Genomic DNA, 65,140 nt, shown 5'->3' on the forward strand with positions numbered 1-65,140 from the left:
AGCTTTCCTGCTCCTCGCAGATAATCTGCTTGTGTTCAGGAACACAAAAATCTGCCGATAAATCTGTTTCCCACTGTAATACATTTATACATGTACACAACACTGATGCTACAGCTAGCGGCAGAGAGCACCGAGTGGAAAATACATCATCCTACTTTGCTGAGGTAAAACTAGCAGCATCGCAGCATTGAAACACTGTAGCACACATTCTCCATTTTCAGTCTCAATGAAGGGAATAATTCAGCTTGTTGCACATGCTTCTTTGCTTTCCCGCAGAGTTAAATGAGATAACCGACACCACTCTGATGTTTGGAACTGCAGCTATGGTATATTTCTTGAGTAGGGCAAGAAACTTCCTGCAGTAAAACATCAAACATTATTTTACAGCTTCCTACTTTTACATTTGAACATAAACAACATACCTGCCTTTCTCTGGTTTTCAGAAAGCAGAGTGCTGAAGTGCATAAAGCATAAAAGTCTGCAGCACTCTGCTGACTAATAACTTAAAAGCTCCAAACCTCCTCTGACATTTACATCAGCAAAAAACCTGTGAACCCATGGGATTGGTTTCAGTGGCTAAGCAGCTCATGTAGGTGTAATGTGTACGGGCTTCAATATTTTTGTCTCTATACTGTATTCTCTTTATGCAGAATCTGTAACTAATTTTTTTCACTGCTCTTAAAACAATGAAGGATTCCTGGTTTAAAGTAGGCTAAAGTTGACTGAAAAGTCCTTTTCACTTTTAAGCCACTTTTTAAGCATATTCGTTGTTATTTAACTTAGAGATTCATACACACAGTAAACAACCTTAAAACCAATAGCATATTAAAGACAACTTTTGAATGCAAGAAACTGCAGTTACTTAGTAGCTTCTTATTTCTGGTTGTTCCAGCAAAAAATGTATGAATGACACACCAAGTTCTTGAAGTAAATTATGTTTACTGTGTGTCATTACATACACACACACATATATATGTGTGTATGTTTGACTCTAGAATAATTTGGTATACAGACGAGTTCATGGTCGACTCAGTGACTGCAAGGTGCCCATGTCCTGTGACTCCAAAGCAAGTCCAAATCATCACCCCTACACCACTCTGCTTGACAGCTAGTGTAAGGTGTTTTAGATACAATTTTGCAAAACGAATAAGAGAAGAGTCTGTCTCCTGGCAACACTTCCAAGTATGACATAATTGTTTAGTCTTTTTCTAATTATGCTGTCACGAACTTTAAGTTTATGATATCCATAACAATCACAACAAGTCTCTCTTTTGATTTTTTTTGCAGTTTCTGAGCATTGCATGGTCAGACTTTGCTAGGACATCCATCCCTCGCCTGTGAGTCCTGTAAAACCTCTATGATCCTATTGTATAAAATATAGTGGGGTCATAAATGATCCATTCAAACGTGCTCACTTAGGGTTAGATTAATAGTCTCTGACATACTGTGACAGTAATTAACTGTACAGTAGTGAAAACCTTATGACCTAACCTGGGCTGCTTTTGCCGCTTCCAGCCTCGCTTAAGGAACTGGCAAACATGTCATCCAGATGTGAACCAAATGCTAAGACACATCTGACATCTGGCCATATATGAGGCAGACCTGTGGCTGAGATGAAGTCAGTGAAAGCCAAATGTGGCCCATTGGAGAACTGCAGATGTGCAGATGCAACGTTTAGGCCAAATACACAGTGCTTTCTGGCCATGCAGTCCCTGGAATATAACTATATATAAATAAATATAAATATTTTTATATTGTTTTTACTGTGCTGGATTAGAAGCTTCAACCTTACTAAAATCTTTACACAAGCACAGCATTTCCCCCCCTTGTTTGTATAAAACCATCACTCCAAATCATAACTATACTCTTGTGATCCCACGGTGCCTTTCTGTCCATATGGTGGAATCTTGCCGCCTCGTTTTGCAACGCCATCGGGGCCAACGCTGCTTTCCAACACATTAATATTCATCAGTATAGCTTTAATCTCTAGAAATTGGGTTACTGGCAACAGAGGACTACTCTCCTCTCTCCTCTGTGTCTCATTTTGCTGATGAACTTTTCTCCTGTGTGTTTGCCTCTGCATAATTACAGAAAGGCTGGATAAAGTAATAAATAGGGACGAGAAAGATGTGAATGAAGAAGATGGTAAGAGACAGAGAGAAAGGGGTTGTATAACAGACGGGGTATAAGGGACGAGGGATAAAAAAAGAGACAGCTGTGACGTCATGGCCACTTTAAGTAGGTCAGGCACGAAGTTGTGATGTCACTCGCGCTGCAATCAACCCATCGGGCCAATGGCGTGCGGAGACACACCTCCTTTTTCCACCACGACTGCCACCAGGATAATAAAATGCACCCCCCTCCTCTTCGCCCCTACTTTTCTGCAGCTGTCTCAAATCACACACATGCACACACCCAGTAACACACACGTATACATTCCTGCAGCTATAAACACCACTGCTGACTGTAACAGTACACTACTGTAATTCTCAAGATGCAGCAACTTCCATTTGTCTCGTCCTTTCTTATTCTTTTTTCTTTCTTTTTGCGCTTACGCCCTTTCCAAAATTCAGCTCTCGGCAAAGCCTTTACACTCAGTCAGACGAGACGCTTCTGATGTTCTTTTGACTTTTAGCATCAAACACATCCACTTCCCCTTCATCAAGACTTGATAGGAGTGGATTCTCACATTCTGTTGTATAAGTGAGTGTTTGTGTGTGTGTGTGTGTGTGTGTGTGTGTGTGTGTGTGTGTGTGTGTGTGTGTGTGTGTGTGTGTGTGTGTGTGTTAGATTCATACCAACCCCAAGGCTGAGGCACATTATTTGTGACAGAAGATAAAAACTTGTCGGTGTAAAGGCCTAATTTGTCAATAGCTTTATGTTCCCCAAGAAATCTTTACAACATTTGACAGGACAGAACCAAAAATATTACAAAAAACAAAATAAAATAAATAAAAACAGATAAAAATAATTTGGGGAGGATTCTGGTGTAAGCTCCATTAGCGGAGGTCAGACAGGCAGGAAAGCAGTGTGCGGTATTCTCAAACAACATAATGAGACAGTGACACTAACATGATCCTAATTATCACTAGAAATGCACGGCTGAGCTGATTTTTTTTCCCTGTATAAATGTTCTCATTTTCACCTCCTGCGCTCAACAAATAAACGAATCACAAAAAAGTTGCTTGATTGATTGCTTGTGTTTCTTGTTCTTTAAAATTAAAATGTTGTTTACAAGCCTTCCAGTCACAAAGATTTTTCTTTTGTCATTCTTGTAAGGAAGCTACACTTGGCTGAACTGTAAGTCAGTGTTGTATGTGGTTTACATCGAGAATAATGGAGAATGGAGAAAGCAGAAAGATGCTGATGTTGATGGTACTTTAATGTGTTCGTTGGTACTTCATACCTTATCATTACTGTTCTTTTCCAATTCTGGTGTTGATTTGAACAAACAAAAAAAAAAAGAAATTTACCAAAAACTCATCCATAATCATGATTTACTCAAAAGTTTGAGTTAGTATTTTGAAATCTTGAGATAATAACGCAACAGGATCAAGTTGAAATGCTAACTTTTGTCTGTGCTTTAACATCCATAATTTGCGTCATTAAACTCGGCATCTCGACTGTGTTTGGGGTGTTGTCCCATTTTTAAGCATTTTAATGTAATTATCTGACAAATGACATTCTTTGCTGTGTGGTTAAACATACATCTTTCTCAAAATTTTGAGTTATTTTCTCAAAATTTTGACTCAACTCGAGTTAAGAAGTCAAAATTTTGAGAAAAGTAACTCAAAATTTCGAGTTAGCTCTGTGATTCAGCTAATAACACAAGGATTTCATCATTTGTGAAGCCACGCTGAAAATTCTCAGTAATTGGTGCATTCATGAATGGCTGTAATACTGGTAGCTTAGCTGTAGCATTTGTAGCTGAGGGCTTCAGCTTCCAGGTAACAAGGAAATGACATCATTCACATAGATTACTGATTGGCAGTGCTAACTCAAAATTTCGCTATCTTGAAATTTCGAGTTAGCAAAATTTCGAGTTAGCGCTGCAAAATTTTGAGTTAGTAAGTCAAAATTTTGAGAAAGATAACTCGAAATTTTGAGTTATTGATATTTTTTTGTTTTGGTTTGGTTTTGTGGTGGAAATGGGTTTCCATACCTTGCTAACCTAGCTAGCTAGCATTAACTAATGATATACCTAGTTGTGAGACCACACCCACTGTCTAATAACTTGTCAGTCACAAGGTCTTAGGCAATGATCCTTATTTCTGACAAAATGTACTTACCTGTTTTATTAACAAGTGACTAAACTTATGAACTCAAAGGAAAGGTGTTTACCGCCATCATGGCAAATGGTAATTTTTCCATAATTTCATATAGGACTGGATGTCTTGTTGGAGCCACAGGCTATCACCGCCTGGTAGTCATTAAAAAGCAGACGGCTTTAAGTCGGTTCACTTTTTAGGCACAGAAGTCGACTGTCATAATTTTACTATCTATGATAGCATAGCGCTCTACACTCTTGTCATGAGTGGCGCCTGGTGGCGTCGGTGATTGACGTCACTGTGACTATGTTAATCTTTTAATTACAAGCTGAAATTGTAATCAGATATTCTGTGTTTGAGTACATGCTTTAAAAGGGTCTCAATTTCAGTAATAATATTCAAATGAATGAGGTTCTTTATTGGGGATTATTCATGAGCAAGATCAAATGTGCGGTACAACATGGCCCGAACCACTGGACTGGACATACGATATGAAATGTGCAGACACACAGCACTGTGTAGGCGCATATTTCTGTAAGTGAAAACAAGGTGAGCATTTTACAAACAGAAAAGCTCAGTTCATATTATTAAGGTCACATGAGTAATTCACAGAGTTATATAAGGAGGCAGTTTCAGCATCTGTGGACATTCGCCTTAACGGCAGGGATCTATTTTTTGTTGTTTACAATCTTAATAAAACATTCCAGTTTTTTTTAAGCCTGTGAACTTAAATTTTTCTCCTTTTACATTGTTTCATATCCTTTATCCTGGAGTATTTGGAGAAGAAAATCCTCCACCAGAGTTTCAAGCGTACATGCAGACCAGCTGGTGTCCTTAACATTGTAGGGTTGTACCACAAAGACAGAAGTCCCTAGCCTTGACCAGCGTACTCAGTGTCCCTGTCTTATTACAGAGAGGTCACATGACTCAGTCAGAGAACAGTACAAGGTTTCCATCAGTGGAGTAGTATGTACCAATTGTCCTTGAGGAAGAAACTGAGTATCAGCATTGTCAGTGCCGCTGTCTGCAACTATTTGCATTTTATTTACAAGGTGAGTACAGTGTAGTGCAAAAACAGTGACTCTATATTTTTGCAGTTACTTTCACCCTGGTTAAGAACGTAATCTCACCAACATGACAAGAGTATGATGTGACAATGGCACACATGTATGTGAATGTCTAAAAGTGGGCAGTATAAATCATTCTGGATGAGCATGCAAGTAAATCAAATGTTATTTTGGAGAAAATAAAGCCTCTATTAAGGGAGTTGATGGGAAGAGATGGGATTTAAAATTGTAGATTAATAAAACTGTTTATCATTTTAGTGGGATTTTATTTATTCTGCACCTTTTGTATCTCTTTTTTGACTATGTTAGGCCAACGGACGATGGATGGTCCTGAAAGTGAACCTACTGTGAAGGTGTGTTAAACCTGCATTGTTTCTAATGGCCAGCAGGGGGCAACTCCTCTGGTTGCGAAACAAGTCAGTCTGAATGGAAATCTATGAGAAAATGATCCTACTTCTCACTTGAAATATATACTTAAGTGAGGATTTTCTTTTAGTGATTGTGGTCTCAGCTGCTAGCATAATGCAGCCCCATTCCAACATAATAGAAAATAGAGCAACCCATGGTCATAACAAAACTTCAGACGCTAATGGGTAATGTTGCATTAGCTGTGTCCATCTTACATGTACAGTCGACAATTGGGCAACAAATAACAGGAACAAGTGTTAAGACTAAGTGCAAAAATATGAAAATTAAAAAGAATTTTTAAAAACTATGCTCTCTCTCTCTCTCTAATGCAAAATTGTTTTTTTCTGTGGAAAATGTTGCATTGTTCAAGGCATAAGTATGTAAGGCATGTAAAAAAAGCCTGGCTGTTCCAGGGACATTAACAATGAGGAGTTTTTGTCCATTTTTATTTTCTTCTCCTTCCATCAGCATTAACCGGGGAGACTGCAGTCAGCAGGAGGCTGACCTTGGAGAGTAAAATAGGGGAGGATGTATTTATGAGACAATATGGGGGACTGTGTGTGAGTGTGCACAGGGAGAAGACAGGGTCATGAGGTCAACTGCAGTGATTAAAAGGAGCACGGTTTAGCCGATGAGGACCACCAACTGAAGCTGCAGCACATTTTGTAGTTATACTTGAAATCTCAGAGTGGAAGAGACAATTGATCAAAGTAACTTTATTCACAAAGAATCCTTTTTTTTCCCACAAAACAAGGGTAGAGGAAGAACAAGAGGAAAACAAAGCTGCTGTAGCTGAAATGGAGGAGATGAAAGTTTAAATCTCCAGTTCTGGGTTAGCATCCCCCAAAGAGGAGCCAAAAGGCCTATAGGCAGTTAAAATGTGGGACTAACAAGGAACGATGCACATGTTTGATCAGCCTTTTTTTTTAAAGTCAATTCAAAGAGATCAAAGGCCTCAATGTTGCTGATACTCTGAAAAAAATGTTTTCAAAAGTAAACATAATGAGACCAATCTGCCAATCTGTCAGTCGATCTTCTTTGAGTTTGTAATTGTTAAACTGGAAGGACACGGAGCAGTGGACGAGAGTATGCGGTAAAAGCAATGACGGTAATGAAGGCGAGTGTCAGGCTGAGGGAGTTGCTGATTGTGGTGAAGAATATGAGCTCATTCATTTTAAACTCATTTTACATTTCAGGGATAATGACACATACCTTACAGCAATAATTTCAACATGAGCCGCTACATTAATGAAGAGGTGTCTTATTCAAATACACATCAAGTAATAGACCGCCATATTTGCAAATGCTTCAGTTCCTGGTATATTTTCTCCTCGATGATCACTTGGAAGCACCTACAGCACATCCATCTATAATTTAACATCCATCTCAGGAGGAGAAGAGAAACATTGCGATCATCATCATCATCATTGCAACAGCTGTAGTTCAAAGAAGGCAGTACACCCACACATGCATATACCCACACCCACAGCATACCCACAAATCTTTAATAGTCACTATGAAAAAAAGGATCTGAAAGCAGGGATACCACAGTCAGTAGATCCGATATTAGAGGAGAAAAAAGAGAATCCAATATAATTCCATAATTCTATTTCTGGAGGAGACTAAACTCCAGCTACAAGGACAGTGGATGTTGGACTTGATCAGGTGGGAGGCCACATCAGCTGATGTGTAGGCTGATATGTTTCCATTCATCCAGTTTGTTATTTTATATGTAGATTTTTCATGCGTCCTCAGGTGCTCATTGCTCGAGAGTTGTCCACCATACTGGACATGATACAAGCTCCAGTTTCTAGGGAAACATGAGTTCCCCGACTGGCGCCTAGAGGTTGCTGGCTCACTAACTACTCACCCAACTGTGGTTGGGCTTGAATAAGTCTTGTCAGTGCAGTAGCCAGCAAATTTCAAAAGGCACAATTTTAACTTTGAAGACAAAAATATTCCATAATTTTAATTCAAACACTATGGTAACAATTGCATCTAGTTTTTTGCCAACCAGTTGGAGTTATACATCTTTTCCTTCGCAACAGGTGGTTGCTGGGGGTAAACCTGTGTGACTGGGGCTATTGTAACCATTTTACCAACGACTGCCAGCAACCTCCAGCAACCATGGTCAGAGAATATTTTATTTCCCCTCATGACCAGTGCTTAAAAAATGGTTGCAGACTGGTTCTAGGTCTGTGTCTCTAGGATCTTATTCACCTGATCTTATATTATCACCATGATTGTCACACATCCAAATAGTAGGCATGTTGATGTCACATAGTTATTGGTCACATCTGCAATTGCTTTAGCTGCTTTAGCTTTACTACAGTTGCTGTCTCTGCAGGCCGCTTTGCAACCCTACACTTCATTTCATGGTATTTCTGACTTCATCATGTCTGTCTTCCCTGAAGTCTGCTCTATTCTGTGCAGGAGTGCATGCAAGAACAGTGAGGTTTGATTTCTACACCTTTTTTTTGTATGTGCCCTTGATGGCTTGGAGTACCCAGAACTGCCAAATATAAATTACTGCAGATGGAAACAATCAATCTTCGTTTGACTATAATGGTCCTGACTTAACTAAAGTTGCTGTGCGCTCCATTTACTATACACTACACCAGGCTGTTATGCAGTTCACATGCCTTTGTATGTACACCAGGAATTAAAATCCATTCTCAGTATCTTAAATTTCATCTGGCTTTAATTTGGAAAGTAATTCGCCCCATGGCTTATCAAAAACAGGTCCAGCTGCACTGACGCAGCTACATGGGCTGTGTTCTTTTCCACTGGTAAGCTAATATTACTTGGCCTTGTGCTTCAGTTAACACAAATAGTCACAATTAGCTGACCTTTCTTGAATTCCAGGACATTTGCTTTCTCTTCAGTGTGTGGCCACACTGGACAGATTGTGTTTACACCTGGCTGTAAACTCCAGTTGTAGTCTGGCTAATGTGACATGAACCAGGATACTTCTAAAAACAGAATTTGGGAACACGACTGATCCGACTGAGTGGCAAATGAGTTGCTGGAAGTGTAAAAAATCTCGGAACCAACCACAGCTACATTTGTGTTGATGCTCAAACATGTGACGGATACGTTTCTGCCCGCTTGGCTTATCCCGTGACCGACTACCCAGACCTCCTGTGGCTGCGGTTTAATCATGATAAAGCTCAAATCTCATTATTTTAAAAGCACTAGAGTGAATAAGACCACACAGGGAAATATTTAATTGGAACTGAGGGTGAACATGGTTATAATGGAAGCCTGGGCGTCCTGCTTCATCAACAGTCCAAATGAGAAATAACCTATTTTTCAAATTGCCTGAAACCCACTCACAATTCAGAATTAATTAAATGATGCTTAATTTTAAATGTTTTTGAATGCAATACTGCATGCAGTGTCAGATTGTGCTCAACACGTAGCTGCTGGCGTGTCCTTGTAGCTCAGCAGTCAGTGTTTTATCAGAAAACAAACAAAACTATTTCCAGGCTGATTGTTCTCTCTGTGCCGTGTAACACGCTGTGCGTCAAACTTTTTTTCTTTTGTACAGAGTTACTGTACGCTGGAATAATTCAGTCCTCTCGCTAGCCTTTTTACTGGCAGTAGTACAAAAACAAAGTTCCCCGCAATGACATGTTTACACTAGAAGGTATCTGTTTGTTACAGTGTTGACTGGCTCCAAGGGTGCCAAAAATCCCCGCGGACCACACACACACACACACACACACACACACACACACACACACACACACACACACAGACATATTTTATACTCAGGACCGGTATATGTAATAGATGTTGAGAAGGAGAAAATTTTTCATGGGCCAATCAACCTGCCATGACCTCAGTGACTCACTATTGTTTGGTGGAGCAAGGCTGCTCAATCACTGGCTCCTGCTGTGTTTTAGTGATTGCAGACACAGTAGATTTGGCCTGATTTAAAGTTCGAGTTCATTTCAGGTCACGCAGAGGTCGGAACAAGATGGAGAGAAAGTCTCACATACTGTTTCAGCCTGTGGTGCCAATAAGCTGAACCGTGACGGTTTTGGAAAACACATCTGAAAATGACTCTTGACTCCTATAGATTTAGTTGGAAGGCAGAAAACATGCACCAGTTTAATACTGGCTGTCCAATTCAGTCCAACACCAGCCGCGTAGTTGGCTGAGATAGGCAAACAAATTCAATATCCATCCATCCATCCAGCCAAGTTTTACATAGCTATGCACATATATGATGTAATCTGAATCTGCATGCAGGTGTAAATCAACCATCTGCCTCCCACTCAAACTAATGTGCGTCTCTAATTTATAGACCTGGAACCATTACTATTAGTTTTCAGTGGAATGTGCTGTATGTAAGCATAGTGACATGACATGATAAGAGTACTGTAAATACTGTAGCGTAGTAAGTTTGGAATAAATCAAATAAGTTGTTCTTTTATCATTTGTTGCATGATAATCTTAACTTGTTGGACTCTTACAAATAACCCCTTTCTGTCAGCATAATAAATTCAGGAATTCTGTTATATCTACACGAGGTTAATTAGCATGCTATGATAAGTTGTGAACTCCAACACATGAGCTCATGAGTTTGAGCCACAGCAGCGTTTATTTTTTAATTCTCATTCTTTCTACTGAGAAACTTTTTTTAATTGAAAAAAAAAAAATCTAGAAATGTAGAATAGAGTTGTTAAAGAAAAACTTTTTTTGTTAAAAGTCTAAAATGAACATCCATTAATTTAAATTCACTTTCATAGCTGGCCTCATTGATAGTTGCCTCAAGGCCTCAATGATCACAGCAAAGACCGGCAAGCACTTGGCAACTGTGGGAAGAAAGAACTACATTTAACATAAAGAGTACAGCAGCAGAATCAGGCAGAGTAAGGGGCAGCCCTCTACTCAGAATATTTGGAAGGGGGACAAAGAAGACATGCATTAAGCAGACAATAACGATTTACCCTGCATAGCCTCTTAGTTTACTGTTTGTATGCAGAGAAAATCATTTTACCAAAAAGGAGGGCATTGATTCGTGTTATGTCTGCAGCAACAAATATTATCAGACGTCACCCTGTAGTGAGTCCACTACAGGGTGTGTTACGTCACCTGAAAGCCCTTTAATCCAGCCTGTCTGCACAGCTGGTGGGCCAAGATAAGCAGTGGCCACCGATATATAAATGAGGCAATTGTAGCAGTTGCGATGGTGCGTGTCTTGAGTTCTTTCCATTGCAGCTGTAAGGAGCAAATGCTGTGTCAGCTCACTAGAGTGAGCCTATCTGTCTTCTGTAACGGAGAGTTTGAACATATGGTAGAATGAGTCAGATTTTCTTTACCCAGTGAAGTATGAGGGCATTCTCATTGTATTTGCTGATTTGGACTGAATTCACAGTGACACTGTAACTTGTTTAAATGGGCGTCAGTGTGTTCTGGTGGAACAAATATCTGGCTTACAACAGCATGGCAGAAGCACAGGCTGGAGGATCATTATGTAAGGGGGTGCATTTAGGGCTGCGGAGAGATTTTTAAACCGCCAACTATGATGCACAGAACATATTGATGAAGTTTTATGCCAAATCTGTTTGAATGGACTTGGGAAAAAAATTTAATACCACTACAATAAGCAGCATTTAGACAACTTGTCTAAAAATCCCCTCATGTAGCGCCATTTTGTTGGGATAAGAACCTTCGGAAGGATAATAATCATACAGCTATAATATTTATAGGAAATCCTTTACATTTTAGAGGTGGAAAAATAAGCCCCCGGGATTGGAACCACACATTCCATATGAAATCCCAAAGGAATAGTTCAGTCATTCACTTTGACTGTCGCTGTGGAAAACACATGGGGAAAATAATGTAATTGAGTGGCAATATAAGTCTTTGTATGTGTGCCACTTGGGGAAACTCTAACCTGACTTACACAACCACAGAGTCGATGAGCGACGCTCTGGTTCTCAGTAGTTGGGTGTATCTTACAGTACAGTTTTAGCTGGAACTGCATGTGTCATGTTTATTTTTCCTTCTCTGAGTGAAAGAGCTCACTATGAGCTCTAGCGCAGAACACAGAACTATGCAACTGGACTACTTTGTAGCTAAATGCCAGTAAAAGATGTGTATATATACAGAAACACTAACAACAAGACACCGCTATACAACTTTAGTTTGCCAACTGGATATAAAGACTGTATCACATAGCTACATAACCAAATCAGTTGCCTTTAAGTTAGCAAACAGGGTCTAAGTACTAAGTTAACTTCCAGTGCGGTCATGCAAAATTTATTTAAGCTTTTGCCAAAGTGGGATTGCTAACTGCTTTGATAACCTGTGCTAACCTTTTCAACCTATCCCCAACTCAGTTGCAATTTGTTGGACCTATATAGGCTAGATGTCTATTATCAAAGACATGAGATCCAACAGAACAGAAGGTAGGAGGAGAGGCCCGGTCTACATCAATGTCAGAAGGGCTCCTCCACATTAAAAAAATATTAGATGTGTTATGGTAAAGTGTGCCGACGGTAAGAGTTCCACTAATATGTTTACGTCATAATTCTACCTTGTGAAACCAAAGCCTAACTTTATTTATGTAGTATACGTTATACAGTTTCCTCAAGAACTGAATTCCAGCTCTGCAAATATTTACTCTGTCATTTTACACTCCACTGATCATAATCGGCACCTTTTCTGAAAATCTTTGATGGCGCAGAGGCACGCGGTACTTCCTGACCAAGCTTTCTGTCTTTTGTGGATGATGACCAAAAAGTCGCCGAAGTTGCTTCTGTTGATCTGGATGTTGTGCTTTTTCAGCGGGAGAAATGTTTCATCACTTGTCCAGTCTCAGCTGACTGCCGGAGATGTTTCTCACACTGACAACATCCAGATGAACAGAATCAGCTTTCTAGGATTTCTTTACCTGGAAAATCGAGCTGTGCCTCAATTAGTTTTTCACAAAGTGACTTAAAGATTAGTTCATGGGCACAGGGGCATGCGTTTAAAAGTCATGCTCAAAAGATGAAGAAGACAAGAGAGCATTATGAGTATATTGCCAGGAGTTAGGATTTCGAGCAGTGCTATCAATGACTTTGCTGAGTGCAAGATGAAGTTCTGATGCGGCAGTCGTTGGTGAAAATATGCATTCATACTGTACAATGTGTGCGTGATATATGTTGCTGGTCCACTGGAAACGATTTTTGAATGAGGAATTGTAGAAATGAGTGGTTTGTCTGTGAGGATCTGTGGTTAATAAGCTTGTTTCATTTGTTCTGGGCTTTTGGACATTACAGTTTTCTTCATTACTTTAGCAAGACTACTATATCAGTTTTTTGGTTTGTGGCAATGTGGCTGAAAATGCTTATATGAATTCATAAACCTATATAAATTTGTACATTCTCCAACCTCTCACTGTGGTTGTTGTCCATGGTGCTGATCAAAAGCCAGAATTATGCTATTGATATTATTGGATTATTTAGATATGCAGATAAAAAAACCAAAAAGAATAGGCCCAGGGGCCTATCACAGAGCTGTCATGCCTCTACGCTCCACTCTCTTACTGGGATGTTCTTGGCAAATAAATGGGAGCAAGGTATCCAATTTTTTCTACTTGAGCTTTTTATTATTATTTATTTTTGTTTTTGTTATTATTATGAATCAGTATGGAATTCACTGGAATTACTGTCGATAATTTGTGCAAAGTGGGTAATTTAAAGATCTTACACTGCTGATTTTCTCATCCATGCACTGGCACTTACATGCAAAATCAGCGATTTTAAAATTACTGTAATTAAAAAGTAATTTGTTATTACTATTTTGATTTTGCAGTGATTAAACTATTAAAGGGATTTTGTAAGTGTAATTTTGTAGTGTTGGGTCTTTAAATGTTGCTAATTTTGATTAACTACTTTGCAGAATAAATAAAACCACTTAAGAGTATGATTACAGAGTACATATTTCTGTTGTGTACCTCTACTACAGGAGTGTTAAACACAAGGCCCGGGGAGCCAGATCTGGCCTGGTGATGACTCCGTTCTGGCTCACTGGATGGTTTTAGAAAATATGAATGACGGCATAAATATTTGGACTTAATAATTACATAAACTTTATCATTACATCACTATTTGGGTCATGAGCTACCAGGATTACTTCTATAATTTTACACATTTCTTGCAATTTAAGCCCAAAGAATCATACTTAAAGATTTCTTTCATCAACTACAGCAGCATATTTTTATCATGTGGAAATAAATTGATGTATTGCTGAAATTGCATTTCTTTTTCTTATATTGAGATATCAGGGATTTAATGTGTAGTTAACTTTTACAGAAAGAAGAGTTTCAAGGTCTGGCCTACTTAAGATCAACGTGAGTTGTATGTGACCCATCATATAAAATGAGTTTGACATTTCTTCTACTATAATCTGAAGGTATCCATTAATATAGCGTTCAAATTCGTTTTTCAAATAATTAGCTGTTAAAAATTGTGCTGTTCTTGGTGGTCAGCTTTGTTTTTCCTGCCCAAAGGAAACTCGTAAAAAGTCAAAGCCCTAAATGGCCCAGTCTTTGAGGCTGGCATACTCCAGGGCACAAACACACAGAGGGACCAGAAACCCCTTCCGTGACCCCCTCCCTAAATGCCACCGGACCTTCTTTGGTTGGGGAGGGGGGGTAATTATCGGGTTTCATTAAGTTTCTCTCTCTCTTCTTTCCGTGGGCAGGTGTGTTTATTTACCTGCTGGCTCGGGCCCAGGCGGGAATGCTCGGCTCCATTCCACAAGCCCAGCGAGGGTGGGCCGTACCACTGTGGCGTGAAAGCAGAGGGGGAAGTCAGAAAACAGAAGCCCGCTGGTTTTTCTCTCGACGTCTCGTCAGCTTTTATTACACCCACACCGTAGCTGTCACGGCCTTCCCATACATTACCCTTTGTCTAACTGAATGAATACAACCCACTTCACCGAGACTCGGCGTTGACTTACCGCCCGATAACTTTACAAACACCCCTAAAACCTCAATGGTTCCATCTTGCCTTTTGAGTGACCGCTGAGTATTTTTTTCTCTCCCCGTGTGCTGAATGTTCCTCCTGCTGGAGAAAAGGAGAAAAAAAACAACGCCGGTGGACACAGAGAAGGAAGGCACAGCGGAAAAATAAAGGAGGTGGAGGAAAAGTGAAGTAACAGGAGATTAGCGGGAAGCTTGGAGGGACAGGCTGGGAAGAGAGCGAGGAGAAAATTACGCGAGCGGAGAGCGAGACTTGTCGTACAGATATAAATATATTTTCTACAAGTCCCACAATTGTGCTCGAAGATTTTTTTTTTCAATTTCCCACTTGCTGAATAAACGGTGAGTTTATTTATATATATTATTTTCTTCTATATTAATAAATGAGTTATTGCAGTAATTAATTATTTTAAAAAATCTCTTTGTGTCCTCCTGGAGAAAGTCGGGGAGTAGCCTGTGTGATTAGTCACTGTTCATTAAACAGTAGTGCAACAACAAAAACAACAAAACGAAGAACAGAAAAGGGGGTTGGGGGGTGTTGTTTTGTGTTGGTGGACTCGGTGCTAAAAACGCACAGGGATGCAAGGATGTAGTCCGCACCGTCCAACAACAATACAGCAACCTAAGAAAAACTCATCAAACGTTACGCGTCCGGGCCAGATATGTGCTCAGTTAATAAGAGGAGTGCTAATCAACGCCAACAGTATGCTTTAAGTTCTAGGTTGGTGAGAGTGAGCCCGTGACAGAGGGAGTGCAGTGCGCGTTATTGACACGCACATGTGGCATAGCCAGCGGGTCTTTGTTGCCCCCCCTCCCCTCTCCTCTCCTCTCCTCTCCCAGCCTCCTCTGTCGGTCATGACTGAACCAGGCATGACTGCTCAGTGGCACGGCTCAAATCTCCCGTACACAGAATTAAGGCCACTATTGGCATGTTCGTGCCGCATGAACTTGAATCATATACATACCCCCTACCCCGCCCCCCACCTTTTGTATTTTTTGTCTACGCCTTTCAGCAGAGAGAAGCATCAGCGCTCTTTCTTTGTGGTGTTTTCCAGTTAGGTATCCTTACAGGGCAGCAGCAGTGGGAATTTCGGGGCTCATACTTTTTTTTTCTTAGATGGAAACCTTTGGGCTTGTCTGTGTGAAGAGGGGGACGAGGGGCTTTGTGAAGTAGTAACCTGCTGATAAGAGGGGAGCGAGGAGTGTGTTGTGGCTTTTTGGAGAGGGTGTGTAATATGTGTCAATGTCAAATGGAGGTGTGTCCCTTGTGAGTGTGTGTGTTCACGGGCCGTGTTATTGTGCGAGTAAAACATCAGGAAAAAAGGAATACAATTGAGAAATTGAGTGAAAATGTGCGTTTCGCATTCCTTTTATGGAATATCTTCGAGCGCGAGTGGAAATGTTTTGCTTTAGTGTGTCGTGCCCAAACCAAGGACACGCACACACACACACACACACACACACACACTGTTCTGTCTACACACTGCTCCAGAGACAGTTTTTTTCTGTCTTTACTCTGCCGCGAGCTGCACGCACGCACGCGCCCAAGCAGGCTCGCGCGCAGATTCTGTGAGTCATACCGCATTTGGAGACTCGCGGCCTCGCTGCTCTTTGAGTGAAGTGGAGCCCCCTGCTGATAACGCGCGCACGCGCAGACTCAGACGAACGCGCACGCGCACAGACAGGCTCATCTTGGGGGGGAAGAAAAAGTGAACGTTCGTGCCAGAACTGTTCAGGCTCTGAGACGTGGACATGCAGCGTTACGCAGGCGCACCCCGGATCTGCACGTATGGGGTGCGCTGAGGTGTACATAGCCCACAAACACAGCCACACGGCAGGAGTGTATTGTTTCTCTTTTACTGGTGGGTGTGGTGTTACCAGCAGCCAAGACCAAATTTGTGTCAGTGGATTCAAAGAAAAATAAAAGAGAAATTATAGTAATGATGGCAGTAACGATAATCAGCAGTGCAGTGACGACATAGCTGGAAAAAAATTACTTCCTTTTTTTTAGAGCATTTTAAAGCTTCGTTCACCCAAATGTCAGAGTTTTGGTCTGCTGATGCTTTGTGTTTGTGTATATGTGTGTGTGTGTGTGTGTGTGTGTGTGTGTGTGTGTGTATGTCTCTTGGGGGTTGGGTGATGTGTGTTTGTCTTTTTAAAAACTAGCCCTTTAATCCATTTCATCTGTTATTTTTTGTGGGTCTTTTATTATTTTGTGGAAGAGTTTTATCATTATTAATGAAAAGCATTACGGTGCCTCATCCACAACAACAGCGAGCTTGAGTTTATCTCTGTTGTGCTGGTGTGGAGGAGGACAGACACAAACAGATATATCAGAAGTGTAGCAGTTGAAAGATGAACAGTGTGCGTGCCCAGATAACACTCTGCCCCAGCAGCTCCAAACTGTACTTTGATGGAATCTCATACTGTTTGCATTTCTCATATTGACCATTCACCTGCAGTCACATTTGTGAGAGCTGCAGAAAAAGAAAATACTGGCAGTTCCCTTCAGGGCTTTAAGCATGAAATACTTGTGTTTGAGGGAGGAGATTTCGAAATACTGAACGATTGTGAAACTAAACATCTGTAACATGCTAATAAAAATAAGTCATTGTTTGTATTTTAATCATATTCTACAAGTTCAGTGTGCTAAGAATAAAGCAAGCATTTCCTGCATTTTTACTGCACTAAATATAGCAGCTGTGCACTTGCCATTCATGTTTAGGCTTAAAATTTAAATTGCAAATCATACACTGTAAGCTCAAGAAACAGGCGCTGGTCCAAGCTGCATGTGAATACATATATGTATATATATAGAGAGAGAGTGGTGAGCTGACTGGAGCATGAAGCAATGACCTACCCAGTAATAAATCAACACTAAAACATCACTAATGAAGTGCTGTTTTGATTCTATGGCTTACTTACTTCAAATGATTTCATTATGTTTCTTTATGTGTCTGAAGTTGAGTAGACATATAGATCCATGCTGGTGTGTCTGAGAGCACATTGCTGTGTTGGAAGACTTGCTTATTGACTTCAAAGGGTTTCTGGTGCTCTAATCTGTTCAGCGTCAGAACATTATAAAACACTGGTTATTTATAGAGGACATGAGCACAAATTGTTCCGCTGTGCATCTTTTTATATTGATATAGGTTCCACAGCTGTTGAGCTGCAGAAACTGTAACTGTGAGACACCAGTAACATCTATTCTCATTATATATTCTATATAATATTCTATATATATTTGGTAACATTTTTCTCGGGCTATGTTAAATGTCAGCTTCATGATCAGCTCAGTTTACTAATTATTTTTTATTTGACCCAGTTAAGCAACAGGATGGTATTACTATGAATGAGCAGGGCTGTTGACTTGTCACAGCAGACATTTATAATTTTTTTTTTTTTTTGGAGCTGTGTCATACACATCTGTCAGGGCCAAAAATAAACCCCTCAGCTGGAACGGCTGCCCTTTGGTCTGATGGTACAAGAGTGTTTGTGTTCTGGACACACAAGTAATCCAAGGAGATAAACTTGTTGACATCATTAAACTGTGGTGAACAGCGACAGTCTGCATTGCACACACTTACACTGCAAATCCACAGCGAGACGTCAACGAAGCAGTGAAATGAAACATTGACATGATGACTAAATAGTTATGCTTCTTTTTGTTCGTTTGGTTGTTTATTTTGCTTAGTGTTGCTCTTCTGTAGCTTGCAGGAAGCTCGCCACTGTAAAAACTACACATGGTGACCATTGTTTCTGCACCAGCAAACTTGTTGGCTACTGGACAACGTGACGTCATTATAGATTAGTTATTCTGTGGGGTTTACATGGATTGTCAATAACAATTTGACTTTTTGCCCTTCTGGGAAGTCAGCTTAAACATGCTCAATGTTTTATTAGTTTGTTGTTTTTAGCTTATTATTATTTAAGTTTATTGTCGAAGGAAGACTTTAGATAGGGCTCACCATTTGGACAAATAGAGCTGTTAATTTTTTCAGGTGGCTTTTTACTGAATTTTGTGTATTTTGATATTTTAGCAGTGTTGTGCAGTGACTTTTACAAAATGACAAGCAGAGTCGGTGACCACCCCTTTTAGAAAAAGAAAATAAATCTGACACACATCAACAATGCAAATTGCCAGTTGAAAGCATGTCATTTTATGATTTTGTTCTGCCTTTCATTATTTTATCATTTTTCATGATTTCATCTTTGCGCCTCTTGCTGTACTGTTAGTGGGCGTGTTCATCTCTCTGCAGTACTTCCTAGCCGAAGAATTGTGAAATATTATTATATTTATCATTAGTAAAAGTATCAATATATCATTATGAAAATGCATGCTTACATATAAAACTGTATATGAAGTATTAAAAGTAAAAGAAATTACTCTGCTAAGAAAGTGTTTCCTGTCACTATTAAATGAATCAATATTACTGCTGCACATGTTGAGCTCAAATAATTGTTTAATTTACAATAATGCATCATATTGTATAAAATCACATTATTATGTAAAAAAGGGCAAGTATAAGAAATATTTTTAAATAACACTATATAACAAAACAAACCGAACTAAGTAGTATGTGAGAAGTATTTGATATGATTAACTGTCAAAATCTAGCAGTAAAAGAAAGAAAAGAAAAGTTAAGGTGGTGTATTAGCGAAACAGTTTAGTTCATATTCTTAACCAACTGATTTATTTTACATGCTAATGTGAAAATGCTGTTTGATTTGTCTGTTTTATTAAACCAGACACGGCACGTTGTCCCCTCTCTACCATCAAAGCTTTCTTTTAACGTGCCAAAGGAGTTTTAAAAAAGTTATTCACACTACAGTGAAAGCACACAGAGCATGTTTTTTTTTACTTGGTTACAGACACACCCTAGAAAATGACAGAAACTACAGATCCCAGTGGCTCCTACTCAAGCAGAGTCCAGCCTGCTTTCAGAGACGATACCCAACTGATAGCAGTAATTTACTGGATGAAAGCAAATGAGATGGAAGGAGATGCTTTGGTAGATGTTAAACTTCTGTTTTTGGATTTCTCAGGGCAAGCAATGCATGATACCTTGCATGCCCCAAAGGAATGGCTCTGCTATTTAGTAGTTTTCCTCTTTGAAAATCCACTCAGGAGGTATCACCATGTGCAGGAGTGATGGTGACCAGTTGGAACATTTTACCAAACATTTTAAAATTCAACACTAGTGTTGTGCAAGTTTTTATTATTAATAACTACAATGTATCTCACAAGTGCAGAGATGTAGATAATAGAACTAGAACTAGAACAGTTTTGTAATGCACAGCGTTAAATATTGCATAAATTTGCTTTATAACAAATAGTCTTCCTGAGCTATCGGTCAAAACTTGGTCATGCATATTTAGACTGTCACCTTACCTGTTTACTCTACCAATATTAACTTTGACTCCTGCAGTGTTTGTGAGTCTATCAGTGGTGACCGCTGGGAATGAAGATATGCCTGAACTGTGAACATGTTTCATCATCTTAAATTGTCTGTCCTTAAGGACTCATCCATGTTTCCAAATAACTAGCACTGATAATGTTGGAAGGGAGATGAATGTGTGCATGTGCAGCAATGTAGGGCAGTAAACAGCTATAATTGGACTCTGAGTATTGCTTCAGAGGTGCATTCATGTCCCAGAATATCAGGAAAGTAAATGCTCTTGTCATCTCCACTGCTCAGAAATAGCCTTTATCCTTATGTTGAGTCGTTGACAACACTGAAATGATCTCCGCTAAAGTACATGCCAGCTGTTGGGTGAATACAGTCTTTCTGTAAGAGTGTAGCTGTGTTACCAAGGCTTAAATGTTAGGTGTCATTGTAGTAGTGGACTGTGTTCTTGTGTTTGATGATGTTGCAATGCTGATATGGAGCTGATGTTTACATCTGTGGGTGTAACTGCCTGTTCAGTCTACAAGTTTTATTTTATTGTAGAGTTGGTGGATCACTCTTTATTTATAGCAGAGGTGCCAAGAGTGTCGGATGGCTTATAGCCAGTTTAATCTCTTTGCCACTAGAACAAAAACATAAACATTGTAGATCATTTTTAAATAAGTGAGAAGGAAAACAATGTCCATAACAGAAAAGCCACAAAGGCAGTTCTCACATTACATTGCAAATGTTAAAAAAGTTCTACAATTGCTAAGAAGGAAAAAGCTGCTCAGCTTTAAAGAAAATGCAAACAATTGCATTGGCTAGCTGGTGAATATACTGTAGATATTTCAGTCACAAGTGGAGATAAGGAGTAAATTTAAAAGCAGACTAAATATGGGACTGGCACATGGGTGAGCAGATAGCTGGCAAATACCAGTATGTTGAGCAATGTCTGATGTGTTTCTCATGTGTTTCTCATGTGTTTCTCATGTGTTTCGAGTTGTTTTAAAGGGAGAAAATTGGCAAGCTGAGGGACCCAAGTGAAGCAATCTGATGAACATCACAGTGCAGCATCTGCATGGGAAAAAACCTGGGGATAACATACTGAATTAAATTATACAGGTGCACTTTCAGTGTGTAGGGAGCTAGTGAACGGTTAGCAGATAGGTTAGCTTACCTAGCATCAGAACTGGGATAGCTTGTTAGATAATTTAATTTCACAACTGCCAAATGATATAATTAGTGTAAAATCTTCATAAAATCATTCTTAATGACCTCATAAACATCAAACATCATAAACGTCAAATTCAACTGAAACATATAGATTCAAAGGATAATTTATTAAAATCATTAAGGAAAATACTAATGAAGTAAATTTCATTTCATGAGATTCCATTAAATGTAATGTTTTACATTGTACTTATATAAGAAATTTACATGGAAAATGTAATGTAAGTAATGTAATCAAAGTACTTAGAGTAATAAAGTAGAACTTAAAGTCAAAAATTGTTGTGTTTTTAGCTCGGGGTGCATCCAGGTGATCAAAAATATCACAAAGAGAAGTCTTACTGGAATTACTGTATGTTGATCACTTAGTAAAATACTTAATAAGACATCATAATTTTAGAGACCAGTTGTATAATTACAAAAATGATTGGATTTTTATTTAACAACAATAATTACTTTCAGATTGAGATTGGAGATTATGTTGAACATAGTAAAGAAAATACAGTTTGTAATAACATGGCAGAGCTACATTTTTTTAAAAAGAGAGAAATGAATGTGTTACAAGAAGAAAAGCCTTCCTAGCCTTTATAGACACAGTATGGCCCAGCTGAGTGCAGCTACTGTAAGTAATGTTGTCTAGTGTTGAACTTCTGCCTTTTGGCACCAGCAGAAACATTGATTCTTCTGTCTTGACAGATTCATCTCAGTGTGTTCAAACCAAGCCAGCGTTACATGAAACACTGTCAAAAATACAAAATAAATATTGAAATTTTTGCTCACAGGCTGCTAAAAATGTTTTTTTTTTTAAATATTTATTTATTTATTTACGTTGGATGGTAACCAAAGCCCGCCGAGCGCAGCTGAAATGATTTCCTTACTCAGACCTGTATTTTTGGCTGTGCACTGAGATCATTATTATTTTTTATTATTATTATCTGTTTATAGCTCTTAAAGAAAAAAGAAGACCAACAGCAGGACACTTAATAGTTTCTTGAACAGCATAATGACAGCCAGAAGCACATAAAAAAGAACAGAGATTTTTTTATTGAATCTGTTTTTAATGTGTTTTTACAGAAAGCTGAAATCTTCATCTACCACTGTTTCAGATGAATTTCTACACACTGTGAGATTCATTGTCTGCTTAAATGTTAAAATCACACGGGGCTATCAAAGCAGTTCTGTTTTTAACATTGCCTGTGCAAGTGCAGATGGGCCGGTTACTGCGATATGACACCTGCTATAGCTGTTTGGCAGTAGTGCACACTAGTACGGGGTATTAGTAATACGAGCTTAGTTGTATTTTTACCGAACTGCCTGAAACGACGCAGAGCGACGCTTAACTTGTGGGAATTTAAGATCAGGCAAGTGAGATTAAATTGGGAGAATGCGAGCGGCACCGGGTTTATAATCTGAATTGTTATTGGTCGATGTTGGCGTCTAGGGCAGATGAGTATGTGTAGAAATATGGATTTGTATTTTTTATATCCTGTGTAGGTGTAAACAAACGTAACAGTCTCGGCATCTGGGTCAGCGTGTATGGATTTTATATGTGTAGGTGGGTGAGATTACAGCAGCCTGCATATAGAAGCATCTAGGCCAGAGTATGTGTGTTTGTTTGTATCGGGGCAGCTCAGTCCTTCGCCTGATGGTTAGAGTCCTGATACAGATAGGCCAGGCAGCACAATGCCCTGTCTGTTCCCACAAGTCCAAACAGGCCTTCACAACACCCTATTTAAAGACAAGCGTCCTGCCCGAGCTCATTCATATTTCTTCAGTTGGACGTTGGGACTACAGCGTGCTCAGATGTATCTGTTTTTTTTCCTCAGCTGAACTCTGTGGTGAAAATTTGAAGCCTCAACCTAAATATGTCAAATAGTGCACCCAGTCTGGTGCTGTTAGAGGCGTGTTACATAATCTGGGATGTTTGTCAATAGCTCCTCAGGCAGAGGAAGAGCTGAGCTAGGCAGAAAATGAACAGCACAAACATGGCATCAGGGGTAACGCTGTACCCTCTTGGTATGCACAATTTCCATGTGAGGGAACGAGCACTACAGCGTGAATCTTATTTAGTAGGGAATAATTTAGCATAGTAGCAGCATTTACTGATTTGTACTTATTCCAGTGTAAGAGCTCAAGCAGCCATTAGTAACTGTTTACAGGATATGCTAATCAATGAAAATTTGACACCTGCTGTAATAATAGCTCCAAATCAGTCATTCCTCATCATGTCAATTTTTCTCCAATATGTTCTGTGACAAACAGACACAGTAACGAGGATGAGAAGCTTTTTGGCATACATTTATCTCCTCAGTCTGCACATCCAATCTATTATTCACTTAGTCATATTTAATTTAACTTCATAGTCAACCACAAGCATGGTAATGCCCTCATGAAATGTTCATATCTGAGATGATAATGCTGACTGACTGATGTCATTTCATAATCTTTCTGCGCAGCTGTTACTGTTGAAATTCCTGCTGAAAGTTTTTATTTTGCAAAGGAAAAGTAAACAAAAGGGAAGTAGGCCAGTAATGACTAATTGATTGAGAAGTAGGCAGCTGTCTTCAGTGTGACTTTTATAGCAGGCAGTTTTTGGTGATATTGTCACTGCTAAATCTCTAAAAAAAGAAGCCAAAGCTTCTCTGACATTAACATCAGCACAAAAAACTGTGCACTGGGAGCTTCATGGCACGAGTTTGTCATGTTGGTAAAAGTCTAGTATGTAGGTTGTATTTTTTTTTCCATTTAGAATATGTCTTTACTCTTTTTTTTAAGAATTTGTTGTTCTACTCTCAGTTAAAGGTTTTGTAGTTCTTAAGACAGTGTTTTAATGAATGATTTCAAAAACTTGTGGAGAGTCTTTGGGCGAAATGATGTTGAATGTACTGGAGGAGTGTTTTGGTGTCCTCACATTTTTGGCTGAGTGATGTAAGTCACTTTTGATGTCCGCATTCCTTTTTTAAAAATTGTATATTAGACACTGGTGATCTGACATGCTTACATAGTAGGCAGATTGTCAGATTTTCAAATGAAGAATACAGATTACCTTTTACTTTGAAGGCTCAGCTGCTGCTAATCAGCTAACTCTGTCCCATCATGTTTTCTTACCTGCAGGCTAGCTGTGCCACTGTTGTTGTGCTCTATTATATCATTCAGATCTAGTCATTGTCACATCCTGTTGATAGGTTCCATTGTCTTGGACTGCAGTTGGCGATGATAGTCCCTGTTCTGCTCTCCAGGCTCTGTGGGCGTAGCAACACATGAAGAAGCCCTCCACTTGGTGGTGGTTGTAGCTGGAGTGGCCCACCATTTTGCCAGAGATCTCTCAGAGAGGATTAACCCAGGGGATAAGTGATTTACTGGAGAGGTAGCTGAATGATTCCAAGGACATCAGACAGGATGGCTACGAGTTTGCTTTTTAGCAGCTTTTAAATGATGAAAAATAAATACAACATCTCATAAACAACCTTTCTTTTTAACCAAAACAAGCAAAAGTGTGATTGGCTGCAAAGTGATTTGTAAACAGAAGACAGAAATTAAAGATTCATATCAGTTTAAAACATGATGCAGAGACATTTACTCTTAAAATAAGGTGATGCGTTTTTTTTACTGAGGCAACTGTGGTTTCAATTTTGCAGGGAGAACTGCAGTTAGATGATTATTCTGCCAAAAGAAAAAGATTACGATGTGATTGGTTGGCAAGATTATCTTCCACTGTTTAAAGAAAGAAGCATAAATCCAGAGTTTAAAAAGTGTGTAGAGTAAATATCCTTCAGTCAGCCTTTGAGCAAGGCACTGAATCGCTCCTTGAACAGACGTCGGAGGCCAGAAGTAACACTTTAGGGATCTGAGCTTACGAAACGCTCCTCTGTGTGTATCTGCTACAGAAATCCGCTAACCATCACCAGGCTATTTATCTCCATCAGCTCTTAGCCAATTGGTCCAACATATCAATTTACCCTAGCTTGAAGGTCAATTATTTTGAGTGTGTGCCTGATTGCATGGGTCTCTGTGTGTCACAGGCGTGTCTGCTTCCTGGATCAAAACAATTGATTCTGCCCAGTCTTTTTTTTTTTAAAGCTGCTGACATACACTCACAGACCGGACCTGCACAAGATGAAATGCTGTCTGTGCTATAGTCACATCATTATTCAAGCTAATTACTGGTTTGCTTCATTTTTCACTTTCATACTTTCTCACAACTATTGAGTGAGCAAACTAAAAGCCTTTCAGTGGACTTCCAGCGCTCTCTGAGGGGTGAACAAAAAGATAAGCGATTCTGAATTTCACAGAAGAGAAAGAAAAGATGAAATGCGTAGCCTCCACTCACATCAATAAAGCCATTAGCGCTTATGTTCAGTGCATCAGACGTCTTTGAAGTTTTTCTTCATTTTGGTCATAAATTTGCCAAAAACATTTTTGCCATTACTGATAACTGATATTGACAATATTATTGATATTTGGAAGGTGACATTTTCAAATATTAGCCACTGTACATGAAAGATTATTTTTTTTATTTGCAGTCCAAATAGCAGTCCTGATGCGATGGACCATTTAGACTTGTGTGACTGGGTTTGCAGAAGTTTTGAGAGCTTCTAGAGTAATACAATGATTTGTCTTGGTTGATAACTAGACATGCACCATTTGACCAGCCAGGGACCAGAATAAGATGACTTACAGTGTTCTTGATTTTGTCAAATTATGATGTCATTTGCAAGAATATTGATACAAAAACTGCCATCTTTGCCTCCTCCATAATTTCACACTGCACCATTGCACTCAAGCACACATCTCCTACCCTTGCTAACGGCTAAGTAGCTAACGTTGATAACACTGAACCACAGTTTAGAAGGAATCTCAGAGGTCAGGAAAACTCCTGTTTCACCCAAAGTATTAAACAGTTTTAAATGTTAGCTGTTTGATTATTCGCAATTACCTGAAAGCTACATTAGCAACCTGTTATCATTAACCGTTGGATAAAAGATTATTGCAGGCTGCATGCGTACATTAGCAGGCTTAGGTAACTGCTGCAGTGGCTGTCTGGCCTAGATTTTGTCCCAAAACATTTTCTTCCTATGAATTTGATAACAATACAACAAATCAATGATTATTTGTTGTGTTTTCTATTCATCCAGTTATTAATAATAATGACCGAAATTCAAAGAAACATGTGCAACTTTAATAATGATCTCTCTGAGGATGCGATCTGTGGTGAATACCCTTTTGTCAGAGCGTTTAATCACCTCCCAGGACAGATATGCAGAGCCTGGATGTCTGCATGGAGGTGAGATCATGATGGAGCGAATAATAGGTGTCCTGAAAATGAAAAGAAGAAGAAGAAGAACTGAGCTGAGCTGCTGAGTGATGGACGAGTGAGAATTTGAAGAGACAAGGGCCCAAAGTGGTCTGTTGAGAGACAGCGAGAGAAAACAGGCTTTTCACATGGGATGAGAGCGAGCAAAGGCTTGGCTCAGCGAGGAGACGAGGGGAGCTTTGGCTCCTCTCCGAGTCTCCATGGTGGCTGCTGTTGGGCTTCCTTTCTCAGCAGACAGTCGTCGCTCATTTTTTCCCTCTTTTTCCTGCTGTTGAACTGCTTTCGGTCCAGCAGACGTAGCAACAGACCCCCTACAAAACATCTAAATAGTTTAACTGACTGCATGAAAGTGGGCCTGCTTTGAAATGAGCAGAAGTCACAGAAATGTTTACAATCTAATTCTCCCTCATTGATAAAGTGAGCTTTGATTCTTGTGGTTTCAAAGCACAAATTGAATTATTTCCCAATCAGTTACTCAGACGTCTCTTAGAAGCTCCTCAGGTTCACATATAACATCATGCTGAAATTTCTGCAGTGTGTAATAAGAAGACGATCTAATGGATCCTCATGCATTTTTTCATGTAGGTATTAGGTTAAAGCAGCTTTAAAACTAACTGAATATAAAATTGTTCCTTTTTTGCACTTGCATGCATGTTTGAGGATAGAAAGAAAGTTTCAGAGTGACAACAAAACTCCTGAAAGTCACTGTGTCCGGCCAGAAAAAAAGTCCCTAAAATAGACCTCGCCTCCCATCATTTCCACATGTCAGGTTTTCTAGGCTATCACTAAGAAAACAGGTCTCGATCTCCGGATCTAAGTGTCATTATAAATCAGGAACTTCACCTCCCTGGAGCACGTTTCTGTTTTTCATTTCTGAGTCATTTCAAAATTCTTAAATCGACTGATTAAAAACGACAGAGTTTAGATTACATAGACTCATTTGTTATTTTGTGTTGCGTAATAAAGACAATAAAGCCAAGAAAAGGGAAAAACTTTCCAAAGCAAACCTTCCCAGTTATGTCAGCATTAGCTGAAATATTCTCTTTTTTGCTGTAAAGCTGTCAGATTTTGGGAATAACACGCATATTCATGTTAGAAGCAAAACTTTACATAAAAATATTTCATAGTGGCTCCTAAAACTTGATCTTTTTATTTTAAATGGAGGCCAAAGAACTCTGTTTAAAGCTGGTCCCTCCATGTGTTTACCTTTGATATATGAGTGTGCAGAATTATATAAGAAAAAAGGGATCCAAGCACACCCGAGGAAGAGCAGTGTGTCACTCTGCATATATAAAACTGGAAAAGCGGTACCCAGGTGTGACAGCAGTGAAGTATTGCACACTAACGTGATTTGTTTCAGGACAGAGGACAGATTTGGTCCTGAGAGTGTTTATGTCCTCGGCACCTGGGTCTCTTCGCAGTGCAGATTTGTGTTAGCAGGGTGATAAATGTGTGGGATTGCATTTTTTTGTGCATGTCACATGAAAACTGCAAATCTCCAGTGACTTTAGTTTGAAATTGCAAAAAAAAAAAATGGGTCAAAAATGTGCTTTACTGCATTCAACTTCTTTTTATTTCTTGTGAGATAGTTTACTTTTACTCCTTTTGACTTTTTTTCTGTGTAAGGAAGAGTCTGCTGTTGTAAATCTTTTATATAAATACAATGCATCACAGACTGTATATAAAAGATTGATGTAGCTTTTTGACCTGAAAAATTAAACCAAGGGTAAGTTCCCTTCTCCCCAGGAGACCTACTGCTTACTGCCTGAGTCGGTTACTTCAGGGAACCGACTGAGTTGACTATGGAGGGTATTTGAGTACAGTGAACTCACTGCTACGTTCAAGAAACCAGTTTGAGACAATCTGAGCTTTGTGACATGGCGTGTTATCCTGCAGCCATCAGAAGTCTTAAATGGATAGACATGGGTGGGTGATATAGCTTTATTTAGCCTTGCAGCTTGCAGGCAGCATCATTTATTAGTGCAAGTAAATGAAGGGCATTTCCATCCTTCTTTTCCAATGAGCTGCTCTTATTAGTGACACACTTGTTAATTTGAAGCGAGACTCTATTGAAAAGAGGTTCAAGCAGCAGCAGTATTACAGCGCGACAGCCGTGACACAGCAAAAGTCAAATGCAAGGACATCAGTTGCCTAGATAGTGTTTTGCCTTGAAATTTTAAGTAAGAATATAAAATAGCTGCTTAAAACTTTTGTAAACAGAAAGCAATTTGCTGCTTAAAGCCCTGTCGTTTGGTTACATTTGGGTTGCAAGCCGCCAGCTTCCTTATAAACTGTAGGTGCTAAAACGTCACCTGTAGCTGACATACAGCTCTCGCTGTCAGATATGCCCAGGCTTATCTTGTTGTTGTATGCATCAGGGAACGTTAATGCATGGTGTTGCTATAGCAACAACAGAATGAGATGACAATTTTATATCATGTAAAAATTGATTATTGTGGAGGATGTGATATGGCATAGCAGTGTTGGGGTTTTTACTCAAGAAAAGTAATGTATTACACCTTACGTGTTATTTTTCTTAAAAGTAAAGCATTATGTACTTGATTAATCACCGGAGAAAGTAATTTGTTACAAAACGTGTTACATTACTTACTCGTTTCTCTGTAAAATGACCTGAAATGCATGGTCATGTGATTACCATTTAACAATATAAACATGAGGATACATCGCCGCACCGACACAAAGCTCTGCTTCTGTCCATATCGCTGCTCCTCAAGATCCATATCGCTCCACCAATTTCCTCCTGCTGCACATAAACTGAAATCAGCTGGTTGCGTTTGGTAACACAAGTAACAACATATTTGTATCTTTTATGTAATTACTGAGTTTAGTACAGTAAAAAGTTACTGAACAGGTCTAATGTGATTACGGTAACGAGTTACTTTGTAACTTTGCAACACATTACACCCAACACTGCTGGTCAGAAACAACATTCAGGTCAGCTGTGACATTTAAACACTGCTCATTTGGTACTAAGGGGCCAAGAAAATAATCCCCATACAGCATTACACCTCCATAAACCTGCACTGTTGAAGCAAGGCAGGGTGGATCTATGCTTCCATGTTATTCCACATACTGACCCTACAGTAAAACATGGTCAAACATGTGACTGAATTATAATTTACTTTGAGTTATTCATTTGACTGGTAGATTATTTCCGCCAGTTAAAAAAATGGTCTTAAAATCCTCCATGAGTTTGAGCACATGAAGAATGCTGTTCCTGAGTCATATTTCTCCAAACAGCTGTCTTTTTTTTTAAATGTCACGAACTGTGAAGAGACAAATATTAATCCCTCAACCTCCTGCCACTCATCACCCTCTCATTTTTCATCTCCTCGATAGCGACGCCTTCACACGTTGAAGCGGCCGCATATGTCCGCCAGATGCCACTGGTTTAACCTTTCAGAATTTCAACCTTCAGCCTACATTCCCAATATAGGTTACCTTAAAGCTCAGCGCACTACTTTCAGTGTTTATGTGTCTGGGTGCGTGTGCGAATTTGAGTGTCTAGTCGCCCCTTTTTGTTCAGAACTGCAAACACTGGTGGCAGCAGAGTGAGACCAAATGAAAGAAAAGAGGGTGCCAGTGGAAACATTTGCCTTTTTTTTTCTTTCCCACTTGCTGTTGGGTGGTGAAAGAGACAGAAAGAGGATGGGAGAAATGAGACGAAGACCTGCAGTGATGCAGAACGGGGAGCGATTATTGGCAGGAATCGAGAGGAAGGTGAATGACAAGTCAGCATCGTGGCCAAAGATGGATGGAGAGTGATGGGGAAGAGTATAGAGCTGTGATAAAGAGAGAGTTTATATTAAGAGAAGAAAGAAAGAGGGCAGATGGAGCGAGGGAAACTTTTCCTGTTGGTCAGCAACTTGTTCTGCCAGCTCAGCAAACAAAATTTGACGGTTGGTGATCGATCAAAAAAAAAAAAAAAATCAGTACTTTGATGTTGAAGCTCTTTTATTTGTCTTTTTTTATGTGGATGCTTTTACTCTATAAGATTCTCTGTTTTGTTTACGATAGAAGAAAAATCCATCAAATTGCTTGTTCTGATGGCACGAGTACAAGCTTCTGTGTCTCTAACTTTGCTGGCAGCTGAGTCTGTTGGCAAAAGCTTTTTACTCTTGCAGTGCCGCAACCTCCATTTATAGATACGCATTGCTGTTTGCTGACCTTGTTCACATGATATTTTAATGTTTTCTTTAAGTCAAAACGTTGAGAAGACGTGATTTACTTCTAACTTGCTGTGTGGAAAGGTGTCAGTATAACCCAGACTACACCTTTTAGTCTTCCAAAGGAAATATGAAAAGCAGCAGGGATTGAAAATGATGCTGAAAGAAAACAGGTCAGTGGATATATAGAGAAAGTCTTACAATGTACTGTAAACATACCAGTATTTCTTGAACCTCATTGTTAGAAGGGTTTTTTTTGGCTTGGGAGGTTTTATGTATTGTGGACAAGTTTTTTTTGCAGGTCAGCTTTCATGGACACTAAAATGTGCATTCAAGCTAGTAGCACATGCAGCTGCAGTGAAGTAGGAATAGGCTGAAGTTTCATAGTGCCTAACAATGTCAGCATCAGGTGCATACTGCTAGAGGAGGCTTGAAGTACTCTGGTTTGTACTTTGCATGATTATGTTGTTTTTTGTTCAAGTGCTGGCAGTTAGTTTGGTACTAATGCAAAAGTTGAGTAGGTGGAAAAAGATGAGGACGGGCTGTAGATATTAGAGTTGTAAGTTTGCCAACATTTTCTCTGATAATGTTTGTTCCAGAAAACTTTTACCGTGCCAGGATATTTATCACCATTATCTCCAGGGAAGTAGGTTATTGTTATTCTTTTAGCCCACATTCAAGTGCATTCAAAGCTCTTCTTTGGCTGTCGGCTCCCTTTAGACGATCCCACTTTGCTTTAGTGATGTTGAGGTCCGAGCTCTGGGGAGGCCAATCCATGACTGACTGTGTTCCACTGTGTGTTTTTCTAACCAGATATGCTTTCTAGTACTGTGGCAGGGTGTTTGGGGTCATCGTCATGTTGAAACCAATGACAGAGCCTCCAACGTGTTTTACTGAAGGCTGTCGACATTCGCCGTTGTACGTCTCTCCTGACCTCCGTACTTAATCATGATGATTTGAACCAAAAATGTCACAACTGGGTTCATCATTGCTAATATACATACAGTATATAAGCAGTGTGTAAAACGCTGACACAGTTCTAGGAAATGCCTGATGGAGATTGTTGCTGCTAAAAGTTGTTCTTTGAGGTTCTTAATTCACGAGTTCATTAAAAAAGTATTTTGCTATTAGTTTACTCAGATTGTGTCTGTGAATGTGACTTAAATGAAGACCTCATTTTATTATGAATCAATATAAAAAGTCCCAGTAATCGCAAACAATTCACAAACCAATACTGATCCATTACAAACCCAATGATCTCTAATAACCCACAGGAACAGCTCAATCAGGCGATTTCTCTCTTTTAACTACAAATTTTTCCTGCTTGGAAAATTCAGAAACTCATTTTTTACTTCAGGTTTCATTTTTTGTGTTGTTTAGTTAACCTCCCCAAATCCCAAAGTGGTCACAAAGGCTTTTCAGTGAAACCTCACTAGTATTACGTAGCTGCAATCAACCTTTACTGGCAGCCTGAATCTGAAGTCACCGCGTGGTGACATTGCATTGTGCTGAAGGACGAAGAGATGGAGTCAGTGTGACAGAGCAGGATGAGGAAAAGAAGGGGGGGAAGGGAGCAGGAATGACAGCAAGGATTGACAGAAACCCAACGTGACACGCTGGACCGAGTGGACCCGCTAACGGTAAACAAGTGAGCTGCCATCGCGCTGCATGATTAGGAATGCGTATAAAACAAGGTTGGATTCATTTAGTTGAAGCAATTATGTGACACAACCTGATGAGACAACGAACCTGTTCTGAGCAACAAATAAACCAAGCAGCTGTTCTCTGATAGCTGCTGGGTGGAAGCAGAGTAGAGGCAAATGAAAGGCAAGCTTACCATGCTCCCTCACTTCTTACTCTTCATGCAAATCTGTCTGTTTCTCTCCATCTTTCTCTTTCTCTTTCCATGGTGACAGACGCTGCCTCCTGTGCAGTTTAGCAGTTATCACACGCTCTAAAACACACTGACCACACTGACTCGGAGAGGCACAGATACAGAAAGATGGATGATGGAGAACAGATTAAGATAGTAGAGCGTCGGGAAGCTGTATATAAAAAGTGTGTGTATGTAAGTGAGATCAGATTAAATCTAATAGTGAAGTTACATGAGACGTAATGTCCCATTTTTCCTGATGTACAAGGTCGTCATGTGACTGTTTTTGGCAGCTTGTATTCTTGAAGACTTTGGCTGCAGATCATTTAGATTCCTTTACTACTGGCTGCTGAGCACTATGTGATGTTTCAGCAGATTTTCAGCCACAGCGGTCTTTATGCCTACAGTGCTAAATATATTATCTTTAATTGCTCCCACAGTGTGTAATTAAAGGCTCCACATACCAGATTTTTGATCACTTTGGACAAATATGGTAGCAGACAACTATTTGCTGATATAGAGTCGAGCAGTGGTGTGGTTAATGGAGAGTGAAGATCTCTCTAAGTATGTTGTAATGAGAGTGTCTCTGTTATATGCTGTGGTAGCTGTTGTTGCTGCGTGAACAATCAGGCCTTTGCATATTTATAAAATGACAGCTTGCAGTCCAAAGTGTTCAGATGAGATTTTGCTCCAGTGAAGAAAAAAAACTCACTCTTTGATTACAAAGACCTCCAACTAAGAGAACAGCCATCGGTCCGGCAATCTTCCCCAAAACAAAAAAACAAAAATAAACCCAAACAACACAAAAAACAGTATTTACCAGCTTTTGAATTTACTCTTTTGTCATAGCAAGTCTAGAAGACCTGTCACCACACTGATGTCCTAAATGTGTTCTGTGCTTATTTTATTCATTATTCAACTGATTAATGTTTGACATTGAGCATCATGACTCTTTGAACCTGTACTAATCTACATTTTTGCATCAACAATGGAAAAACGACTGCATGAAATATGAAAGACATTTCCAGCAATGACAAACCGACAGAGAATTAATTATCACCCAAATGCAGTGAGCAGTGGAGAGCAAAAGAAAAAGGAGCTGAAGGAACGCCAGACTAAAGGCCTCCACATATAAAGAAATCCGATGCACATTTTTTAGCTAATCAACATTTCAGACTTGTATTAATAGATGAGCCTCTTATCAGACAGCAGTATTATTTGCCATGTCTCATCAGATGCTCACCTCAAAGCCAAAACTGGTTTAACTTTGCTCCTGCTTGCTTTTCATCACTAAGATTAGTTTTGCATGATGCTGCTGTAAATCACAGAATTTCACTGGGTCATTTTCTGTGTGTGTGCGGCCCATTACATTAATCAAGTGCTTTAGTGCTAGGAATTCTGTGTTAGAGCTCGTCTGATTTATCATGCCAGCATTGGTTGATATCAGCTATTTGCTGATCGATCAATATCAGGATTTATATGCAAATATGAAAGGTAAAAAAGAAATTTGAGAAAAACCCTTCAGCCAAGTCTGGAAAAAAACTTATCAGTATCTATATCGGAATATGGAATTTAGAAGTACCCAGTGTCGACTAATCCAATAATGTCCCCAGCCCCCAAGCCCCGGGCCACGGTCCGTGAGTCGTTTGGTACCAAGCCGCGAGAGTTGAGGCTCGGGTGTGAAATGTATGGTTTTCAATGTTTTTATCGTTAACTTGGCCTCCCTGGGTCTTTTCCTGTGTTGTAGTTGTGTGTCTTATTTTGAAAGAAGTATTTACGTGTTACCATAGCGACTAGAAAGCATTTCAGGAGGATGCTGCTAATAACGTTACACAATTATACAGTGAATTCGCGTTTATTATATTTACAATATGCCACAGTTTTTGTCTTGGTCTTATTTTATTTTGTTTTATTTTTCCGCGACACCTTAAAAGCTGGTTCGTGAAAATATTGTCTGACAGTAAAACTGGTCCGTAGCACAGAAAAGTTGGGGACTGCTGTCCTATTATTCCTATATAGGACTCTGATCAGTCAGTCAGCAGATCTATCAGTGGGAAAAATGACGTGGTCTTAGAGCTCTTATAGACTTTGTGAGAACTGGGCCAGGTTCATTTCAGGCAAAAAAAAATGTTCAGGTTTTGATGCACTGAGAAATGTATTTGCTGTCGTGCAGACACTCTTTTTCCAACAACTGTGCATTTCATCAAAAGCTTTTTGGGCCAGTGAAAATCATATGAATGTGGTGGTTAACAAAGACCAACTCTATTATTCAGTTTCACATTCCTGACGTAATATGGTGATGTCAGGCTTTAATGGGATTCCTACTTTTTAGTTATGGATTACTGATTTAACTAAATGATTATTGATCTTGCAGGGCAATAAATATAAAGCAATCGTTGCATACAGAAGTCATGTTTGTGTTATATAAGGTATCTGTCTTTGTGCCATGGAAAAGAATTCCTCTGCATGGCTGCTAGTCATCTCTTTTATGCAGAAACCCAATACTTTCAACACAAGTGGGATAATACCAGACACCTATTAATAAAATTAAAGACTCACAAAAACAAATATACTTTGGGGGCATATCAGGACATGTCAGACCAATCATAATAGAGGGGAGAAGCTGTGGCAGAGTAATCTACATATCAAGCAGGACAGGATTAAGGCTAAGCGTAGTCATAATGTACAAAATTACAAAACAGAGATTTTGGGCTTGTGTGTATGTGTTTATATTGTCATTTCAAATTCCTAAATGTGCCTTTTTTAGGTAACACACTTCACTAACTTGAGTCCTATCCTGTAGTTGCATTTGGGATCAGGTTGTTTCTCCATAGAATATTCCACTTCTGTTTATAAGCCTCTCAAAATAGCCTGTTGGGGCCCCTTTTATAAATACCGTAGTATGCTTAAGACTCACAAACACCGTTTCCTCTGTCATTTCAGTCAGTGTGGATTTAATAGCAGTGAAGTGAAAATACCCCAGATAAAGTAGCATCTAGTCCAAGTGCTCACATCCTGTATTTGCATCAGTGCATGTGTTATTGTGCCAGATGCTAAAGGCATAAAATCCCCAGTGAAGCAGTCAAAGTCTTTGGTAAAGCCACAGTCCAGAAACAGGCTTCACATACCCGTTGGACATCTAAGAGATGGGGGCGGGTTGGGGAGCTTAGTCTTTAGTATTTCTGTATTATTATTTATTTATTTTTTGCCTTTTGTAAGATAGCAGCAAAATTAGCATTCTTCTGATGTTTATACAAATTCCCGGACCTGCATTAAAGTTGACTAAAGTGTATTCACATCGATCTATCGAGTATTACAGCTGCACGCCTCCTGCGTGTCTCTTTTCCTCCCTAATCATTTTCAGGATTCACACAAAAATACATTCTTTTAAAAAATGTGAAAATCACTGATGTGTTGGTTGTCTTTTTCTCCCTTATTGTCTGTACAAAAAAAGTCATTTTTTTGCAATACTTCCAGAACTATCTGCAGCATCCCACTGAACTTATGGTCGAGCAGAGCCAGCGGTATCTCAGGGTACATCGCTGTTTTCTTGTTTTTAAGTACATTGCTTGAAACTTAATGATCAATGATGCCATTATTTCTTTTTCTAAAATTACTTCTCACATACTGATTGTATATTATAGATATTTTCCTATATATTGATAACAAGAATAATCAACCTTACTGATTAATGCCAGTGTTATTGGTGATTATTAGCTATTTCCCGATTGATTGGTAGTTTTAGCAGCTGACAAATTAAAATTAAAAACCTTTCAGCCACATTATAAGTGTTGATCTTCCACAGTTTCAACTTCTCTGCTGGCAACACACACATTGGGAACAAACACAAGTAAACAACTAAATAAATAGCTACACTTAACAAATAGTAGCGACATCTGTTTATGTTTTGCATTTCTAAGAGAAAAAAAAATTGCTGATAAATCAGAATATCAGATTTTCAAATGACCAAATATTGGTACCGATATCGGTCTTAAAATTCTGTATTGATCAGACTCCAGTACTTACCCAGAAATTTTCCCAGTATCAGTTGAACTCTAATTAAGACTAACCTACTTTCTTTGTCCCAAAGTGTAATTCACTGAACATATGTGGCTGATTAATCCGCTCACTGCAGTCTGTTGGTGTTCTTGTCTTTAATTATTTTATTGCTCTTTCTTAATAATCTGCCTGTTGAATTGTATGTTCGCTTCAGTACTGCCTTCATTGTAAATTGATCGATTCTTCTGTGCTAATGGCCTAATTTATGTTCTTATTGATTAATTAGCCATTTATTTTCTTCATTAACTGACACTTTATCTTGTCAGACAAAATTTCCATGTAAATAAAAGGAAAGCAGCAGATAATTAGGAAGCTGGAGCCATAAAATTCTGGGCATCTGTCTTAGTTGTTAATGATTTGTCAGTCAATAAATGGCGATTTAATGGATTAGTTATGTGCGAAAAAACAACCCCACATTCATTTAGGTGATTGTGGACTAGTTTGTTGCCAAAATGACCAAATATTAAAAGACTCCAGCTTTTATGAGCCCGTGTTTGTGCAGTTGTCTGCTAAGCATACGAAGTATGTAGGACATTGTGCATTGCATTTTACAGAATTGCATTTCTGGAGCTGTGAAGAAGGGCTTAGCTTTTTTTTATCTACAGACTGATTGAGTGCCAAATGTGAGCTGCCTATATAGTGTCACATATAGCACGAGGACACACATGGCAGGACGGTATATGGAGCAACGAGGCGAAGACGCAGACATGTGTGCCTGCCCAAACCGCAGACAGCCTCCGTTCAGTGAATAATTGATAATGAGAGCGACACTGTAGGTAGTTACGGCACTGAAATGGATTTGGATACAATTTTGTAGACTGATATTGGTTGGCTCACAGATCAGTTGACTGTAATCTGTCTGCAGGATTTTCTCGCCATTAGATGATTAACATTTTTTTGTTCATTTTTTTTTTCCTTTTTCTCTTCAGCCAAAACTATTATATCCCAGTCCAGCATTCAGGAGGATGAGGCTGGCATACAGATGCTACTTTCTCTGAAACACAAATGCTGAGGAGGACAAATCTGAGTACTTCCAGAGGCTGAAGTGATGCAATAAAGTCATAAAATAAATCAGTGGATGCCTCCACTGAGTGGCTGTCAGTGCGAAACTGATACTGAGTGAAGGAAAGGGAGAGAGAGACACAGGCACAGTGGCAGGATTAATAAAAAATAAGATGCTGATAAACGCAATAAACTAATACACAGATGAATGTAAAGGGAGTGGAGGAGAGATGGATGGTCAACAGTGGAGGAACTGAGGGTTCGTGTGTGTGTGTGCTGGGCTCTTTGGTGACTAATCATTTCCGTGCGCAATGCACACAGCTCCCTCGGGGCCAGCAGTTCATTTTCTGATGAGTGCACACATGCGAGCGAACACGCACACATGAACTTGCAATCTCCCCCAACCACCCACTTCCTTTAATAATCTCCAGACAGAATACAGTCATCTGTTTATGGGAGCATGAATTGCGCACGGGCACGCTCGCACAAAAAGTGATGTCACAAGGTCCCCTATTCCACGTTTAAATGTCAGATTGAGCATAATGCTTTCAGATAGGCACAATAACAACCTGAGCGCGCTCACTTCCTTTCAGCCTCGGTAAATGCTGCAAGCCAAACTACAAAAAAATCGCTGCTCTGTGGCGGTTGAGGTTCTCAGTGTGGGTAATTTTCCAAAATAACAAAAAATAGTGTAAGATGACAGCATGGATGGTAGTAATACAAAGCAGTTCTTGCTGATAGACCTGCTGTCCACTCTGAAAAATGTCCCGTTGCGTGTATGTGCAGCTGTCATCTCCACGTGATCCAACATCAAATGTCTTAACTTGGTTTCTGAGCGACAGTTTGTCAGTTTGCTTTGTCCCAGTGAGGAAGAAAACCCCAAACAGTTCAAGGCTGCAGACCTTCAGTGTGTATTCCAGCTGCTGCTGGTTTTGTGCCATAAATCAGGGCGAGCTGTGATTAAAAAATCAGATTCTCACAATAATGTAAGGAAGTAAAATAGAGCATGGCTGCAAGCAGGAAGTCAAAGTGTGGAATTTCTCCCACTGCACCGATCTGAGCGTCATTTATGTTATTTGCATGTCAAAGGTCCCTATGTATGTGCTGCTGCAAAATGCAGTCTATTAACAGGTCTTGCAGGTAACTAAAGTGGGTGAGAATAAATGCAAAAATCCTTCAGTTCCTCCAGATCAAGTTGTGTGTCTCAGGTGATATACTTACATCTGAATGAATGAATCGTGCAGATGAGCCGTTTTTTTGCCATTTCTTTAACCATGAGAAGTAGCACTTTAAAAATCCTGTGGCAGTGGGATGTCTGGAGTCGTGACTGGGAGGGCCTCTGATTGAATTCCCAGACCAGTGCAAAGATCAATGTGGGGAAATTAAATGAGCTTAGCTTCTCCTTCCAACTTTGCGATGCCCGCGGGTGCGGCTTTTAACTCCTAGTTGCTGCGGTGGACCGACAGTAACGTGCAGTAACAAACACTGTCGCTGTAAAGGTGTGAAGGCGCCTGAAATTAAGTGGCACGCTTGACTACGTTTCATTTTCTCCTTTAACAACATTGTTATCAGCCGCTGGTTTGTTGGCTGTCGTTTCTCACAATCACACAATGGTGCATTAACTTATGTAGAACTCTGACGCAGAAATATTGATGGATTTTCTCATTTTAGTGCTACATTATACAAATATCAACACAGTGTTTTAATATAATAATATAATTTGGATATAATGTATATAAAATATATCATCAGTCGTACGCATTAATATTGGTAAAAACAAAAACAAAAACTTGGCTGATATATCTTATTGTTTTTGTTGTTTTCTGTACTAATAAACAAACAAATAAAGAATATTTACAAAATATCCTGAACACATATGTTTTTTTTAAGTGTACCTCGACTTATCCATCTGTCCTTTTCTCTTTTAGCTCCTTCTCCCTCTGTCCCACAATCCATTTCTGCTCTACTGGGACTAATTACTAATTAACTTTCAGTCCCACAGCGCAAACAGAGTCGCAGAGGGTAACAGCCACATACAGTATTTAATCACTTGTTGTGCGTGTGCATAAATGCCTGCATCGGCCCTTTTATGTGTGCTCCATGCCCCTATAACAGTATCCAGTATTTGTGGAGGACTGACTTTAAAAATAAGAAGTACTCATTGTGCTTTTTTTCCGTGCAGGAGGCAACACCATGACAACAGAAATGCAGGAGATCGCCATTACGGAGGATAAGCCTTTACTCACGGGTCAGGCTGACACCACCAAGGTCTGTGATGGAGTCATATACTCTTACAGAGACATGGACATGCATGTTATTCAAGACTAAATCTTCAATATACTATGATTTAATGTAATCTGATCAATAGAGAACATCAGCACACACACACACACACACACAGAGCGAGCATGATATGAAAGCACAGGCAAACCAAGAGAAAGAAAAAGAAGGGCTGGTGTATGTGCAAGTGTGTCACTATGTGTCCTTGCTGTGCATGTGTGCATGAATGAAAGTGTTTTTGAGTCTGAACAAAGCCTACATGTGACAACATGTGTTCCAAGCACATTTGTGCATGAATTTGTGCGTCAGTGTGTACTTATATAGATGTGTGTGTGTGTGTGTGTGTGTGCACAGCTGCAGTGCTGGCTCATATCTGCCAGGTTGACGTCAAAGCCCTGAGGGATCGGGAGCAGATCCTCTGCTCTGCTGGGCTGATGTTGCCGTGCAGATGCAGCGCTGCAGAGCAGAGCCCCCTTGTGGGCAAAGAGCGAAACACAGCAGTGAAACAAAAACAACACAGAGATTTTTCTGCAGTGGTTATCCTGGTGTAAACCCCAGCTTTGGCCTTTCTCAGTCGAGTTTGCACGTTCTCTAGTTGACACTGTGGGCACTTCACAGTGTGGCTTCCTCCCACAGTCCAAAGACGTGCATGTTAGGATAACTGGTAATTAACTCTAAACAAGCCATTAATGTGAGGCACTCTGCAGTTTCTAACTCGATCCAGTGATTTTTTAATCTATTTTCCGAGCTGTGACTAGCATTGATCTCTTTTAGTAACTAATTTCCTGATTTTTAATTGTTTTTAATAATTGATTAATACTTCTTCCATCTTGATATATGCTTCATGTAAAATGGTAAACAGCAGTTTTATCAGAACATGACCAAAAACACAAGAAATAATGCTGAGACATGATGAGATTCAAGAGAATTAGAAGTGAACAGACAAACCAGTAATGGACAAGCGAGATCCGGGACTTTATGTACACCACACATGGTGACCTATGACCAGCTGTCATAGGGCGTGAGGCGGGGTATACCCTGGAGAGGTTGCCAGCCTGTCACAGGGCTAAAAGATGGCAAATCAGTCTCACCGATTAGTGTGGAAGGAAGCTGGATTACCCCGAGAGAACCCAGGCAAGCACAAAGAGGACATGACTTCACACAGTTTTCAGACCCAGGACCTTCCTGCTGTGAGGCAACAGTGCTAAACTCTTTATATACACACAAGGAGCTCATGGGGAACAGTTATGAACAATCAAGTCAGGGTTTACAGGAGGATAGTACAAAAAAGCTCCTGTGTCTTCTACATGCAAATCTTTGACCTCAGTGGGAAAATAAATGAGGTCAAAGAATTAAATCAAAATTTGTCCAGCCCACAGAGTCTGACCGCACTTATGAAACAGTGGCTGTTGTTGACGTGGCTCTGCTGTGGACTACCTGACACACTTGGCCCTGTCAGTTCTTCATGCACCCACAGCGTCATACCAGTCACAAAGTTAAATGAAGTGCTCACCCTCACGTCAACTTGTGTTTCCTCTTCCCGCTGAGATGATTTAACTCTTAGGCAAGACCCACAGCATCCGCGACTGAAGCCAGATGAATTAATGATAATCATAAAGTCTGGCAGTACAGCCTTCATACTTACTAAAGCTGGGCTGCCAGACAGACGAAACAGGGTTTTAACCAATGCAAAGAGAATTACACCATCATGACTTTGATCATTTTAATATTGCAGTCTTTTTGTGCATAGAGTATTTGACTTGCACAGGGCAACAACTTCATAACAAGTAGCTTTTACTTTGCCTGTGGGCTTAGTGCTTATTTTTTTAACTCAAAATATATAACATATGACAACTTGATGATCTGCATTTGTTTGTGATCGGTCTAATGGCGCATCCCTTTGAATTTCCTTTTTCCTTTTTGCATTTCAGCAGCAAAAAAATGTATTGTGCATGCAAGTGATGCAAGTGAGAGGGGTGATGCAGACAGAAGCTCTAAAGATATGAAACATATAAACTAAACTGGAAATAAAAAGCAGCAACCTGTAATAACCTGTAATAATGTGTTTTTCAGCCTACAGAGTAAGGGTGTGAGATGTGGGTCAACTTTATTGTGGAAAAGGTCACATAATGGTTATGTAGCTTCTCACTGGTATCTCCTCCATCCAGGTCACAACCTCGAAAGTAATCGATTGACAGTCAAAGTTTTCAATAATCAGGCCCCATCTCATCCTAATGACCTCATAGTACCGTATCAGCCCATTAGAGCACTTTGCTCTCAGAGTGGAGCCTTGTTTGTTGTTCCTAGAGTATTTAAAAGTAAAATAGGAGGCAGAGCCTTCAGTTTTCAGGCCCCTCTTCTGTGAATTGAACCAGATCACAATTTAGATTCAGGAGACAGACACTATCTCTACTTTTAAGATTAGGCTTAAAACTCTCTTTTGATAAAGCAAATAGTTGTGGCTGGATCAGGTAACCCTGAATCCTCTCTTACTTATGCTGCAAAAGGCATAGGCTGCTGGGGGCTTCCCATGATGCAATTCTTCACTCTCTGTGTGTTTATACACCTCTCTGCATTTAATCATTAGGTAGATTTAAATTTTCTCCAGCTCCACATCATGTCTTTGTCTGGTTTTCCTTCCCTCACCCCCAAACAGTTGCGGCAGATGGATATAGTTTCGTAAATTCCAATTATTTTGTATTTTTATATCATTTTAACTTTGTTTTTAATTCAGTTTGCTTTCAGTTAGTTTCCAGAGTGGATTTTCTCATTTCAGTTTAGTTTTTAATGTATGAAAATGTTTCGTTTTAAGATTTAAGAAAAATCAGTTTTGAAAGTAAGTTCACTCACAATAGCCTTTTAGACACCAGAGTCACGATAAACATGTCTCTCATTTTTACTAAACTAACAGGTACTAAAACTAATGAAATTTCCTCTACATTTTTATTTTATTTTAGTATAAAAGTTCAGTTTTTTTTGGTTTGTTTTATTTATTTTAAGTCCTTTAATTCAGTTAACTAAAGTGTTTTTTTCAGATCTAGTTTTAGTTTTTAGTTTTATTTAGTTAACTATAATAACCCTGCTCCCTGAGCCTGGTTCTGCCAGATGTTTATTCCTGTTAAAAGGGAGTTTTTCCTTCCCACTGTCGCCAAGTGTTACAGAGAGGATTATCCTGATCATTGGGGTTTTTTCTTTATTATTTTAGGTGTTTACCTTACAATATAAAGTGCCTTAAGTTGACTGTTGTTGTTATTTGATGCTATGTAAATAAAACTGAATTGAATTAATCCAGCCAGGAGCCTCTCTTCAGTCACCAACCCTCTAGGACTTCCTCTTTTCTTTCTTTTCTCCTCAGCGATGACTTCCATCTGTGCCCACGCCCACCTCCACTTCAACTTCCCACACTGTTAATTTTCTAAGAGCTTGTGATGCTAGTAATTCATTAATGGGGGTAAACGGATCCAAGGCTGCAAATGAGCCACCCGTTTGAAACCCGCTGTCAGTACTTCCTCTGTTTAATGCCAGGCATGTCACAACCACCTGCTCCTCTGAAGGGGCTCTCTGCTGGGGTATCAGCAGCATAATGCTACCCATCCTGCCTTTGTGGGTGTCAATTAGGAAGCAAAGCCTCTCTAGACATGAAAGAACAAAGAAATGAAAGAACAGCAGGCTGAGATGTCACTTCTTTGGACTCGATTTTCAGTAATGCACACTAAAAAGATAAATTAAGGAGTCCTAATTAAGATTTTTGTAAGAAGCAAAGTGAGAATTTATTCAGATTTGTTCAGCTGGTGGGTAATGAGTCCTTCTCAGCTTCATAGCTTGATTTATTTTTAAATAAATCTTGTCCCTGTAGTACCCAAACAGGCAGGACATCACTTACTTTCAAATGTAAAAAGAAATCTTTATGCACATTTTGCTAATGAGACTGTCACTCTTTTTCTAACAGGATGCTGAACTGGCTGCTAGGATACTCCTGGACCAAGGACAGGTAAGACTGTCTGTGAAATCCATGCTAAGGTGTTTGATTAAGCATTGCAATATCATTATTATTATTTTGTTAAAAATGAAATACACCGTTATTTTTATTCAACTTTATTCAAGTATATTTAATAACTCTGCAGGGGCTTCTTTTCCTGTCAGAAGTCAGTAGGAAAACTATAGAAGTGGTATGAAAATCACTGCACAGTTGTTAGTAGGGTTTGTAAATGATTAATAATGGACTGAGCTGTATTTTACTGATTTTTGCAACAAGACAGGTTTCTGTGAGTGTTTTTTTCTTCATTGTGCCTATTTTCCATGAATATAGTGCCCATCCTGTTGTGTCTTGGTGCCTTTTGAAAATCAGCCCATTTTTTTGATCAGCTGAGAACTAACTTTGCATCGTACAGTCATGTAAGAAGAACAGTTTCACTGCACTCTCTGCAACTTTGTGAAAAATTTAAGTGCACTCTTACTGCTTCCATAGGAATTATGAGGTGTACTTGATTAACTAATCATCAGCAAGTGTGAGTAGAAGGTTTGGGGGTTTGCTGCTCTGGAGCATTCAGACGTGTGTTAACACAATGCCACTGTCTTTCTAGGAGTGGGCATTGGAGCAAATTCCCCCCCGTTTATGTATGTGCAACGCTCAGAGACACCCTAAAAAAATACAAGAGCTACATCTCAGACTCTAAATGTTAGCATGTTAAATGTTAAGGTTCATGACAGCACAATTAGGAAAGACTGAACAAGCTTGGCTTGCTTGGAAGGATTGTCAGGAGAAAGCCTCTTGTCTCTACAGAGAACATGCCAGCACAGTTTAAGTTTGCAAAGCTGCATCTGAACAAACCACAAGACTTAAACAGATAAGACCAAAGTGGAGAGACCATGGTTGGAGAAAACCAAACAAAGCGTAACAACATGAACAGCTCATACCAACTGACAGGTGGTGGAGGGGTGACGGTTTGGGCTTGTTTTGCAGCCACAGCAGTTGGGCACCTTGCAGCCACTGAGTTGACCGTGAACTCTTCTGTAGACCAAAGTATTCTAGAGTCAAATGTGAGACTGTCTGTCTGACACCTAAAGCTTGGCCTAAACAAGGATGCCAAACACACCAGCAAGTCTACAACCAAGTGGCCCAGTTAGAGTCCAGACTTCAACCTGATTGAAATGCTGTGACCCTCAGAGAGCTGTGCATAAATGAATGCCTGCAAACCTTAATAAAGTGAAGCAATGCTGTGAAGAAAATTGAGCTAAAATTTGTCCACAATGATGCGAGAGACTGATAAAGTCGCACAAATAAAATTATTGAGTTATTGCTGCTTAAGGCAGTTCTAGAAGCTGCTGAATCAGGCGGTATATTTAGGTTTTCACAGGACGGTAGTTGAAATAAAATTGGGTTGAATTTCCATGGACAGAAAGTCATGAATAAATCTATGAGCTGCATCTTGTGAATCATCACTGAATTTTTGCAGCAATCTCTGCCACTCATCAGTGTCCCAAACTCAGGGCTATTTTTTCCCTTTTCTTTTCTTTTCTTTTCTTTCCTTTTCTTTATTTCTTGGTGGAAACATGGATTTATTTCTGCTACATTAAACTTTAGTACAGTAATGGTTGAAAAGTACTATGTGAAAACACATCTGTATCCACCTTGTATATAGTTTGGTGATTAAAGACCAAAGGCTGTCAAGGACTCAAGCTCCAGTCTTTATGATGGTCTTTAAAACTTAAAGGCAGGGTTGAAAAAAAATTCCACATTAGCATGTTAGGGCCCAACCAACTTTCTGGACAGAAGTAGAAAAAAGGCAACACAAGCCCAGGTTGGCAATGATTTTAGAAGAATACTCCAATAATCGAGATGGGTCGATAGAAATGAAGCACACAGGCTGAGGAGTCTGCTGGTAAAGCAGAGCGAGGCTGCAGAAAGACTGAAAGTTGGCATCCATGTGAATGGATTGAAAACAAGCTGTAGAATGAAAGCTTGGGTGGCCAAGCAGCAGAGGAGAAATCAGATCCAAACACAGGAGAGTGGAATGAGTGGTGAGCCGCAGTAAACAGATGCTGCAGGGGGAGGAGCTCATGAGCCACAGGTGTGGCTGATCTCACAAACTCATGAATACAAAAGAAACACAAGAGAATAGGGGGATATAACATCCTTCCCGTGACACTTCTCTCGCTTATCTGTCAGCCTGTCTCAAGTCTCACAGTCTAAAAAAATTGGATGACCTGAAGTGGAGGAATGAATATAGAACATGCAATTTATTAACTTGAGTGTATATGAGGACCAGATTGATACAGAATTTGCAAAGAGCTAGAGAGAAATACTCGATTTTTGGAGACAAAATAAGAGGCAAGACACGGTTTGGACATGTGCAGTGTAGCAGTGGTGGATATCTTTGACAAAGGTTGTTGAATATGAAGAAAAAGAGAAAGAACTCGTTGAAGGTGGGTTGGTGCAGGGTTGGTGAGACAGGAGGATGCTAGGGACAGGGCGAGATGGAGGGAGATGATCGGCTGTGGTGAGCAGCCAAAAGTAAAAGAAGGTTCATGCACAGAAAAGGTTATTTTTTTGTTTTCCATTCAAGATGTTACCATCAGGTTGACATTTTTAAGTCTGTGTTTGTTCTTTCTCTAGGAGCACAGTGTTGAGACTCCACATGGCGTCCTGCACGTGACCCTCCATGGCACGCGAACCACCCGTAGGCCCGCTATCCTCACCTTCCACGATGTGGGTCTGGACAGTGAGTAGCTCTCTCTCCAAGTCAAACAGTCTCTTACTTGTTACTGATTTCGTTTTTTCCTCATTATCTTCGTTTACTCTGGGGTTTTTTTACCTGGCAGGTAAGAGCTGCTTCTCGCCTCTGTTCAAATTCGAAGAGATGCAGGAGATTGTCAAGAATTTCACCCTGATTCACATCGACGCCCCGGGACAAGAGGAGGGGGCCGCCACCTACCCCGCAGGGTGAGACAATCATTGTGTTTGATAAGGTGTCCTGCAGTAACCTTGCACTTGAAAAAAAAAAAAAGTAAACTTCTGAGAAATGGAAACAATCTTCCGTACAGGCCTGAACATAATCTCTTCTAAAAATCCTTACCACTCTCCTCTCTCACATCTCCCCCTGAACCATCTCTGTTCTCTAATGCGCTCTTGTCAGAGGTTTAAACAAAATCCCTTCTTTTCTCTCCCCGTACTTCTTATTCCTCCCAGTACTTCTCTATCAGTCCCCTTCCTTGTGAGATTATTTTAGTAGCTCAGCAGGATTTTGTTGCATGTATTGTGACAGATTCTCAGCTCTGACCCTTCGCTTCCGCTGCTTATTCTCGAAATTGAAGCTCATTCTCTTTATGGTCTTAAATCCTTGTGGATAGAGGTGTTAGCCGCCGTATTTACTTATGAAATTTACCTAATGGAACAGCGCTGTCCACCTACCACGAATAGCTTGAATAGATCTTAGATCAGAATTAGTATTCCCTAGGTAAGATAACATTCTCCACATATTTGTTTTCATATTAAGGCGCTCAATTGCATTAAGCTCATTTGTGTGTGCTGTTGTAGTTACCAATATCCCTCCATGGAGACCATATCAGAGATGATCCCAGCTGTCCTGCAGTTTTTCAAGTGAGTTAACCGTATTTATTGTGATGTGAACGCAAGCAGTATTTTTGGATTTGTGTAACAGAACTAAGTGGCCTTGAGACACGTGGCGCTACCTGCTGTGGTGACCTCATGTGAATCGGGGAAAGCTGAAAGTCTTTTTCTTCTTCTTCAGCTGTAGTTCTCCAGGCTTTCTGTTTGTCCTCGGACATCGGCTGCTTGTTTACTCACTGAATATATGAAAAATGCCAAACATAACATAGTTTCATTGACACAAAATGTCATTTTTTCACCAACTAGCTGATTGCCAAAGAGATATTAGCTGAAAACATGGCATATAAAAGCATGGTGTGCAATGTGTCCTTAAAAAAATGAGGAAACTGGGCAGGTAAGATAAAACAAGGCCTAAAAACATAATCTACAGTAGATCAACAGCAGGTTGTAGCAAATATTGACTAAAATGCTCATTGAATTGTACAAACTCTGTTTTGCCTCATATGTTTGCATGTATTTCAGTATATCTTTGCAACTATTTCCCATTTTCCTGTCAAAACAAATTTCCCACCTGTGGGACTAATAAAGGTCATCTTATCTTATCTTAAAATATAAAGAAAGCGGTAGCTCAAGAATTTTGCACAGTGCTTTAGATATATAAATAACCACAGTGTTCAGCAATGCTCAGACCAATTAAAACTGTGTTTACATGCACATGCGTATGCTGTAGGTGTTAATAACCTTTATCCTTCTGTCAGCTTCCGTACTGTAATCGGAGTGGGTGTGGGAGCAGGAGCATACATCCTGGCCCGGTTCGCGGTAAGCATCTTTTTTTTTTTTTTTTGGTAAAACTGTCCACATGAGTCATTTCAGACCCCGCTTTAGCACTCTACAGAGGTCTTATTTTGCATTAACACAGGATGGTGCCATTTAAAATGACAGGAAATGTTCTTGTTTACAGTTTTGTGCTGGGCTGACTGTAAATGTCGATAGAAGAGTTCAACAGGAACACTTTGTAGAATGAATATGTTAAACTGTGACGCTTGTGGATATTTATGTGCAAATCTCTTAAAACAAGAAAATGCTGAATGCACATTAGCTTTGATTTAAATCTGATAATCTGCATCATCTGCAGACACAAGTAAACGCAGCCACAAAATTATAGTTTTCTTCTAGGTCACTTCCTGATGTCTAATAAAGAATTCCCAAATAATTGAAATGGTTTTTAATTGATGTTAAAACTTCAACACCAAAGGCCTTTTTATTATCGAACATTAAGTGCAGAGAACAGGTCACTCAACTTTATTATAGACAGTTTGGTGAAGTTCTCCAGATCCAGAGGTCTGAGGTCTCAGAAAAAAGCCGTCAGAGAAAGATAATTCTAAATTTCGAGTTATGGATCCTTTTTTTTTTTTTTTTGTGGCGGAAACGGGCTTCCATAGACAACTTATTTCTGAGACCTGAGACCTAAGATTTTTTTTCTGAGACCCGACTTCTGTGACCTGAGACCCGACAGCTTTTTTCCTGAGACCTGAGGATGTCCTAAAATCTACACTGTATACAGGCCTCCACCTGTTAACTAACAGCACCCTGACTCCTGTTGTGTACCAGGGTGAAATCTTCAGACCCATTCTTAGACCTTAACCTTATCTTTGTGCGGTGGATCCTGGTGTAAGACAGGCCTCGTAGTCACTGTGCGTAGGCAGTTCCTAGAAAACAACAGCAATCATGATCATTGACTAGCCCCTGATCCGATTCCAACTGAGAATTTCTGGGAATATTGGATGCTGTCAAATAAAGCCACTGACCTTCCAGGAGATCACTGATGCCCTGAACTTGGACAAGATCCCGAGGACACCATCGTCCTTCTCATCAGGAGCATTCACAGACATTATTGAGAGTGCATACATCCACATGGGAAGCACAGATTCATATTACCGAACCACGTCATGCCTCTGATTTTTATTTTTAACTGATTTTTGGTGGGATTTTTGAATCCAACCTTCAAAGAGTTGATGATTTTTGTTTTCCGCAAATTAAATAATGTCAGCAAAGATCTTCAGCCTGAATATTTCACTCATTAAGATCCAATGTGCGGTTTGTTTTCCCTTCACCACGTGAGCCGTGAATATAGATGTATATGAGATATTGTCACACTGTCAGTGAACACTTCTGCTTTCATCTCAATTTTCCACTCACCATCTGTGTCTGCGTTCCTTTCTTTCTCTCCTCAGCTCGCAAACCCAGATGCAGTGGAAGGTCTGGTTCTGATCAACATCGACACTAACGCTCGAGGATGGATAGACTGGGCTGCTCAAAAGGTTTCTTTCTCTCTCTCTTCCTTCCTTCCACGTCAGGGCTGCAGCGGCCGTGTACACAGAAACATCATTTAATCTCGTTAGTCCTAATGGGAGTTATTCATCGATGTAAAAATAGCTCTGGATGTGAAATTACGTGACTTCACGCACGGTCTGTGTGTCCTGTGCCATTGATCACGTAATTGTTTATCGTATATTTCATCACGCTTGATTAAAATAAATAAACTGCCTGAATGATCCCCCCTCTTTCCTCTCCTACTGCAGCTCAGCTCCGTGACGTCCTCCCTCGCAGAGCAGATTCTGTGCCACCTTTTCAGTCAGGTACATTATTAGATCCATAAGTGTTTAAATGACAGATTTTTTTTTGTAAGTTAAATAAAAAATTGAGAAAAAAGGATCAAATGTTAAACCGTTTTTCTAGGAGGAGCTGTCGTCAAGCACAGATCTAGTGCAGTCTCACAGAGAGCGCATCTCCAAAGCTCCCAACCTGTCCAACATGGAGCTCCTGTGGAAGTCTTACAACAGGTAAACATAACATGCTGTCGTGCATCATGACATAAATACAAATAATCGACCTTACATCAAACTACCACTGACACCATTTTTTTCTCCTTGCAGTCGTAGAGACCTGATCTTTGACCGCAACAGCGCTTTCAAGTAAATACCCACTCTCTGATTTTTTTTACTTAACGTGAATCTCTCAAATCTTCAAACTTCTAATCAGCACCTGTTTCTGTTTGACCCTCAGATGTCCTGTAATGCTGGTGGTGGGCGATCATGCTCCCTATGAGGATGCTGCTGTGAGTTTCTTTTATTATTTGACACTCACCTGAACGGCTGTTTGCACTGATTGTCCGTTTCTGTGCAAAAAAGGATCTGATGGGGTGTAAAAAAGACTGTTTCTTTCTGTAACCACTAGGTGGAGTGCAACAGCAAAATGGACCCGACAACAACCTCGTTCTTAAAGGTGATTTTCATACCTGTGTCCTCAGTGTCTGCATCGTCTGTCTGTCTTTGTTTTTTTCCACCTTTACTTACGTCTTCTGTCCTTCTGCAGATGGCTGATGCTGGTGGTCTGCCTCAGCTGACTCAGGTAAAAACACCTTAAGATCTGTATAATAACACACATGTGACATAGGTGTGGATGTTAAAACCACCCTGGGCAATATTTCAATGTGAAAAGAACATCCTGATACTTGTACATTGTGTCGGCACTCATAGGTGCCTAATTTAAAAACTTAGAACAAGCCAAATTTTGGCTTCTGTTCCTACATAGCTGTCATTAAAGGAAGATTTAACTACAGAGATGAAGATCAATTTAAAACAAAGCTGTAAATATATTGATGTCTTGTTGGTTTGTGGGGATTGACTCATGTTAGGAGTCTGCTACAGGTGGCCACAAGGCAAATTGTAGTTTTTCACACATATGCGGTAGCTTCATTGTCTTTTAGCCCCAGAGGTTGGCAAATGTTTTTAGGTGTCAAAACTAAAACGGATACCACGGGCTTCCACATGGGGTCCTCAGTGAGCACCATTATTCAGTGCAGCAAACGAGTTAAACATGTTTTTGACCTGATATGTAATGTCCTGTGTTTTGTTTGCAGCCTGCTAAACTTACTGAGGCTTTCAAGTATTTCATCCAGGGCATGGGCTACAGTAAGTTCACTTTATCAAGCAGTCATCTTCCTTATTTATACAGAGACAGAGACATGGCTTTAGTATTGTTTCCTATTCGTTTCATACTTTTATTTTGATACTTTTTGTGTCACTGGGCAGTTAAAGGATAAACTGCTGTATTTCTGATGTACAACTATGGTTAGTTACATACCCTCATCATGAGCATGAATGTTGTGGTCATTTTGGGCTTTTAATTATTTCTTTGAACTGTTCTTTTTTCCACGGTGTAATGATTGCACAGCATACATCTGACTTTAAACACTTTGACTTCTGGAGTGGACTTTGGGAAGGCCATTCCAGAAGCTTAATGTTAGCCAGTTTTATACATTCCAACTGATGTGTGTTCGGGATCCTGTTGGAATACCCAACCATGTTTCAACTGTCCAGCTATTGATCTAAGAGGAAGTTGAAGAATTTGTGAGATGTTAATAGGTCTTGTCCTCATTGGACCCTGTGCAGATTAGAGAAAATTCTAAATAAATTGAAAATTGCCCCCCTAAGTAAAGAAGTTATTAAAGAATAAGCTGTATAGTCTTTCCATGCTGGAAAAATAACAATTCGAGTAAATCATTAAAGGCCACAAATTGTCATTATCAGTGTGGCTGACCACAACTATGTGTTGTCAGCAACATTTCCTTACCTTTTGATACTTGACTTTAAAAGAAACTGAACCTTTGCAAACTGTTTCCATGACTTGTACTCTTACTGACCGTTTCTCTGTGTTTTTCCACAGTGGCTTCATCTTGCATGACTCGCCTGTCCCGCTCTCGTACCACCTCCCTCTCCTCCTCCTACTCCATGGATGGCTCCCGCTCTCGCTCCCGCACCCTATCCCAGGGCTCGCAGGGCGGCCAGATGCCGCCCAGCCCCTCCCAAACGATGGAGGTGTCTTGCTGAAGAAAAACAAAACGATAGAAAGAAAGAGCGAGAGTGGGATGAGAGGAGGGTGGAAGCAAAAGGAAGGGAAAGATGAAGCATGACAGTAATGCAGAGACAAGATGAATGGGTTACTTATTTGTCACTAAACAACTCCCTTCGTTCCCCACGAAGAGCAGAATAGGAATATGGATGGTTAGAGAGAGGGAGGGAAGGAGGAAGAGGAATAGAGTGATTTGAGTGGAAAATAAAAACCCTTCTCTTTACAACCTCAGCCTAAAACAAAGTACAACCGGCTGTTCTGCCATAAACATGAGTCTTTAAAAGGCATGAAGAGATTATTAAAGCAAAGGAGGGGGTGACGAACAGCAACTAGTCCTCCCTCCCTCCCTCTATTGTCAGCCAATAGAGCCCTTTAATTAGATTTACAGTGCAGCGTACAAAAACCAACAGTAATAATCCTGAAAACAGTATTGTGGATGTTGATGCTGATGATTCTGATGTTCTTGATGATGATGATGATATTGAAGCTAATGATGATAGAAAAAAAACAGTAACTTTTCTCTTTATTACATAATGAATTTAAAACGACATAGACAAAAAAAACATACTATAGCAGAGATACTTATAATATTGTGTGTCTACTACTTTTAAAGCTAGTTTTTATTGTGTTCTTTTTTTATCATTTCTTTTATGGGATTTTTTTTTTCTTATACGTAACCTGTCTCAGCAAGGGGCTGGAGATACTGATTGGCTGACCCCATCATATGGAGACAGCCAATGAGAGCCATTGTAGTGACTACTTCCTCCTTGATGTTGCCAGATTGTTTATGTCTTCCATTTGGCCCTCGTCTATAAGTGACTGTAATCTTCCCCCTCCCTCCATTGGATTTTGAAGTGATGGACAAGAAGCTTTTATTTTTGTTTTGTTTCTTCTGGACTGTTTGGAAGTTGCATGCCTGCTATCAACTCATGTGAATATTGAATGGAATAATGTTGGTTTTTTTCTTTTATATTCTGCTAATGAGTTGTGTGAATCTGTGTTCGTGTGTGTGTGCTGTTTCGAGTTATGGCCTGAAGGTAAACATAGGTGAGACTGAGGGTGTTTTGCGCGCTTTAAATATCACCCTATTGTTAGCAGTCGCCGCACATTCAGAAGTGCTTCCAATACTGCTGGCGGTCTTGCACTGCGTGTCTTAATATCCACGCTTGTGTACTACTACTCACCAGGGAGCATCACATCATCGGTAGCATGCTCGTATGGATATTGCATTTCAGTGCTCGGTGTGGCCAGAAAGGGATCACTGTGTTCATCATCTATCTGGGTTGTAATCTCTTAGCCTTGCCCATGCGCGGATACCTCCAAACAAACCCAGCTAGCATACTTGACTTCATGTGCGCTGCGGTGGTGGGGGGGTACGGGTAAAACCAATGCGTACTCCTCTCCACCCACTTTATTCACCAACGGGGACAACAGAATCGTGTTTGCATATGTTTATACTGATATGTGTGAGTGTGAGGCGGGGGGGAGCAAATGTCAGTGCTCGTGTCTTGTAAGCACAGTTAACCAATGAAGATGGAGGAAGGCCCAGGTTATCTACAAAAGTTTTAAGACCGATAAAACCCCTTGTGACTTATCAGTGACAATGAACCAGCCCCTTCACTGCCACCATGCTCAGATAATATATAAGAATAGAAAACAAGAGTTTCTTCAGCCACTCTCTGAACTCTGAGCCAACTAGTTGGAGCCAATGACCTTAAGCATCCTGCCAAAACTAAAAGCCCCTCAGTAATTGGGGTGTTTATTGACCAAATTCTGCCATCAGAAATGCTCCGAGCTAAACGTGCACCTTTAAACATCAGTTATCATAAATAAATTCATCCAGATTCTCACTGAATTGCTAATACTTAATAGTTGCAAATAAAGTCAAAGCTTACCACTGCCCTGTGCCAAGTAGCCATTACACTGACTGTGCTTTTAAAGGACCATGTTTGAGCCCAGTCCATTGCATGTGTTTATATTCAAATGCATGAAAGCACGACCACTGAGCTGGAAGATGCCTGTTTCATTTAAATGCTATTAAATCTCCTTTTTCCAAACCTGACTCATGACGCGGACATGGTTTTGATGCGATGGAAGGCCTTAGATGTGAGCTTGGAATAATAATTGATGGTCGTAACGATGACGGCAACCTGTTTTTGAGTCACTCCCCTCCGATCCATAATAGGCTGCTTATGCAGTGCATAAACGGCTATTGTACCATCAACATCTGTTGCAGAGGATGTGGAAAACACAAGTACTGATGATATCATGCCGCATGCTTGTGCATGATAGATTGTGGCATTAAAGCATGTGGGTTGCAGACCATTGTGCTGGAGTGTACAATGTAATTGCTGGGCTCATTTCAGGATTAAAGCCTAGAAATTTTAAAAAGGCCAAATAAGGAAATCAGAGTGGTTGAGCAGGGCTGTGTGATTGTAAATGCTTGTCCATTTTGTCTTTTTTTTTGTCTCTTAGTTTTTACAATCCAATCACATTTTTCTTTCCCCTTTGATTTGTTTTAAAGATCTTTGTTTGTTTTATCTATGTGAAGTGTTAGTTTACTGTCCCGATGTGCTCACAAGTTAGTTAACCGTGTGATAGTTCTGGTGTAACTTTTTTAGCATTAGCGCTTATAAGGGAGAATAATATAATTAACAATAAAAAAATTAAAAGTAAAGAGAATCAAATTTACTTGTGTGGCTAATTGCTCTGTGTAACACAATGAACATCCTAAAAAAAAGCAAAGAAAATAAAATGAATAGAAGCTTAAGAGAACTGTCTTGTCTCCTGTCTTTTTTTCTATGGTGTGTTCAGCATTGTACAATGTATAGGCTAGCTTGTAGCCATTGGTGGCACCACTGAGCTCAGTGCCGCTCTTTTTAAGATGTTTTGTATTTGTTCTGTGCTAACCAAAGATTTTTTATGTTTTTATTTTTGTATTATTCTGGAACGTCAATAGTTGTTCACCTGGAACTGGTGGGTTCATATGGTAAGCGGAGTAGTGCCATCAAAGGACCAACTTGCTAGCATACAGTAGTAGTTTATAGTACATTTTAAGCTAGCTGTCTTTTCACTTTTCTAATAGTTACTGACTACTAACATTTGGAAAGATAATGGAACATTAGGTTCTGTTCCACACAATTTCCTATACAAACACATTGCAATTTTCACATAAATGGATAAGTAGGCTGGTGCATGCTAAAGTAGGGTGACCATATTTTGATTTCCAAAAAAGAGGACACTTGGCCAAGTCATGAAGAATTTTAATAATACTGTTTGTTTAAAGAAAATTTTAACATATTTAAAATATGCCTTCTCTGTGCGGTTAATGAATGGTGAAATAAAAAATATCATATAGGCTTTTGCAAGTCAACAAGTGCAAAAAAAAAAACAAACTTAAAAATCTCTGGAATTAAATAATGTTACAGAAATAATGCCTCATCTGTATAAGAAAAATAACCAGTGAGGTATTGTGCAATGGTTTCTGCTGTTTCATTTGGTGTTTCTAACCTCAGTTAATTTTGTTTGCACACCACCATTCTTCCAGTCAAAGTATGATTGGGAATATTTTCTCTGTTCCATGGTTACTGAAGTCTGAGAAATGCCACAGTACTGGATTTCATTAGCTCCAAGAGTGACAATGGCTTCAGTCTTGGTGCGGGCACTGCTGAACTTTTTAGCTGTGTTAAAGTCTGGAAATGCTTTTTTAGCAACACACTAGTGCAATCCATGAACCTGTAGCTATTGTGGTGCTTCTGAAATGTCAGTGCACCTTCTGCTCCAGATACAACAGCATCCTCGTTTTTCCCAGGTGTAACAAAGAACTCAGTCAACTTACTAGATGAATTTTTGCCTTGCGCAGCCTTTTTATGTTTTTCTGTGTCCATGTAAGCAACAAGATCTTGGGCACCTTTGTTAGACACACAAACGTATGTGCCAGCTCTGCACACAGTGCACTACGCCTCCCATTTATTCCGACCAGGATGGTACAAGGGAAATTTCTTTTGCAGTTTGTCTGAAAAGATGCACTTGCGCTTTGGCATCTTTTGGCATCTTTTCAGCGCGCCGCTCCGCGCTCTGTCCCGTCTGTGAGCGGGGAACAACCACTTACAACGCAGCAGTTCAGGGATGACATTGCACATATGGGTCCTCTGTAGGCCTGTAGGAAAACCCGGACATTTTCATCCATCTCGAAAATCCCCCCGGACGCCCCGGACAGAACGTGAAAAGTGGACATGTCCGGGGAAAAGAGGACGGTTGGTCAAAGCTTTAGCATAATAGCATATTAGCATTTAAACATGTACATTGAAATAGATCTAATTTCTGAGGTTTATTTTCCCTTTATGAAAAGTTTAAAGTAGATTGTACATTCTTTTACTTTTGAGTCCAAAAACTACACATTAGAATTTTTAACCATTATCAGCTCTTTTACTTACCTGCAAATAAAAATCTATGATATTGCTTTACTGAGTCCAGTGCAGGTAAGCTTCACTACTATATTTCACCAGACAGTGGCAGCAATGAAGTGTTTTCTGCTTCTGGATGCAATTAAAATGTGAATAGATAAAACTACTAAGCTCTAAACAGCCGCAGATAAAAGAGGAAATATAAAATCTTTGCTGTTGAACAATTTCATAGTATTGTTTCTAAATGGATGTAAATACAGTGGAATTTTAAGTATATCAGATAAGTAGTCATTGACTATCATGTGGGCTGATATTTGTTTTGTTACACTAAATCAAAGTACCTCTAAGTAATAAATAAAAAGAGTGCATGTCTTTACAGTGCCTCAAAAATGTGTCCAAAAATTACTTCTGCAATCCTGCAATTTACATTTACATTGTTTCCTACATTTAGAAGAGTTTTACACCTGTTCTCACAGAAAAGCATAAAGATGTTGAAAGTACCCAAACACCTGCATAGATGAGAGGTAAAGGTAAAGAATTTCACATTTTGTAGCTGATAATTCTAACCAAAACTAGCTCTTTTGCTCATCTCACAATAACACTAATTTCTAAACTAATACACTCTGAAATCTATAAAATATATATTTTTAAAAATGATCATAACATTGCTTGATTATAGAGTCCAGTGTGAGCAAGCTTCAATATGACGTTACACAAGAAAGTGGCAGCAATGAAATGATTATCAGTGTTATGATTATCCGTGTTCAGCCTTTATGCTTTTGCCTCTAATGCTGAAATGATCTCCTGAACAGGGAGATCATTACTGTGACTCTAAACAGGAGGACACAAAAGAAAAAGTGTAAGTACACACTACATGAGAATTGTGATACAAACTTTTATAGTAATATTTCTAGAGAGTTGTGAATACAGTGTACTGTTAGATAATTCGAGTATAGTAAATAGTCACTGATCACCACACTATGTGGTTATATAAGTGTTTTGTTGAACAAATTCAGATTGAGTAAGTAATAGAGAAAAAGTGCATTATTTTATAGTGCTTCAAAGTTCTGCATAAATTACTACTTATAAGATAATAACACATTTAAAAGTGTTATACATTCAAAAAACCAAAAAACAAACCCCAGACATTTTGAAAACACATACACTTGAATGGCCTTGGTGCCATAGATGAAAATAAATACATGAAAATAATAAATGGAAGTCCACAAACTGTCTCACTTACTGCTTTACATATTTCTATGGTTATAACTGAATTCATCAGGTAGGATCTCAACACTTAAAGGCATTAAATGTATTAATATGACTATGATCTTGGTCGAAGCATATGTTTCAGCAGTCAACAAATGCTGTTAACTGGATACCAAACTTAACTTAACTTAAATTAACTTAATTTAACAACAGCATAAAGTATTAAGTAACACAACCTTATGGTCCATAAAGCAAAAAACCCCCAAAACCAAACCAAACCAAACCTTCGAATGCTATAAACCATATGACAATCTTTTCTTTAGTAATAAAAAAAGGTTAAATTAAGATAAACGTTTCATCCATCCATCCAGTTTCTTTCCATTTCCTTGAGTTCAAGTCATGGGAGTAATCCGCCTAAGCAAAGAAGCAAAGACCTCCCAGCACATCAGTAATTTTATACAACACGTTACCGTCTCAGACTCAAATAGTGCAAACAAAACAATTGGTTTACTCAATGCAGGCCATATATTACATATGATATTCATAGTCATAAAAACTCCTAAATAGAATTCATGACATTAGTGTTTTAATCAATTCTTTAAAAATATAAATAATGCAAGTTAACTGGATAGTTAAAATCTGAAGAAAATCTTAGGTAACTTTTTGATCATGTAAACTGAAAACAAATAATGGGAAGGACACCTGCTTTTACTAGTTTAGAGATTAAATTTCATTTTATTTTTTCGTAGTCTTGAAAGAATGTGGCTTTCAGTTTCTTTAAAATAGCTCTTGTTTGCTCGTATTCATATTGTTTTGCTCAAGCGTTGGAATACCTGTCTTCTAATCAGAACTTTTCTTTGTTTTTAGTGTCCTACCTATTTTTGAGAAAAAGCCTCCCAGCGAGAAAATTGTGTCTAAAGTATTCAGGCCCAAAGATTCAAGACACCTAAGTTCATTTAGAATATCAAAGGAGGGGTCACTGATGAGTTGCTGGCGCTTTAGAGGGTTTCTAGAGTGGGTTACACGGAGTGTTTCCAGTGAAAGGTTAAATGAGGGCAGGAGATACCCCAGTGGAACCATAAAGTAGATTAGACTCTCTTCCACTTTTACATTCCCACCCATGTCTCTGCTCCTCTCCACCTTCTTTATGGCCTCTGTAATGTTTTCTTTAAAAAAACCTAACACACTGTATCTGGCTATGAAGTGTTTGTGAATTCTGCTGGGTGAATCACTGCTGTGGTTCTCAGTGTGCTGTTTGGAGAATCTATAAGTGACCTGAATTTGGTCACAGTAAAGCTGAACAGATTTGAGTGCATTTTTCAAATCATCCAAAGCTTGACTGATGCAGTCTCGACTCTGAGGCTGTTTTGCTGCTTCAGAGTTGTAAAAGCTCGGTTGTAATATGCAATAGCTCCCCAGCAGGGGTCTTGCTCTGTGGCTTTGGTGTACATGTCGATGCTCTCTGTAAAGTTCCCCTTTTCACATAAGTCATTACCAAAGCCAATGTAGTGGTAAAGATTAGATGAGGGTGATTCTCTTTGCTTGAGCTTTACTCTGGCTGTGTCCAGGTCTCGTTTTAGTCTGCCTTTCAATTCCTCAGTAGAGTCTTTGGCATTGAAGCTTGTGAGTAGCCACATACCCCAAAACTCATTCAGAGCAGACAAATCAGAAGCTGCTGGCTTGTTGTTGCTGCTTTTGTACAAATCATCAAGTTCATCCAGATACTGATTGAAGAGCTCCTCCTTCTTCTTTATGTTTGGAATGTCAGACTCCAAGTAGCTTGATAGTTTGTGAGACACTGAGCTCTCTCGGCCATCTTTAGCCAAGTTTATTTCTGGATCTGACTTTAGAGTCAAAATTTGTTCCAGTATTGAAGACATGTCTTCAAATCTTTTATTATTGGGGCTTTTTTGATACATCTTAATCTGTTTCACAAAAAGATGTTGGTTAAGTTTAGTTAAATTCAGTGAACCATCCATTAAAGAGAGAAGGTTCCTTGTTAAAAGCAGCATTTGAACTGGATCTGACAGATGACTAGAAGAGATGATGAGCTGAGCAGATCCTGGAGCTCCTTGTCTGGCACTGCGACCAAAAGCCTGCGCCTCCACACGAGCGTTCTCAGGAAGGAAGGTCTGCACAACAAACAAACCTCCAGCTGTCTTTACTTCTTTAGTAACCCGAAGGTCAGTTCCACGACCTGCGAGGTTGGTTGCAATTATAACTTCTCCTGCTTCAAGCTCCTTGGAAAAGATTGGACTATTGTCCATGTTGTTGTTTATATAAAGACTTATCTTTTTGACTTTATCACCTAGAGCTTGGTGGATAATGTTTGCGCGATTGATTGTCTCACAGATGACCAGCACAGCTCTTGGATCCCTGTATGATGTAGGCATGGTTTGTGCAATGACAGCATCACAGATTTTTTCAACCCAGTCTTCTTCACTGCTCACGACTACGCCTTCAACCTCAAACAGTTTCCTGCATTTGAATGAAGGGATCTGACAGGTTTTGATACCATCATAGATTTTCTGCAGAGTCTTAGTTTCCACTTGCTTGCCAAGAGTCCCAGACATCCCATAGATCTGATTGCCATACTTCTGAAGCAAGCCAACATTGGACATGTAGTTTGTTATGGCTGTCATGTCACTCAGCTTTGACTCGTGCTTCATTTCAAGAAACTGTTGTAGTCCATCACTCCATTTCATGCAGTTTTCAACAACACCTGTGCAGCTGTAGTCTACAGGCACTATCCCATGTTTCTCTATGACATATTCATGATCCTTCGTCATGGTTTGTGCATAAAATGCATTTTTAATCCAAACATTTAATTTAGATTTGACCAGATCTGAAAAGAAGCCAGGGACATAGCAGATGATTTCAGTTAGGCTCAGTTCACATGGAGTAAAGCGCAGTGCACGTCTTACTTCTTCTTCTGCAGCTCTCAGTACAGTGCTTTCATCAGAGTACATGTACTGACAGAGGCCGCCACTGGATAAAAGCAGTGACACTCTTTGTGCTTCTCCATCTTCACCTTCTGCCTCTTTGTTAAGTTCCTCTATTGTGCCACTGCTGTTTATGCAGTACAGAGCAAATTGGCAGGATGGGAATCTCTGTTCTACTCTGTTAGAGAACTCAGCCAGCTCCTTAACAGTAGCACTACTGTTGACACTTATCAGAGTTAAGGAGCCGTGATTCTTTCTTAAGTTCTCGACTGAGCCTTTCGTCAGTATGCCTGTGTCTTCAGCTATCTGAAAAGTAATAAAGTCATTGTCTTCACCCTTTATGCTTTCAAGCGCAACCTGACAACACGGGTGTTTTGGCCCTACAACTGTTTCTGTATCAATCTTACCGTACTGGTTAACAGTGTTCCATATGAAAGCCAGGAGTGGGTTGAGATGCTGCAAAGCAGGCATGTCACTGCTTAAATAGACCATATGATGCCCCTTGTGAATCCACTTCATCCACTATTGCACACTGAAATGTTCTCTGCCCGAGTATGTCTTCCCTGTGAAAGTGGTGTCTAAGCCAGTCACCAGCAAACTGTTCAGCAGTGCCATAAACAACTTTACACTCATTGCACTTTTTTAATTCTTCATTTAATTTTTTTGTGTTGCAGTCTACACTGATCTTCAGAAGTTCATAAAATCTTTGCCATTCCCCAAAATCTCTTTCTGCAAGAACCGATGAACTTGACATGATGTCTACTTTTTCACCTCTCAGAGCTCTGAAAGCAGCAAACATGGCCACTATACAGGACTTGCCCTCCCCAGTCCCAACCTGAATTAACTGCCCTGTTTTTGAAAGAGCCATGAGACACCAGCTCACCATCTGTGTCAGTCGTGGCTTATATTTAGACGTTTTTTCCACTGCCCAACAGAGCTTCTGAGAGGTGTTTTTCAATTCCCTCCTCACAGAGTCATCATTGCTATCCTTTATATGAACTGTTGATACAATGTCTCTGACGTCTTCTAGAAGTCCATCAACCTGGTTCAAATGTTCTTGGTGGATTTCATCAAGTATTTCATCCAGGGTCTTCTCTCTGTCTTCAGCCAAAAACTTCTTTAAGGTTTCATCTGTTATACTTTCATCTTGGACAAGTTCCAGAAGTGTCTTTCCACCATTGTATTTCCAACATGGAGAAATATAATGAATCTCTATGCAGTGCAACATTTTTATCATCCATGACACTAGATTTGTTAATTTGTCATTTGTTGATTTTTCATATCGTTTCAGAAGAGCTTTGAACAAGTCACTGACTTCCTTTGGGCCCCACTTAATGTTTGTAACCAGACTGTCCAGCTTCTTGAGGAGAAGCTCCTCATCATTATCCATTTTCGGAAAAAGAGTAGAAAAATCTGCTCAAAAAAGAATTTAAAAAGTTGAGGTTGTCATTCTCAGCACTGCATATTGTGAAGTGACAATCAAAAACTAAAACCTGCAACAAATTTAGCAGTTTTACATTTTTTGTATTTTACGTAATATAGTTTCAGTCTGATACTCGCCTGTTAACGAGATGAGAGCACAGTCGACTTGTGCTTGTCAACTCCTCAGCTCAACTACAGCCTCTGTGTGTCATTCCAGGTCTTTATTTAGTTTGTTTTACTTTCTCTTTCACCTGCCTACAAGGGAATTTCCTGCAATTCCCACCTTTATGATGCATTTAGTGTAATTTATTTACCTTCAAACTGTGTCCTTCAAATACAAAGAGGCAGATCTGGAGGAACCAAAAAATGTATTTTATTTGCTACTTAAAAACTCATCTACAAAAAAAGTCTATATGTACAGTCTATATTTTTGCCACAGCAAAACTTTTATCTGCATTTGAAAACAATACTTTCAAATCACATCTCTCTCTCTCTCTCTCTCTCTCTCCCTCTCTCTCTCTCGTGTGGTGGTTTAAAAAAGGGAATAAAACTTTCATAATCATTTTATTTATTTGCTTCATCCTTTCTAGACTTGGCACCCTTCAGGTCTGGGCATTGTAACTTTAATTAGACACCGCAGGCGTTGCCTATTTGGAAAGAGTCATGCCACATCTTTGGCAAGCTTGTTTGTCTGCAGTAAGGTTGGGCGATTGGATGAATATATAAACTATCGATTTACTTATTAAGAGCGATTTATTTGCCCATGAGTAAGCTAATAATGTTGGTTGAAGCTAAGAGATGCAGTCAACATAAAAAGTAATAGCGCTGTCTTAACAGCACCCTCTTCCAGCTGCGAGCAAATGCACCCTCCTCAGAGTGCGCAAAATGCAGCGATTGATTTAAAATTGATTACGATTGATTTATAATCCAAAAAGTAGCTTTAATAATACTGAAAGAAACAAGAGAAGAAGGTAAAATATTCCCTCCAAACCAAACTTATAAATTCTAAACGTGCAAATCAGTCATGCATGATTACATTGCTCCGCCCATCAAAGTCACCTGAGTGAATATATCACCTATCGTAATTTATTGGACTGACGATTGTCAGTTGGAAAACTGTTACATATCACCTAACCTTAGTCTGCAGAATGAATTTCATCATATGTGTTACACATGTGTGTAAAATACATGTTATTTTCCATCCCTTTGACAATCATTGATTTTCTTGATAGCAAACTATCAAGTATAAAACACTTTATCCTCTGACTAACTGATGCAAGCATTTTTTAATTTAATATGATTAAACATTGAATCAGATCTAAATACCTATAACTATTACAGTCAATCAATTATAACTATAAACTCCTACAGCATAACAGAAACACGAGTTCCCTTTGGGGTCAAGCATTCATGTGCAATGATTTTTGTTCTGCACATATTATTTTGGGCTTTTCTCTGTATGTGTATCTGACATGTCTCTCGCTTGTGAAATATTTAATCTTCAGAACCTCTTTAACTGTCCCGAAAGTGGACTGTGAAGAATGTTCACAGCAAAAATGCATAATTCACATCCTGAGAGTTGAACCCTTTAGATGCATTTTTAATATTTCCATAGTATTTTATATATGATTGGACATGATAAGTATAAAAATTGAACTTCCTCTAATAAGAGTTCCATAATAATAAATAAGAGTTAGATATTCAGCCTCAGACTTTTCTACTTAACACTTCTAGAACTTATTGCTCTGTAGGGCAGGACATGGTGACTATAAACAGCCTGCCTGTTTGGCTAAAGTCATGTTACAGCTTGGCAGGCTTGTTTGTTTGTGGAATGAATAGCATGATACGAATCATTGGTTTTATGGTTTTTCTTTCATTTCCTTGACACTGTAACAGTTTCTCTGTAGCAAGTATTAAGCCTAAATCAGTTTGTCTGTCCTAGACTGGCGCAGCACAGTAGAAATTATTATTAGCAGATTAAACAGAGGGGAAAAGGCAGTAACCACAGAGTGAGCATGTGACATTTGAGCAACTTCAGTAGTGGCATTCAGGCATTGCATGCTTCACAGGGCGCGCACAAACACATGAATAGAGTTCATACCTGGCTGACACAACATTCTGGCTATGAATGAATGTTTGTTCCAGCCTTAAGTAGTCAGCTTGATCACCAATGAGCTGGAGGGGAGTCAGCATAGCTGAGCATAGGACACGACAGCAGCCACGACTCAGGGAGGTGATCACAAATGCCACACAGGCATGCAGACACTCACTAAGAGAGAGAGAGAGCAAGAGCAACAGTGTCGACTGATTAGCTGGTGAAAACATGCTTTTCTAGCATCATTTTTAGATGTAAATAACTACAGCATGAGTACCTTTAGAACAGTATTTAATTTAGATGGTCTATCAAAGTTGAAGAAATCAGTTCTCAGACTTTCAGTTTAACACTTCTTGGACTGCTCTGCAGGGCAGGACATGATAGCCATAAAATACAGGTATTACCAGCTTGGATAAAGTCATATCATGTTTTGCCAAGTTTCTTTGTTTGTCTGTGGAAAGAATTGCATGATGTCCGTCAATGGTTTTATGGTTTTCCTTTCATTACTTTACAAGTATTTAATT

General features: G+C 39.5%; 1 protein-coding gene across 1 annotated transcript; it reads left to right on the forward strand.

Moving 5' to 3' along the window:
• The first annotated feature begins 14,784 nt into the window (after nt 1-14,784).
• On the forward strand, nt 14,785-55,317 carry ndrg2 (NDRG family member 2). The gene is made up of 16 exons (XM_031738668.2): nt 14,785-15,068; nt 39,961-40,046; nt 44,008-44,049; nt 46,675-46,780; nt 46,881-47,001; nt 47,596-47,658; nt 48,387-48,447; nt 49,863-49,949; nt 50,211-50,267; nt 50,368-50,471; nt 50,565-50,603; nt 50,695-50,746; nt 50,866-50,913; nt 51,004-51,039; nt 51,551-51,602; nt 52,357-55,317. Exons 2-16 carry the CDS (start codon nt 39,972-39,974, stop codon nt 52,518-52,520), a joined length of 1,107 nt encoding a protein of 368 aa, XP_031594528.1. The 5' UTR covers nt 14,785-15,068; nt 39,961-39,971; the 3' UTR covers nt 52,521-55,317.
• The last annotated feature ends 9,823 nt before the right edge of the window (nt 55,318-65,140 follow it).

This window comes from Oreochromis aureus, linkage group 3 (genome assembly GCF_013358895.1).
Source record: "Oreochromis aureus strain Israel breed Guangdong linkage group 3, ZZ_aureus, whole genome shotgun sequence".
NCBI classification, from domain to species: domain Eukaryota; kingdom Metazoa; phylum Chordata; class Actinopteri; order Cichliformes; family Cichlidae; genus Oreochromis; species Oreochromis aureus.

What these genes read in the sequence shown, in the direction of transcription:
- ndrg2 (XM_031738668.2), top strand. Translation starts at nt 39,972, where the DNA reads ATGACAACAGAAATGCAGGAGATCGCCATTACGGAGGATAAGCCTTTA. An exon ending in GTCAGGCTGACACCACCAAG is followed by an intron (nt 40,047 to 44,007) that starts GTCTGTGATGGA and finishes TTTTTCTAACAG; the next exon opens with GATGCTGAACTGGCTGCTAG. An exon ending in CATCCAGGGCATGGGCTACA is followed by an intron (nt 51,603 to 52,356) that starts GTAAGTTCACTT and finishes GTTTTTCCACAG; the next exon opens with TGGCTTCATCTTGCATGACT.